The sequence below is a fragment of the Pistacia vera genome, unplaced genomic scaffold, assembly GCF_008641045.1.
Source record: "Pistacia vera cultivar Batoury unplaced genomic scaffold, PisVer_v2 Contig106, whole genome shotgun sequence".
NCBI classification, from domain to species: domain Eukaryota; kingdom Viridiplantae; phylum Streptophyta; class Magnoliopsida; order Sapindales; family Anacardiaceae; genus Pistacia; species Pistacia vera.
In genome coordinates, this window is record NW_022195093.1 from 1,530,292 (window position 1) to 1,602,380 (window position 72,089).

Here is a 72,089-nt window from a genome sequence, read left to right on the forward strand (position 1 = left end):
TAGATCCCATCTTGACTATCACTTGTACTCACACATAAATAACACATGGCCAAATCAGCTTATTAACACATGACATGATTAGCCTCTACACCATATGAACCATATGTGTTTATGTAGAATCCAACCGTGATATCTCAGGTCTAAGGATTAATAATACACTAGTACGATCTTATGATGAATCATTGACTATATTTTAAATGTCCATGTGATTCATCATAAATGACCATATTCGATAAACAGTTCACTAACCGCTTATCCATGCTAATGCCCTGGTGATATAACTTTTATAATCACCCACACTAATACCATCACATGATATTCCACGAAGGCATTCAACATGCCTACTATGTAATATTATTGCCCAATTAATATTACCCATGTAAGGAATACTTTGATGATTTTGATCTTCTAAAGATTTGTATCATCCAGACATTTCACATGTAATACATATATATAAATGAAGCAATAAACCACATATGAAATAAGAACACTTTCTTCTATTGATAAGATAAAAATGTATATACAAAATATATACATTAACACACACACACACACACACGCACACACACACATATACAAAACGTAATACCTTGGAACCAACGACACAATTGGTTCCTAAGGCATACATTAACAAAACTCCCACTTATACTAGAGCCAATCGTTGTGGTATCTAATACCCATTTTCCCAAGATGATGATCTAATTGCTTCAGTGTCATCGCTTTAGAAAGTGGGTCAGCTACGTTATCCATTGAAGGTGTTTTTTGCACCAAAATTTTTCCAACTTCAACAAGCTCTCTCAAAACATGATATTTACATTGAATATGTTTTGATTTTTGGTGTGCTCTTAGTTCCTTTGCTTGTGCAATAGCACCATTATTGTCGCAGAACAAGGTTATCGGATAACTCATGTTTGGAACCACGTCAAGTTCAGCTACAAATTTGCATATGCACACACCTTCTTTTGCTGCTTCTGAAGCAACAATATATTCAGTTTCTATAGTGGAGTTGACAGTGGTCGACTGCTTAGAAATTTTCCAACTAACTGCTCCTCCATTACATGTAAAGATGAATCCAGATGTAGACTTTCTATCATCCACATCTGATTGAAAATCAGAATCTGAGTATCCTTGGATTTTTAATTCTGAACCTCCATAACTCAGTATTAAATCTTTATTCCTTCTCAAGTACTTAAAGATTGTTTTAACTACTGACCAGTTTTCTGTCTTGTATTTGATTGATATCTGCTCGCAACACTTACAACATAGGCTATATTAGGCCTTGTACATAGCATTGCATACATAAGACTACCTACGGCTGAAGCGTAGGGTATATTACGCATCCGTTGCTGCTCCTGATCAGTCTTATGACTCATATCCTTAGAAAGATGTAGTTCATGACCACAAGGCAAAAAGCCTATTTTGGAGTCTTGCATGCTGAACTTTTTCAACATTTTCTCTATATACATGCTTTGAGATAACCCTATCAATCCTTTCGCTCTATTTCTATAGATGCAAATTCCTGGGATGTAATTTCCTTCTCCCAAATCTTTCATTGAGAAAGCTTTTGATAACCACATCTTAACTTCGATCATCATCTCAATATCAATTCCCATTAACAATATGTCATCTACATATAATATGAGGAAAATCAAGACATGATCTTTTACCCACTTATACACACACGGTTCATCCAGATTCTTTATAAAACCAAAAGTCTTGATCGTTTCATCAAACTGGATATTCCAGTTTCTGGAAGCTTGCTTCAATCCATAAATAGATCTATGTAATTTGCTCACTTTATGTCTTTCAGTATTGAATACAAAACCTTCAGGTTGTTGCATATATATGTTTTCCTTAACAAATCTATTGAGGAATGCGGTCTTGACATCCATTTGTCAAATTCATAATCATAGTGTGCTCCTATGGCTAGCATGATTTTGACGGATTTAAGCATTGCAACTGGTGAAAAAGTTTCCTCATAATTCAACCCTTGTTTCTGAGTATAACCTTTCGCTACCAGTCTAGCCTTATAGGTCTCTACCTTTACATCTTTGCCAATTTTTCTCTTAAAGACCGATTTACAACCAATAGGAACTATTCCTCTTGGAGGGTCAACAAGTGTCCAAACTTGATTAGCATGCATAGATTCTATTTCAAAATTCATCGCTTCTAGCCATCTTCCAGAATTGATATCTAATATTGCTTCTTCATAAGTTTTAGGATCATATCCATGATCAACTTCTCCTATTGAAAAAGATTCAAAAAAATTTTCATGTAGAAAGCCATAATATCTCTCTGGAGGTCGAGATATTCTAGAAGATTTACGAGCTAGAACCGTTGTGTCATGCGTTAAAGGTTCTTGATCTGGTTCACCTATCTGAGTATTATCGATTTGAGACTCTTCGTAATATTACTTGAGTTTAATTTTTCTTCCTGCACCTCCTTCTTCCAAGAATTCTTTCTCAAGGAGATATGTGTTTCTACTAATTGAGATTCTTTGATCAGTAGGGAAGTAAAAATAATATCCTAAACTTTTTTTATGATACCCTATAAACCGACCTTTTTCAGATTTTACGTCCAGCTTATCTGTTTTGACAGTCTTGACATAAGCTGGATAACCCCAAACCTTTAAATAGTTAAGACTAGGTGGTTTGCCACACCATACTTTATATGGTGTTTTCTGGATTGATTTAGATGGTGCTCTATTTAAAATATGCACTACTGTTTGTAGGGCATACCCCGACAAGTAAATCGGTAAGTTCATAAAAGTCATCATCAGTAGTACCATATCCAATAAAGTACGATTTCTCCTTTCAAATACGTCATTGTGTTCTGGTGTAAATGGAGGAGTTAATTGTGATATAATTCCATTTTTTTTTTTTAGGAAATCTCGAAATTTTGTACTTAAGTATTCATTTCCATGATCTAATCGTAGAATTTTGATACTGTTTCCAGTTTGTTTCTCTATTTCACTCTTGAATTCTTTGAACTTTTCAAAAGATTCTGATATGTATTTCATTAAATTCAAATACCCATACCTTGAATAATCATCAGTAAAGGTAATGAAGTAATGAAAACCTCCTCTAGCCATTTCATTAAATGGTCCACATACATCTGTATGTATTAATTCCAGCAATTCTTTAGCCCTTTTCCCTTTACTCTTAAAGGGTGACTTCGTCATATTTCCCAGCAATTAATTTCGCGTTTACTTATTAGTTATGGAATTCATTATGCTATGACCATTTAATTCTAGCACATACAAACCATTTGTATTGATAGCTTTGCCAACAAGTTTGTTTCCAAAATAAACTAAACATTCATTTCTATTGAAGTGTACACTGTAACCATATTTACATAATACAAAAACAGAAATTATATTTCTAGTAGCTTTAGCAAAATACAGGGCATTGTACAAATACAAAAGGTGTCCTGATAGAAGCATCAAACTGCATGTTCCCATGGCTTCGGCAACAACATTTGCTCTTTTCGCCATTCTTAACATGACTTGATCTTTTGCTAGAGCATAACTATTCTACAGATCCTGCAAACAAACACAAATGTGCGAAGTAGCAGCTGAATCTAATATCCAGGATGAATGACTTGAAATAACATTTAATTCAAATTCAATGACATAACATTGTGACTTACCTGATCTAGTCTTCTCAATGAGAAGTGTTTTAGTCTTCTTAAGAGAGAGGACAATTCCTCTTCCAGTGCCCATTTTCTTTGCACCAAAAGCATTGACCATTTTCTTTAGATTTATTGGCTGGAGGTGCAGCCTTTTTCTTAAACCTCTTTCCCTTGGGTTTTGTTCCCAATTTCTTTTGGGATTTCATTGGCTTTTTCTTCTTTGTCTTACTAGAAGAAACCATACCAACAACCTCCTGCCTTTTCCCTTTTCTTTCCTGATCATATAATTGTTGAATCTAATTCAAAAAATTAGGAAGTTTTCTCTCAATCCTATTAAGATGAGAATTATTGATGAAAGGTGTGAAACTTGAAGGTAGAGATTGGAGAACTAAATCCACCTTGAGGGTGTCTGACATTTCAATTTTCATGGCATGTAATTGCCCCAGAATATTAATCATTTTCATGACATGTTCCTATGATGATACACCCTCTTTCAACTTCATTCCAAATGAAGTTGAACTTAATTCATATTGTCTTATCCTTGAATTTTCACGGTACAACTCTTGTAACGCGAGGTAAATTTCATTAGCACTTTTCATCTCTTTACACTTTCTTTGGAGCTCGTCACTCATCGATGTCATCATATAAGAGCGAGCTTTAAGTTCATCTTCCTTCCATTTTTTATATTCATTATGCTCATCAGAAGGAGCATCAGAAGGAGGAGGTTCAGGCGTGGGTTTCTCTAAAACGTAGGCTGTGTTTTCTGAATTCAATATTATTGTCAGTTTCCTCAGCCAATCATTGAAATTACTACGGCCAACTAACATAGTGTTCTCATCTAGGATTTTCAATAGTAGATTATTCATCTTTTACGATTTAATATTTTATGAGAGATGCTACAAGGAAATTAAAAAAATTATAAGTGTTTTGTCACATATGTCTTTTATTAAGCTAATCTAATTAGCACCCACTATTTTATTCAAATCCTATACTTCACTGGATAAAGATTCGGAAATTTCATTGGATTAAAATTTCTAGATTTCTAGTGGGGAATCAAATTTTTATCAAATTTAATAAACTTCACATAATAGAAATTTTCATCCATTAAATTCAATAAGTAGGAAACTATTTCCTTTTATATCATCATATAAGCTATGATTCATTTCCTTGCCTCTTGTTTCGGATACCTCACATAATAGAAATCTTGGTACCCTAGACTAGTTAAACCGACCCATTATGCTTTCTTAAAATAGAATTCCTATTATACCCTCACATAATAGAAATCTTGGATGCAATGAGAATTTCTATCCAAGAACTAGGACAATCAATTCTATGTCATAAATTAGCATCCCTAACATAATAGAAATCTTGGGATCTCTAATTCTATGGCAAAGAATTAATTGACTCATAATGGAAGGCTTAGACTTAATATTTTAATTTGGGAAGATTTAAAGATTAGGTTTTGTTTTAGATTAATGTTTTAATATCTACCCTATATAGAGCTGGGCATTTGGGACCGGGCTCAAAAGCCCAGCTCTAAAACCCGGTCCTAGGACCGGTCCTTGAGAGGATCGGACCTAGGAGGCCTGGTCCCAAAACGGGACCAAGCCTAAGGAGGAGGGCCCGGGCCCTCCACTAGGCCCTCCTCCAAGGCCCGGGCCTGTGCCCAAATTTTTTTTGTATTTTTTCAATGTAGTCCCCTGCCAAATTACATAAAACCTCATGTTAATTTTAAAATAAATATAAATTACGAGGGCTAAAATGAAATTTTACAAAATTTATTAAAAAAAAAATCTTCTAGGTCTAAAAAATTTATAAAATTTATAAATTTTACCCCTAAAAAATACTAAAAACCCCCTATAAAATTTCATTTTGCCCCTAAAATATAAAAAATTGAGGGGGAAAAATGAAATTATCCAAGGTCCATGGGACCAGTCCCGACCAGGCCTACGGCCTGGTCCGGGTCCTGGTAGTGACTGGTCCCATTTGGGACCAGTCCCAAACGGGCCCAGGCCTAGGCCCGCAAGGGACCGGTCCCTTGCCCACCTCTAACCCTATACATGCCATAAAATTAAGTTTCAACACTTCATATAAATATTAAAACTTAACTATAAGCAATGGCATAATTAATATGCATAAATCATACAAGCATATTACATGCTTAAATATGGCACCACATGTTATCAAACATAACAAATATGCATTGTATTAATATAACACATATATACCCCATATATCAATTATATCTAATAAATAGACCATTAATAATCATTAATGAAACTTTAGGGGATAATGTAACACTTACATTAAATAAGCAATTATACAACCAACATTTGACAATGAAAAGTTGGTGGAGTAAATTTATGCTTATCTTATCACATGGAATATCACTATACATTAATGATTGATTCAATTAATCTTATCAAAGACATAATGGACAATCAAAATGTGTTCACACTAACTTTCCATGTTCTTGGTACAAAGACAATTTTACCCTTAACTTTTTAAGTCAAATTATCTTAATACCCTTTAATGTACATTAAATCACATATTTAACAAACATAATGTAGTATGACAAATTATGCCAAAGAAGATCAAACAACCCTTTTGCACCTAATTAAAAATATGCAACAATTTCTTACATGAACAAAATCCATCTCCATGCATGCATGAACATTTTAATCACTATTAAAACATTAAAACTTTTAAATTGTCAAAACAAGTATGCTAATTAATCAACAATTAATTTACAAACTTGGCATGACCAAAATTTCACATAATCAAAATTATGTGAACAACATCAATTTTCATCAAAATTGACATATTGGCATCCATATATGTCCTAATCACCAAGAATCATAACCTTCAAGCCGTAAATATTGAACAAGCAACATTTTAACCCAAAACTCATTTGGCCAACTTCAATCAAACACTAAAATTTCAATTAAATCTTGATGTTTGTACCATAACCATCATGTCTTTCAAACAAAAATCATAAGAACATAAAGTGCAATTAAAAATTTTAAAAACTTAAGCCATGGCCGAATTTTGCAAGTCAACCAACATGATCAAAAACAATTTTTTATGGCATATAAATGATACACATGCATGGATCTACAACTCTTACTGAGCAAGTTAATATGTAACTTCACAAATCAAAATTTGTAAAATTACGCAACATTATTGAACACATGAACATGAACTTTTTGGTCAATTTTAGACAAATAAGGATCAAATCCTTCGCTCTGATACATTTGAAGGATGGAATGCATGGAGATTGATGCATGTGATGCTATAACATGTATGTTCATATTTTGCAAAAAAAAAAAAAAAAACAATCAAATTGAAAAAGTAAGGTAACATGTTACCTTAAGTCCTTAGCAACCTTGGAGACTTTTAATTTCAAGAGAAATAAACAAAAGAGTATCCCCACTAAGTAAAAGAAGAATTAGGCCAAAGAGACATTTAGAGCTCTTGAAATTTATCTCTATCTCAAAATTGATACATCATTTTCTTTATATATGTAGCCTTGTAAACATCAATTAATGTTTTGGAGTTGTAAATAATTCCATAATTATTATGAAGTTGTTAAACTTATTTAAATAATAACATCGGATTAACATTTAATCACAATTATCAATTTAACTCTTAAATTGTTTACATAACAATTGAACCCTTAAATTGTTCATATGTTTACAATTACAAACCATTGTTAAATTCAATTTAATATAAAGAAAATGATTAATTATGAATTGGAATTCCATTTAATTCCAATTAGCAATTTAACTCTTTAATTATTCATAATAACTAAATGTCCTTGTTGAAGTGAGGCTTTCCGCCCTTGGGTGTTGAGTCACATGTTAAGTGGTGATTCGATGGTTCTGGTAGGTATCTTATTTGGGCATAGCCATGAAGGTAGCGGTGGTCCCGGTTGTCCGTTGGTTAGTGGTAGTGTATCGTAAGACCGTGGTCCAAGACTGGATTCGTTGGTCACATATACATGTGTGTGTGCGTGTATATATATATATATATATATATATATATATATAATCCAAAATTATATTAAAGTAGAAGAGATTAGCAAATGTATTGAACAAAATTGTTGGTCAATTTCTTTTAATGAAATAAATTTAAAAAAAAAAACTACTTTAAGTTCAAAAAAACTAATTTCGTTTCATATTTATTAATACATTCATAAGAAAAATATGTTTATGATAAACAATTGCATTTCCCCTCCAAATACATTTCTTGGTTTCTAATTAGTTGTGAGATTGAAATTTCTCACAAAGATTTTACCCATGGTTTCTTGTGGTGGGCAAGAAATTCTTGAGACACTCGTTGCATTGTATGTCGAAACTTTGGTCTGACGTTCAAACATGCCAATGCCATTGATAAAACATGAACTATATCTTGTGCAAGAATCCATTCTACCGGAGGCGAGAGTCGAGGATCTAATACATCAATTAGCATTATATTATCGTTAAATGATGATGATAAGAATTCTCTTGGATGTTTTCCCATTAATATTTCTGATGTCATCATTCCGAAACTATAAACATCACATTTCTCAGTGACAACCATGGTGTAGGCAAGTTCTGTATAAGAAAGAAAAATAAAATAAAATGAAGTTGAGAGATGTATTGAAGATATGCACATAGTAGTCATATTGAAATGTCAAACAAATAAACGTATAAGAATTCTAGGGTTTTGACATCTCACCTGGAGCAATATATCCATAAGTCCCAACTAGTAAAGTTCTATTGGACGAGTCAGGATGAAGAAGTTTAGCTGTTCCAAAATCAGCAACAAAGGCCTCCATTTTCGAGTTCAATAGAATGTTGTTGCTTGATATATCTCGATGAACAATCGATGGTTTGCAATGGTGATGCAAATAAGTTAAAGCATGAGCCACACTCTTGACAATATTCACTCTCTTAGTCCAACTCAACTCAACTCAATAGCTTCATCATCACAACGTAAAACACAAAACAAACTTCCCCTTTCCATATACTCATATACCAAAAACATGCATCGTCTATGAAAACAAAAACCATAAAGTTTTATGATATTTCGATGTCGTATTTTCGATAAAACAACAACCTCATTTTGGAAACTTGTCAAGAGAGGCAACTCCTCAGCTTCTGAAGAGTGAAGCTTCTTCAAAGCAACTATTTTACCTGTAGGTAATTGTACTTTGTAAACGCTACCATACCCTCCAGTTCCGATGCAATATTTGATGTGAAAATCTTCTGTTGCTTCAACCATATCTTCAAATACAATTCTACCATTGTAATATCATATCGAGAACGCATCTTCACTCGGTGTTACTCTTTTCGCGATCACTCTTCTTTTTTCTTTACCTCTTCTAACATTGTTTTTCAAAAAAAAAAATAGAGCAAAACTAAGATTATAATGATAAATATGGTGTAAGGAATAACAATTTTGAGAAAAATATGAACATTCATCGATTAGGTGTAGAGAATTAATGAAGAAAGATAAGTAAATGGCATAATTTGTATCATCCGAACATTTCACATGTAATACATATATATAAATGAAGCAATAAACCACATGTGAAATAAGAACACTTTCTTCTATTGATAAGATAAAATGTATATACAAACTATACACATTCACATATATATACAAAACATAATGCCTCGGAACCAATGACATGATTGGTTCCTAGGGCATACACTAACAAAAACTTTACTAAGTATTAAACTTTTTTCAGATCAGAATCCTACAAAAGTTCATCCAACTGCCTAAATTCTCTATTTTAGTTACGGTAAGAAGAAGGTTCAGTTAACACTTTCATCTGTTGGAATTTGATAGGGATGGTGATAAGGATGATTGGCAATGATGGCTTCCTTGATTAAACATATGGTACGTGATATGTTTTTGTTGTAATTGCATATAGTGGAGGTGGCAGCATTGTAGGCTATGTCAGCATTTGCACATGAAGTAGGTCTTAAGGGTTTGAGGATTATTTCTGGTGCAAATTTCAGTAAGCAAAAGTTGTATATGAGAAATTAGGGAATGGTTCTGAGTTCAACTACGAAAATAATGGTAGCCGCTCAAGTTCATTTGTTCAAGCTGATCAGTTTACTCGACGATGGTATGTTGCAACTGATTAACTTCATTCATTGATATTCTCAAATATCCAGGCCTGATAAATCTCAATTTAGTTATAGTGTTTCACATGTTTCTTTTTCTCAATATATATATTTTTTAGTTCAAATCTGATAAGACTGGAACTTACCAGTGTGTCTCTAATGTAGTTATGCATGAGCATGTGCTCTTTCAATGATAGTTGATGAAGACAAAGCAAGAAGAGCATTAGAGAAGGTTTTTGATGGAACAACTTGTTCAAGTAACTCAATCCAAACACACACACAAGAGCAGAATCGAATAACACTCAATTGGATTTAACTGAATGCTAGTATTGAAAACTCAATGAAATAACAGTAACAAGAAAAGTGACCCCAGAACAATTCCCAGCAATTCGAGGAGCTGGAGACCTCCCACAATACTTATTTGAATCAACTTGATATCTTCTTTACCACTCCCTACCTATTTATACCCAACTACTTCCTATACTACCCTTACCCTAACAACTTTATTCTATCCAGCCACATGCATGCAGAATCCCATAACAAACTGTAACAACCTTCACTCACACTCATAACAAACTGTAACAACCTTCACTCACACTCATTTCCCCTTAGTGCTATCTTTTTATGCCCTTTGACTTATAGACTATATTGATAGGAGGTGGTGGTCTATCAATACCCACCCCCCCCCCCCCCAAGGAGAGCCACCTTGTCCTCAAGGTGAAATTAAGGGAATTGTGTGTTGATGACTTCGAAGGACTCCTATGTAGGTTCAAAAGGAGGCAGATCCTGCCATTGAATGAGGACCTCCTTGGTGCCATCGAGTAGGGACTGCATTGCCAAGACTGATTATGGTTGAACTTGGAGTTCCATCTCTTTGGAGAGAAAAGAGGGGAGTGGTTGAACTGGAACGGAGTTGTGCACGCTGGGTTTGAGCTGGGACACATGGAACACCGGATGAATATGGGCAGTGGGGGACAAATCCAGTTTGTAAGTTGCAGACTAATTCTGTCTAACACCTTGAATGGTCCATAGAACCGAGGACTGAGTTTCTCATTTAGTTTCCTAGCCAACGACCTGAACCTATAGGGCTACAATTTTAGGTACAGAAAATCTCCCGAAGAGAAACTGATGTCTCTACGATGTTTATCAGCCTACTCCTGCATGTGACCTTGATAGATTCTAGGTGGTGTTTAAGTTCATTTAGAATGGCATTGCGGTGAAGGAGCTGCTGGTTCACGTCTTCCACTAAGGAGGGGTAATCAGTCATCTTGAGAAGGAATGGGGGGTCTTTGCCATAAAGGGCCTTAAATGGTGTCATTTTTGTGGAACGATGATAGGTTGTGTTGTACCAAAATTCTGCCCAAGAGAGCCAATTTGGCCACTGTTTAGGCTAGGAACTACAGAAGCATCGCAGATAAGCCTCGACACACCAATTGACTACTTCTGTTTGGCCATCCGTTTGTGGGTGGTAAGCGGAACTGAACTTTAGAGAGGTCTCTGCTGCCTTAAAAATTTCCTACCAAAAATGGCTCATAAAGAGTCGATCTCGGTCTGAAACTATGGACTTGGGAAAACCGTGGAGCTTAACAATTTCCCTCATGAATATCGTAGCAACCTCTTTTGCACTAAAAGGATGAGACAAAAGGATGAAGTGGGCTTATTTAGTGAGCCGATCAACCATCACAAGAATACTATCGAACCTCTTCGCTCGTGGTAACCCTCCAATAAAATCCATCATCAAGTCATCAAAGACTTGCTCCTATATAGGCAAGGGCTGTAGAAGCCCGACTGGCTTGAGGGCTGAATACTTATTAACTTGGCAAATAGTGCAAGCCTTTACTAACTCTTGAACATCATGCCTTATCCCTTTTTAATACACAATGTTTGACACCCGTTTGTAAGTCTTGAAAAACCCTGAATGCCCCCCACCTGGGCTAGAATGGAATTCTGTCAAAAGTTTATCTATAAATCTGGAGCCTTTTGGTAAAACAATTCTGTTTTTGTACAAAAGACACCCCTGTCTAAGTCTGTAGTGTGGGTGGCTGTTAGGGTCAAAGAGAAGATCCTGAATGATAGGTTGTAACTTGGGATCTTGTTGTGTTTCAGTGGCTAGCTCATCGTACTCTGTAAACTGTACTACTGAGATGGTATTCAAATTTGGTCCCTCCCCTCTCCGTGATAAAGTATCTGCTACTGTGTTTGTTTTTCCTGGCCAATAGTGAATGTCGAAAGAGAATCCCATTAGTTTGGACATCCACTTTTGTTGTCCGAAGTTTTTATTTGCTGGTCCGTGAGAAATTGTAGGCACCTTTGGTAAGTTCTAATGATGAATCGTTTGCCCAATAAATACGGACTCCACTTATGCACTGCAAAAATTATGGCCATTAGTTCTCGTTCATATACAGATTTCTATTGTGCTTGTGGTGAAAAGGCTTTGCATAGGTAAGCTACGGGTCTTGACTGCTGGACCAAAACTGCGCCCATTCCATGACCTAAAACATCAGTCTGAATTTCAAAGGGAAGTGTAAAGTTTGGTACTGCTAAGACTAGAACTGTAGTCATAGCTTCCTTGAGTCTATCAAATGCCATTTGTGTCCCTTATTCCAACGAAATGGATCTTTTTTTAGCAAATCAGTAAGTGGTTGTGCAATACTGCCATATCCCTTGACAAACCTCATGTAATACCTTGTGAGGCCTAAAAACCCCTATAAACCTTTCACATTGGTCGGCATAGGCCACTTAACCATTGCCTCAATCTTGTGTGGATCTGCTTCCACTCCCTGTGCTGAAATTATATGGCTAGGTAGTCTAGTTTCTGCTAACCGAACAGACACTTCTTCTTGTTCATTGCCAGTTGGTTGTCTTGTAGAATCTTAAGGGCTTGTTCCAGATGGGTCACATGAGAATCAAGATCAGGACTGTAAATCAGAATATCATCGAAGAAAACCAGCACAAATTTCCTTAAAACAGGTTTAAAAATAGCATTCTTCAGTGCTTGAAAGGTTGACGATGCATTAGTTAGGCCAAATGGCATTACTAGGAACTCATAATGGCCGTCATGAGTTCGGAAGGCCGTTTTGTGAATATCCTCCTCCTTCACTTGAATCAGTGGTAACCAGATCGTAGATCAATCTTTGAAAAGGAAACAGCCCCAACTAATTCATCAAGCAACTCCTCGATGGTGGGTATATGAAATTTATCGGGGATAGTTATCTCATTAAGTGCCCTATAGTCAACACAAAATCTCCAACTCCCATCCTTTTTTTTTTGGACTAATAATACTGGGCTGGCAAAAGGGCTAGTGCTAGGCTGGATGATTCATGGTACCAACATTTCTCCTAACATTTTCTTTATTTCATTTTTCTGGAAATAAGGGTATTTATAGGGGCGTATATTGGGTGGTCGAGCTCTTGCCTTCAAGACTATGGCATGGTCATGCTGTCGGTGTAGGGGTAGTTTAGTGGGTTGGTCAAACAATTGGTTATATCCTTCCATTAATGACACAATCCTAGGATCGGTGGGTTCTCCATCTTGTTCTGGCACCCCTTCCATAGAGCAGAATTCGACTTAGAGGTGGAACAAATGGGCCAGGTTAGGCGGGTCAACCCTAACCCGGCCCGTAATGAAGTGGGTTGAACCTGGACCGCCAATATGGCGGTTCGGGTTGAACCCAACCAGGTAGCAACCCCCGGGCGGGCCGGGTTGCAAAATGGCAACCCACAACCTGGTGGGTTGCTGTTTTGTCTCTTTTAAAAGAGACTCGCCAACTCGCCGGGTTGGCTGTGCGGGTTGACCTGCGGGTTGGCCGAAAAAAAAAAAATTTTAATTTTTTTTTCAAATTACCCCTTTACCCTTGAAATATAGCCGTTGGAGGGGTCTTTTTTTTCATTTTTCTTTCCCCTTTTTGTTCTATAAATTGGCCCTAAACTCTCACATTTTTCTCACAACTCAAATTCTCTCATTCTCTCATATTCTCTAATCTCTAATCTCTCAATTATTCATTTATTCTCTTAATCTCTTTGTTATCAATTTGCTTGTATTTTAATTTTTATTAGTTTTTGCAATTTTTAATTCATTTTTCCAATTTTCCAAATTCCAATTCTCTTTCTTTAATTTTTATTTCTTCTACATTAATTTTTTTTTTCAACTACAATGGATATATATTTCTCTCCCATCAATTACAATGATGAAGGAAACTACTATCCTAGTCCTAGTCCCGCTAATTTTACTAACATAAATGTAGGAGGAGATTCAAATAGTCCCGCTTTCCCATTCTCAGAATCCGATACACCTCAAAATATGCCCCCGATTCCAACAGCTCCCGGTGGTTCTAGAAGTCGTCCTCGTAATCGTCGTGCTCGTCCAACTTCATCTCAAGCTGAGGCGGGATCATCAACTGCCGTCGAAAGCGAAGACAGACACACATCAGACGTTTGGGCGCATTTCGACAAGTTTTACGAGATAGAAAATGACATTCAAGTCAAGAAAGCGAGATGCAAATACTGTGGAAATATTTATAAAGCTGATTCAGGTAATGGTACTAGTACTTTAAAAAGGCATGCTAATAAACATATTAATCAACATGGAAATAGAGAAAACAATCAAACTCAAATAACTAATATGGGTACTAATTGGCGTTATAATTTTGATGTATATAGGGAACAGTTAGCTTTATATATTGCTGCAACTGATCAACCTATTAATATGGCTGAAGATAAATATTTTGAAAGATTTGTTCAAAATTCATTTTTTCCAGGATTTAAAAGTTATTCTAAAACTGCAACTAGAAATGATTTAATAAAATTGTTTAAAAAAATGAAATTAGAATTAAAAAATAAAATACATACTTGTCATGTTAGTGTGGCTCTAACTGCCGATATTTGGAGTGGTAGAGCTAAACAAGATTATATTTGTGTGACTAGTCATTATTTTGATAATAAATGTAAATTAAATAAATCTTTATTAGGATTTAGATTAATGGATGTTGATCATAGTGGTGAACAAATTTATAATAAAATTGTTGAAGTTTTAGAAGATTATGATGTTGTTAGTAAAGTGATAAGTTTAACTTTAGATAATGCAAGTTCTAATAGTAAAGCTATAGATTATTTTCAAAGTAATTATCCTTTATATAACAATTTGAAGTTTTTTCACCAACGTTGTGCATGCCATGTTATTAATTTAATTGTGAAAAGTGGTATGAAAACAATTAAAGAAAATATTAATAGAATTAGAGATTGTTTAGCTTGGATTACTAGTAGTAATAAAAGAAATGCTGAATTTCAAGACGCTTGTATAAAATCAAATATGTCTCCTAGAACTTTTGCATTAGACATGCCTATTAGATGGAACATTACTTATTTAATGCTTGATTCATGTTTACCTTATGCTAATATAATTAGTTATTTTGTAGCAAATAATAAAGGTCCTCATTATTTGGTAGAAAATGATTGGCAAATAACTAAAGTATTTTATTCTTTTCTTAAAACTTTTTACCAATCCACTTTACAACTTTCTGGTGTGTATTATCATACTAGTCCATTGGTAATACATACAATTATAAAAATTTCGGAGTTATTTATAAAAAACAAAGACAATGTAATTTTAAATGCACCAATAAAGGCAGTGGAATTTTTTTTTTAAAAAAATATTGGGAACCCCTTCATTTTCTTCATTGTTTAGGTGTTATATTTGATCCTAGAATTAAATTAGCAGGTTTAGAAAATGGTTTTGACAATTTATGTGAAAATTTACAAACCGAAGTATATGCCAATCAAATAGAAGAGGTAAAAAATACACTTTTCGAAGTATATTTCCAATATGAAAACAGGTATGGGAACCCGCAAAGAGGCGAAACATCAAGGGAAGCTGCATTAGAAGAAACAAATGAAGACTTCTACTCTTAGGGTGCACTGAATAGGCTTAAGAGGACCCGAATCCGAAGCACAGCCTCCTCTTTAGAAGCTCCACCAACAACAACAACTAATGTACTGTCTTCCATGCAGTCGCAGAGTAATGAGCTTCAATAATATTTGGTAACCCCTGAAATGTTACCAGTAGATCCACAACAGAGAGCCAACATTGATCTCTTAGACTATTAGAGAGCCAGAAAATGTATTTTTCGGGTATTATCAAGACTTGCCTTGGATGTTTTCGCTGTTCTTGTCTCAACCGTCTCATCCGAACAAACATTTAGGGCAAGTGGAAGAATTTTAAATGAAAGGAGGACTAAACTTTCACCAAAAATGATTGAAGTCCTCACATGTCTTTGAGATTGGGAACGGTTGCGTCATCAAGGTCAATACGAGGTTGTCGACGATACTTTAATAGAATCATTTCAATTTTGTAATATAGATGATACGGATGAAGAAGGTCCTAATGAACCCCAAAATTAGTTGTTTTGTAAATTGTAACTTGTAAATTAATTTTCAATTATTGCACTCTTTTTTCCTTACCAAGTTTTTGTCCTATTGGGTTTTTCTTGGTAAGGTTTTTAACGAGGCAATAATTATTGTAATTTCTTATTTTATTTTTTAATAAATGAATAACTTTAATTATTCTTATATTACAATTTCAATGTATTAAAATTGAATTAATATTTGGAATGTTAACAAAAAAAAAAAATTTAATTTAATTTAATTATTGATATTTGAAAAGAAATTAACAATTAACTAAAAAAAATTACATTTATTCATTTATAAATTGTTAATTATTCATTTGAAAAGTTAATTAAACATTTAAACTTAAACAAAATAAAATTAAAAAAAAAAAAAAATCAAAAAGAGGGTTAACCTGGCCCAACCCACGGCCTAACCCGGCGGGTTAGGGTTGACGGTCTGGGTTGGGCTAGGCAATTCCCCAACATTGGCGGGCCTAACCCGGCCTGCCAATGTTGTCGGCGGGTAAAAGCAACTCGTCGCGGGTCGATTCGGGCCAGGCGGGTTGCTTTTCCACCTCTAATTCGACTAAATAGCCTCCTCTAGTGGACTGGAGTGACCTTAACATGGCTTTTAGAGATATCACTGTTTTAACCAGGGATGGATCTCCCTGTAGGCTCACCCTTCTACCTTCCCATTCAAATTGCATTGTTAGGTTTTTCCAGTTTGCGCAGATATCACCCAGAGAACTCAACCACATCACCCTTAGAATAGCATCCGCTCCACCCAACTCAAAAGAAAAGAAATCCTAGGTAATCCTGACGCCTTGAACTTCCAGTGGTACTGCCCTACAAACTCCTTCTCCTCTCACTGTGACACCATTACCAACCATTACCCTAAACCTTTTTCCTGTTTCAATTTGCATGCCCAGTTTGCGCACCAAGTCGTGAGAAATAAAATTGTGGGATGCCCTACTGTCAACCAACATAATAACTCCCACCCCTTCAATCTCCCCCTTTATTTTCAGAGTCTTGTTAGAGGTGATTCCCACAATAGAGTTCATGGATAGAGCTAGAGGGTTACCTTCAGTATTGGGTTCTTCATCGTCATCTGGTACTGTTTCGCCCTTCTCTGGATCCTCATCTTCCCAAGCTAATAGGATCTACAGAGATTTGCTCCTACATCGGTGGTTAGGGCTGAATTTTTTGTCACACCTAAAGCAAAGTCCCTTCTCCCTTTTAAGTTGGATTTCTGCTTTAGTTAGTCGATGAAAATTCTCGCCTCTGGAGCTCGAAGCTGTCGTTGTTGGTGGAACTTCTCTCCTGTTGCTAGATCGCGTTGACGATGAGTGGCTTTCTCCTAGGATTTTGGTGGTATTGAACCACAAACCGGGTCACCCCAATTCTGGGCTTAGAGTGACCCGTTAGTATCCTTTTAATTTAACATTTTGGACTCTAGTCATTTTGGGCCTAATTTTCTCTAGCACCCAGTTTTTTTCTTCAACCTGATAGGCCTGCTCCATCACTTCACCCACATCCTTGGCCTGTATAAGAGGCAACTCAGCCCTGATTTCTTCTTTCAGTCCATTGATGAAGATTCCCATCAGCATCTCCTCTCTTAATTCTTTCAACGGCGCTGTATGTGCTTCAAATTCTTCACGGTACTTTGTCACTGAAGCAATCTGTCTTAGTGCTACCAGTGCCTCATAGGCTGTCCCTTGAAAGGATGGTCTGAATCTGTCAATTAGAGCCACTTTGAAGTCCTTCCAACTCTGGACTGGTCTTGGGGATTCAAGCCATTGATACCAGTTTAAGGCTCTTCCTTCCATGCACATGGCTGCTGCCTCCACCATCTCCTTCTCTTTGTATTGATTAATGGCGAAGTATCTGTCAGCCTTGAAAGTCCAGCCAAATGGATCATCTCTGTTAAAAATGGGTTGCTCGAGCTTGCGAATTTTTTTGTCATCTTTCCTGTTATCCCTACTGTGATTTCTTTCACATCCCTTATCTATGCCAGAATTCTGATTTACTGGCGTTTCAGACATTTTCTCTGGTAACGTTTTTCCTCCCTTTCTTCCCTTAGCCTCATCAACTCTCGCATCTCTGTTAAGTACTCCTTGACACTACCCAAATCAGTCTTTATCGTGCCCATATCTTCCTTTATGTTCCTCATCTCTTTCTCCACATTTTCCATTCTGTTTTCCATTTTGGATTTTACCATTACCCAACCAAGCTCTGATACCAAGTTGATGGAACCACCTGTTCAAGTAAATCAATCCAAACACACACACAAGAGCAGAATTGAATAACACTCAATTGGATTTAACTGAATGCTAGTATTGAAAACTGAATGAAATAATAGTAACAAGAAAAGTGACCCCATAATAATTCCCAGCAATTCGACGAGCTGGAGACCTCCCACAATACTTATCTGAATCAACTTGATATCTCCTTTACCACTCCCTAGCTATTTATTCCCAACTACTTCCTATACCACCCTTACCCTAACAACTTTATTCTATCCAGTCACATGCATGCAGAATCCTGTAACAAATTATAACAACCCTCACTTACACTCATAACAAACTGTAACAACCTTTACTCGCACTCATAACAAACTGTAACAACCCTCACTCACACTCATTTCCCCTTAGTGCTCTCTTTTTATGCCCCTTTGACTTATAGACTATATTGATAGGAGGTGGTGGTCTATCAGTTTTTAACTATAATGTCTTAAAGAATATGGATGCATGGCAGGGGCTGCTCAATCGGATCTACCTGTTGGAACAGTTGACATGACAACATTGCAGTGTAGAGAAATATGGTCTGGTGTTACATATGCAGTTGCTGTAATGATGATCCATGGAGATTTGGTCGATATGGGGATTTCAGAGTGCCATTGAATTCTGTGAAGTAGCATGGTGTGAAAATGGACTCGGGTAAGATCCCCCTAAGGTTATCAAACGGTGTTATCTTCTAGCTTAGTTAATAGGCTGTTAAATAAGCTATGAGTCTATGTTTTTTAGATCTAAATTTGTCTCAAATCTATATAGACTTATTGCAGCATCTGTTTTGTCATTTCATTTAACTTTTTTGGTGGATGTGGCATTTAACAATTTTCTGGTAGGTTCTTGATGCTGTGAAATGTTGGACAAAACTCCAATAGTTATAATGTCTAGTAGATAATATTTTGGCTACTTAGGTGATAGAGGGGGAGAAGAATAATACAGATAGATAATATAGAATTAAGTCTAGATAAGGAGATAGAGAGAAACTAATAGGTTAAGAGGAGAAATCAAGAAAGGGATACCAAGGAATCAATCCTGAAGTGTAGAAGATAAGGACTAAGTACCCATTTGCATCCTTCCTTTATGTCAAATAGGTGGAGTTGTGTGCATATTCTTCAAAATTCGAGTTGGCTCCTGTCAGATGATATTGAGGGAAGTTCGTCTTCTTTATGAAACTAAAAAGTTTTTATGGCGATGTAAAACTACAAGCTCAAATAATCCATGATTCTTCATACATGGCTTTGAGATCCCCATTTCGTTCGTCTTCAATCTCTCAAAACCCATCTTTGAAAAGGAATATTTCATCTTTGTTAGCTCAATACACAACCTCACAACATCAAGCTCCAAAAATGAAGTTTTGTATTGTTTCGAAAAACCCCTTGAACGATCCTCACTTGCAAAATTCCTCAAAGAAAATTGTCAATCAGGTAACTTTACTCTGAATGAAGCATTGAACTTCTTTTATTACATGATTAATTCGCAACCCATTTCTCCAATTTCATCATTCACTACATTGTTTAGTGCACTTGCGAAGAAAAAGCATTAAATGAGGTGATTTCGCTTTATAAGTGGTTTAATTCAACTGGGTTGTCTCCAAATTTGATTTCTTTTAATGTTTTGATTAATTGCTTCTATAATATTGAAAGGGTTCCGGATAGTTTTGCGGTTTTTGGGGTGATTTTGAAGAAGGGTTTTTAGCCTAAATTTGGTGACTTTTAATTGTTTGATCAAAGGTCTATGCATAAAGAGAAAGATTATGGAGTTGATGGAGTTGCTTAAGAAAATGGTTGTTGTTGGTTGTAGGCCTGATGTGATCACTTATGGGACTTTGATTGATGGATTGTGTAAAACAGGGAAGATAAGTATTGCCATTAAGTTGCATGAAGAAATGGCTAAGGGAAATGAAGAATCTGGTTTTATTTGTATGTCAAATGTTGTTACCTATAATATTATAATTAATGGTCTTTGTAAGGATGGATTAATTGAGAAGGCTAGACAATTGTTTTTGGAAATGAAGAGTTTGGGAATTAGTCCAAACAAAGTAACTTATACCGTTCTAATTCATGGTTTTTGTCGTGTGGGTGATTGGGAGATTGTTAAAAGTTTATTTATATCGATGATGGATCAAGGTGTGCAGCCTTGTGTGTTAACATTTAGGGTGGTCATAGATTTTCTTTGCAAGAAAAGGAAATTGGACGAAGCAAATACGTTGTTGAAACTTATGATCCAACAAGGTGTGGAACTTGATGCTTATATTTAAAGCATTTTAATGAATGGTTATTGCTTGGCAAGTAGAATTGGTTATGCAAGGGAGTTGTTTATTCTATAACTAGAGAGAGTTATAGAGCTGATGTTGTATGCTACAGTACTTTAATCAAATTGTATTGCAAGAACAAAATAGTCAATAAAGCTCTTAGTCTTTATCGAGAGATGATTTCAGAAGGAATCAGGCCTAATGTGGTTGTATATAACACATTGATCTATTGGCTCTGTAAAAGTGGACAATTAGAAAAGGCAAATGAGTTTTTAACTCATATGGAGGAAGAAGGTTGTGCTCCAGATGAGGTCACTTTTGGTATGCTGATGTTTGGTTTCCTAAAAAATAACGAGATACCAAAAGTTGTTGAACTCCTTCATAAGATGACAGAGAGAAAGACTGAATTTACGATGTCCTTAGTCATGCAGTTACTAATGAAGGCCGAAAATTACCATGAATGTTTGAACCAGCTTCCTCAATTTCTAGTCCGAAAGCGAAATTGAAGTTTACGTGATAAAAATTTTATAAGTATTCAACTTTTTTTGGAGTAGAATCCTGCAAAAGTTCACTCAACTGCTCAAATGCTCTATTTTGGTTACTGTAAGAAGAATGTTCAGTTAACACTTTCATTTGTTCTAATTTGATAGGGATGGTGATGGGGATGATTGACAATAATGGCTTCCTTGATTTGACATACGATACGTGATCTATTTCTATTGTAATTGCATATAGTAGAGGTGGTAGCATTGTAGGCTGCGTCAGCATTTGCACATGAAGTAGGTCTTAAGGGTTTGAGGATTATTTCTAGTGCAAATTTCAGTAAGCAAAAGTTGTATATGAGAAATTGGGGAATGGTTCTTACTTGAACTACGACAATAATGGTAGTCACTCAAGTTCATTTGTTCAAGCTGATAAGTTTATTTTGATGGTGGTATGTTGCATGATTAATGTCATTCATTGATATTCTCAAATATCCGGGCCTTATAAATCTTGGTTTAGTTATAGTGTTTCACATGTTTCTTTTTCTCAATATATATATTTTTTAGTTCAAATCTGATAAGACTAGAACTTACGAAGCGTGTCTCTAATGTAGTTATGCACGAGCATGTGCTCTTTAAATGATAGCCGATGAAGACAAAGCAAGAAGAGCATTAGAGAAGGTTTTAAACTATAACGTCTTAAAGAATACAGATGCACAGCAGGGGCCGTCAATGGGATTCATTTGTTGGAACTGTTGACATGACAACATTGCAGTCGAGAAATATGCTTTGGTCTTTTGTGTTACATATGCAGTTGTTGTAACGATGATCCATGGAGATTTTGTCGATATGGGATGTCTAAGCGCCATTGAAATCTATGAAGCAGCATGGTCTGAAAATGGACTCGGTAAGATCCCCCTAAGGTTATCAAATGGTGTCATCTTACAACTTAGTTAGTAGGCTTTTAACTAAGCTATGAGTCTGTGTTTTTTAGATCTAGATCTGTCTCAAATCTGGATTGATTTCATTGAAACATCTTTGTTGGAGTCCCATACTGACTAGGCACGCTCAAGCTTACTGGCTTATAAGAGGCGGTAATTCTCCCATTCAATAAGGCCTTATAGGGTGAGGAGTCAACCCCATCTCAAACCATCAACAGGATGTGAGGGGGAGTGTTGGAGTCCCACACCGACTAGGCACGCTCAAGCCTACTGGCCATTCAACAAGACCTTATTGGGTGAAGAGTCAGGTCCATCTTAAATTTTATCAATCTGTTTTGTCATTTCATTTAACTTTTTTTGATGGATGTGGCATTTAACCATTTTCTGGTAGATTCTTGATGTTGTGAAATGTTGGACAAAACTCCAATAGTTAGAGCATCTCCAATGGTGTTCTTTATTTTAAAGAGTGTCTTTCATATCAATAAAGAGCATCTTCATTGATTTTTAAATATGAAGAACAAAATTTTTATTCAAATCCAATAGACTCTTTAAATTTTAGGAGAGTGAATATGTTTTTTAAAAAAAGAAACTTAATAGGAGAGAGAAATCATAAACAAAATGCATAGAAACTTGCAATTTATTATTTAAAATTAGGATAGAGAGTGAAATTTGACTCTCTAAATATGGAGAGTCAAACTCACTCTTTAATTTATATTTAAAGAATAAATAGTCTGTTAGACTCTTGTTTCTATGGATAAACTCTTTATAATAAAAAGTTACTTCTTATTAACTTAATTGACTAATTAAGCACATAATTAACTCTCTCTATGCCGCAAAAATCCCTGAAGGTGCCCACATAAAACATTTATTAGTTAAGGAACCACAATCAAATCTAGATACACAAAAGAGATGTATGTTAAAAAAAAAAAAAAAAAAAAAAGGAAGAAAGAAAGAAATACACTAAATCCCCTCAAGAGAAGTGAGTACAATTACAAACCCTTTTAGCAAAAGCTTTTCTAGTACTTAATTAACTTATAGTAAACAAACCCTTAAAGAAAAAGTGTATGATGAGCTAAAGGAATTGCCTTTAAGCCATAAATCCATTCATTTTCCAAAAAGGGCAAACCTTTGGAGAAGAAGTTTGGAGTTTGCCATAATTACGACAATCTTCAATGAAGATGAAGATGAAGATGAAGATGCAGATGGAGATGGAGATGGAGAAGATAAAGCATAACCGCAACCGCCATATGGAAATGTAGCTGATTTCATGGCCTCAACTATATGGGCTACAAGTCATTCAACTATATGAAGACTTCGTGGGCTAATGGGCCATTCAAGTATGAGAAGAAGGGGTGTTTTTATATTTAAATTTTGTATGTTTTTTAAAAACTAATAATAGGGCTCAAACAGAGTTTATGTGAGGGCTTAAATAATAACACTGTATAAAGAAGACCTCATGGGGGTAATGGCCCATTCAACCATGAGACATCATGGGCTTATAGCCATTCAACAAGAAAACCTTATGGGGGCGTTTGGTTGGAGGTTATCTAGGATTACTAGGGTTAAGTCATCTTATATTACTTGATTACCATGTTTGACTGTTAAGTAATGTAAGATATCGGTAATCTTCAAATACCAATAGTGGTTACTACTGGTAATATTGGAGGTAATCTGATTACCTCTATTTTCTTAGGTATTCTAAGATTATCAAGGCTATCTTTTTTTGTTAAAATTCTATCCCTTATTAATAAAATTTTAGGACAATAATGCCCTTATTTTTGAATTTATTTACATGAATACGGCTTTTACTATTTCACCCCAATTAATTAAAAATTTGGACAAAATTACCCTTAAATTCAAAACAAATTATAGCCCACCCATGCCACCACCCCCACCCACTTGCTGCAGTCATCTACCGGCAACCCACCGCCGTGGCCAGCTGCCGAAACGGTGCATGGAAGGTTGAAAATGGCCGTCGTGCGCTGATATGACCATTTCTGACCAAATATCTGGCCGGAAATGGCCATATCTGACTGTTGAAGGCCAGATCTATCGATGGCCATTACGACCATGTCTGTGGCCGTCAACGGCCATCGATTTGGCCGTTGATTGCCAAATCTATCATCGATCTGGCTGTTGACGGCCAGATCTGTCATGTCTGGCCATTTTTGGCCAGATCTCTAGCTGAAAATGGCCATACGGCGCACAGAGGCCATTCCTACCTTCCATGTGCAGTTAGGTTGCCGGATGCCCGCGGCCGGCAGTGGTTGGGTTGGTGGGCGTGCTTTGTTGATTTTTCAAACTTTTATTATGAGGTTGTTTTTACTAAGTTTTTAAATATTGGGGGGTTATAATAATCTAAAAAATAATCAATATTAAAAAATAATATAATAATATTATTTAATTAGAGGACGATTCAGCAATTTAAATAATATACCTAACAATTTATTCCTTCCAACCAAACATATTAATATAACATACCAACCAATTAACCAAACACATTTTTCTAAAGATTCCCAGTAATCTTCAAGGTAATATATCTTTTTAGTAATCCAACATTCCCAGTAATTCAACATTCCCTGAACCAAACGCCCCCTATAGGCTAAATGTAGTAGATATGTGAAACAAAGAAGAGGCCATGATGGTGATGTGATGCTTAGAATGACATTTCGAAAAAGAGTAATACTATACCAACAATCATCTTTCAAAAACTTTGTCTCATAATTCTGACATAGCAATTCATAATTGGTCAACTCGTAATTATTTAGTGGGACTCATACAAGACTCGTTATGAATTGATCAATTACAAACTGTTATAGTCAGAGTTGTGAGAGAGGATTGCTGGTGTAAGAAGATTATAAGAGATGATTGCTGGTGTAGTATTATTCTTCCAAAAAAGAAAATTAGAATCTTTCGAATTTGAGGTGAGACATGCACGTGTTCAATCTCATAATTAAGAAGGAGGATGCATGTGTTGGTACTTGGTAGGACATGCTTCATCAAACAAAGAGATCTTCGATTCTTTAAATGTTTTTGTCTTCAAAATTCATAACAGATATGATTAATGGTTCAAAGCTGCTGATTACTATCATATTGTAATCAACTATTTATCATTTTTTAGAAGTACATTGAAATTAAGAATTAATCCATATGAAAGAGTAGAATATCTCATAATTAAAGGCTGCTGATTAATGGCTTAAAGGCATATCTTAAACTTTATTTTTAAGGGCTTGTTCAGTGAAGTTAATTTAGTTACTAGTTTTTGCTAAAAGGGTTTGTAATTGCATGTACTCACTTCTCTTGAGTTAAGTTAAATGGTTGTTCTTTTTTTTTTGTGTGTGTGTCTTCTCCTAATAGCTATGCTTGTTCATAGTAAGTCTATAAATTAGACCATAAATAAATGCTGGTCAACAATTTTAAATTCTCTTGGTATACATACACTATTAGATAACTGTTGGTGTTTATTTGAGAAATTAAGTGCTCAGGAGGATTTGTGCATTAGCCTAAAACCAAGAAAAAATCATGTTCTTTTTTTGCTTAATCAACGCTAGCTTTTGGAAAATGTGAATGATTCGGCAATTGGCTTATTCTTTGCTTTTCTAAAATTTGAAACCAAACGCTGAAATTCTCTACTTATCCAACTTCTATGGTTTGTTATGGTTTCGTTTGAGCTCAGAGCCAAGTGTATTTTTTTAAAGAATAATACTACATCAATAACCCTTTCTCATAACCTTGACGTGATAATTCGTAATTGGTCAGTTTACAATGGGTCCTATATGGGTCCTGTATAAATCTCACTAATTAATTGTGAACTGCTATATTAGGATTGTGAGAAAAAGTTTATGAGAAAAAATTGTTAGTGCAATATTGTCTACGCTTTCATGGTGCAAGCCAGATTCAGTCTACAAAGCACAAAAGTTGAAATTGCAATGAGAGAGGGATATTCTTCTTTTCAACAAGAACAAGAAATATTAGGATTATCTAATTCTTTTGATGCCTCATCATATGGAATGTTCTGATCTCATAAATTATATTAATACTTAAGATGAAAACAAAGCTAAAGCTGTGCCTTTTGGTTTTTTGTTAATCCCTCTAACAAAAAAGTCAATTTATGGTATTCTTTTGTTAAATCTTCTTTTTGAGTTATTTCTTAAAAGATAAAATTTTGATAAATAACGTTTTGATTTGGAAATGTTAAAGGAGAAATGGATGGTTAGGTTATATTCCTAGAACTTTGAATTATGAGGACGAAGAGTGGGACCAAATATCTTATCAGCTGATATTGGATGAGAGATCCCATCATTAAGAGATTTTACACAGACATCCCTGAGGTTTAGTAAAACAACAGGAAGGTCCACAAGTTTTGGAATAAAATATTCACTCCCTCATGGTTTCAGAATAGAACACTTGTTTCTTTAAAAATATTACACTTTGTTAATCCGATAAGAAATTTGAAAATAAAAAACTTTTTTGTTTAATGTTTTGTCTATTTTACTATTATGATAGTTATTTTTCATAAACATCATTCGATTACAATGGTGTAAATGTTTCATTCTTAGACGATAAAAGTGAAAGTCTGAAACATATGGGCCTCATGTTCTTTCACTAAACCTAAGGGGTGTCCATAGACCTTTACTCATAAAACAATATTGTCTACGCTTTCATGGTGCAAGCCAACTAAGGTTCCCTTTTTAGGTATTGTGTAAGTTTAGCAATTCTTATACACATTTTGGTTTGATATATAATACGTGGGGCTCCACTATATATGATCTTTTACATGATACTTTATCTAATATGTTCAATTTTTTCTTGGTTTTGGGTTAATGCATGCATCTAATTAAGTGCTTTTTTTCTGTTTACAACAAGAGCAAAATCTACAGTACTAAATTTTACTTTTCTTTGTTATAGACTAATGTCGTTTAAATGGATGAAGATGATACTTATATTACCAAGTCACTATTGTCTTAATAATTCAATGATATACTCTAACTAATCTTTAAATTTTATGTGATAGATAATAATAATTGGTACTATTCTAGACCAAATATATACATATTATTATATTGTTTTATAAATTGATTTTGATATCAAATCGATATATTGTAAACTATGTAAAGTTTAATTGGAGAAATTTGAATCAAAATCAGTCATATTATGCTTCTGTTATTTTCATAAATTTATATCAATTTTGTATAAAAATTAGTATCTAATTTGTTGAGATTGTGGAGTCAAATTCAACCTAAATTTGTATTGGATTAGGACATGAGTTTTCTTAATATGTGTTTATGTATAATTGTTTTCCTTTAAGAATATAATTGTATTAAGAATTAGAATAAAATTCTTATTATAATATGAGATTTTAGTCCTATTAAGAATAATGTCTCATAGATTATCTATAAAAAGAGATTACGTCTTAGAGTTAGAGATAAAAAATTGAATAAAAGGTAGAGTCACAATTAGAGAGTAAAAATCATCAAACTAAAGAGAGTTTAACGAGGAAGCCAATTTGTGAGACTGAAAGATTTTTATAATTTTTTTTCTTTTTCATAATGAAATTCTTCAGTGACAAAGTAAATATAGTTTTCATACGAAAAGTGAACTACTATAAAGTTTATATTAGTATTTGTGGTTATCTGTTTTTCATTTATTCACATTATTTCGGTACTACCTTTTAAAAGTTAAACGTAACTTCTTTTACAAGTGGTTTGTTTGCGTCTATCTTTACCGGACAGTCGGAAACCCCACCAATATCTCTCCATTGGATGGGCATGCAAAAAGTAAGAAAAAGGAACCAACATTCAAACGATTTCGAAGAACGAGGAGATACAGAGAATAATTAAAAAGACATGTTCCCACGGTGGAAATCATGTTACGTCAAGCTGAAATCATGAGTTTAGAGGAGTAGTATATATTTTAAAAGAATAATACTGGAGATTCCATAACATTGTTTTACCAAAATACCCTTGCCAACTTCGGATACTGCAATTGTTATATGGGAGTAGCACTTTAAATCCAATCCAAATAAACCCTCTAATTCTCATGCTGTTAGTGTCTTTAAATTATAAGTCATGATACTAAATATAAATCATAAACATTATTATTAAAAAAATATGCACATTATTATATTCAATTACGTATTATTATTATTATTATGGTTGTTACATAAGTTTATATTAGAGATCTTATTATTATTTAGAATATTAAAGTTGCACATTAATTAATGAACCATATAACATGACACTGTATGCTCTTTGCGTATAAAGTATAAACTAGTGACCTTGATATACCCTTTAGTTATCTGTTGTTGATTAATTGAGTTCAAGCTTTTAACATGGATAAATTAATTAAGAAGACCATTATTGTCAGGATTACACTTTAATAAATTCGTTATTGGTTAATTTATTTAAAGGTCTCAACATGGACAAATTAATGGTCTATATATATATATATATTCCTTGATAATAACGGATAGTGTATGATTAAATAATTGTATGGTTACATGCAAGTGATAAAACGTGAGTAAGTTTATTACAATGGTAATAAACCTCACAGATTTAGTATATAATAGTTATATTATGTAATATAAATAGCTATGAGTTTTTATGTATGTTTACAACTTTGTAATAAACAAATACAGTCAATTAACTCTCACTGGAAGTTAATTAATCAGTTGTGTTTTTATATCTTGACTTAAGGGTTTGTTTGGGAGTTTTTTTTTTTTTTTTGAGGAATTTTTAATTAGACTGATTTTGAGGTGTTTTAAAGCCATTACTTGTCAGATTTTTTATGCAGTGGTTTTAACTAGCTCAAAAACTTATCAAAACTAGTGTAGTGTATTTTTTAGGGGTTTATAAAACACCCCAAATCGAGGTGTTTTGGTTGGTTCTAAAATTTTATTTCACAAATACCCTATCCACTATAAAACTATCCCAATTATATCTAAAAAACAAAAAAATTTAACAATATTATATGCATCTCCAACCATATTAAATATAAAATAATTTTAAGCAATCATAAAAAAAAATTATTAAAATCTCATTTCTAAATGTTTTCTTGGAGAAGTGGAGTTACAATTTTTCAATCATTCTGGATGATGCAAGAATGACAAAGAAAGATAAGAAGACTTTATCACATTTGAAGTTATAAAATACTAATAAGTAGAAAACAAATAAAAAACCCTTACCTTGTAATTGAAAAAACAAAACTCTCAAGTATTCGTTAAAGTTAGGGTATTTTTATGGGCATATACATAAATTTATCATTTTAAAAAACTGTCAGAAAAATAAACTCACAAGCACAGATTGAGTGTTTTAAAAACCGCTACTAAAAACCTCTCAAAACTGTTACGATTGTTTACCCTCAAAATCGCTACAATAGTTTACTCTCATAACCGTTACTATGAAACTCTCAAGGTGAAGCTGACCCTAAGAGTTATGTTTGTTTATTACTTAATCAATATTCTTTTCTTTGGTCCACAAAAGAATGTGCATAAAGTACTATTGTTTAACCAAAAAAAAAAACTGTGCATGAAATTCTATTGTTTAACCAAAAAAAAAATGTGCATGAAGTACTGCAGTTTAACCAAATGCGCATGAAGTACTACAGTTTAACCAAAAATCTTTGCCTCAGCCATCTATATATTATACAAAGAAAGACAAGTTCACTCCTTCATCTCTCACATTCATTTTTCCACTCAACTCACAATCACTTTTCTGTTTCTTTGAGAGAAGAATAATGGCTAGATTAATTTTCGAAAAGAAACTAACGCGGACAGACATTACCAGCAAATTTTCAGTTCCAACATGGTGTCTAAATGAATTCCCACCTTTTGAACAAGGCCGGCACTTTCAACATCTGATTGTAAAGGATTTGGAGGAACCGCATATTGAGAGATACTCTTATCTCCGCTTGGCCATCCGCCGACGTGGTTATGCAAAGCCTGTTATTGCAGGTGGATGGCTTCAATATGTTAAGAGAAAAGGCCTAAAACCTGGTGATGTAGTTTTGTTCTTCAAGGAAGAAAATGAAGCTACATCAGAAGTTAACTACGGGATCAAACGCTTCCATCATTTTTTTTAAAAACTTTGTTTCCTATGTAATATTAAGGTGTGTTTCTTCCTTGATCTAATATTGTCTCTGTTGCCTTGGTGCAACTTGTTGTGTTTGAGTTTGGAAGTTTGATTTACTTTTTTGGTTTGTTTTCATATCTATATAAGCTGTCATGTACAGTGCAACTGGCACCATTTATTTTGTTTTTGTTTTTGTTTCAGAGTTTGAGGGTTTTGTATATACATTTTGGTTTGATATAATAATATGTGTGGTTTCCTTATAGTGTATGTGTGAGTCTCACCTTCAATTCAATTCAACAGAAAGCTTGACTATTTTGAGCATAATCATAATATACTCCCAGTGAGTGAGAAAAAGGGAGGTCGGTGGGTGGGGCTGGAGTGGAGTCGATACCGTCAAAGAAAATGACTATTTTTAGCATAATCATCATATATCTTTCATTATTTACTTTTTTCAGTTCAAAAAAACCTCTTCACTTTCAGGTCATTTTCTGCTCAAGCTCGTCGTCTGCTTCATCTACTTTCATCTCTCAGGTCAGCTGCCATCACTTAATTCCCTCAGCTCTCGGATTAATTTTTTTTTCTTCGTATTATGACATGAGTCAGTCAAAATTTTAGGTTTTCTGGTGCAGGAAAGTATCTTCTTTCTTTCTTTTTTCTTTTTTTAACAAAATTACAATATATTTTGGAAATTAAGTTTTAGAATTTCATTTTTGGCTTTTTATGAAATGGATCTGCTCACTTCCTCCAGACCTCAAAAGAAATTATAAGAATTATAACATGTTATTTATTTATTTTTCAACTTTACCTGACATGGATCAGTTTAAGTTTTTGGTTTTGGCATCAAAGTATCTTCTTTTCCTTTCTAAAAAAATTATGGAAATTAAAATTTATATATATTTGGCTTTTTATGAAAGGATCTATGTTAAAATTGAGTTTTTCTTGAATCTTTGATATAATTAGTTTTGTTCTTATCAAATCAGTTGAATTCCTACGGAAATCTCTTCTTTGGATTTTCCTTTTCCTTTTGTGGAATGGATCTGCTCGATGAATGTGTTTGATTCTTCTCAAATTAGTTGATTAATTAATTTCCTCCTACTATACATGGAAATCTGTTATTTTCTTATTTAACTTGGCTGGTATTATATATATCATATATCTTTCTTTTATTTATTTTTTCCCGTTCAAAAAAACCTCTTCACTTTCAGGTCATTTTCTTCTCAAGCTCTTCGTCTGCTTCATCTACTTTCATCTCTCAGGTCAGCTACCATCACTTAATTCCCTCAGATCTCGGATCAATATTTTTTTCTTCGTATTATGACATGAGTCAGTCAAAATTTTAGGTTTTTTGGTGCAGGAAAGTATCTTCTTTCTTTCTTTTTTTTTTTTTTAATAAAATTACAATATATTTTGGAAATTAAGTTTTAGAATTTCATTTTTGGCTTTTTATGAAATGGATCTGCTTACTTCCTCCAGACCTCAAAATCAAATATCATTTTTTTTTAGAAGAAATTATAAGAATTATAACATGTTACTTATTTTTCAACTTTAACTGATATGGATCAGTTTAAGTTTTTGGTTTTGGCATCAAAGTATCTTCTTTTCCTTTTTAAAAAAAAATTATGGAAATTAAAATTTATATATATTTGGCTTTTTATGAATGGATCTATGTTAAAATTGAGTTTTTCTTGAATCTTTGATATAATTAGTTTTGTTCTTAGCAAATCAGTTGAATTCCTACGGAAATCTATTCTTTGGATTTTCCTTTTCCTTTTGTGGAATGGATCTGCTGGATGTATGTGTTTGATTCTTCTCAAATTAATTGATTAATTAATTTCCTCCTACTATACATGGAAATCTATTATTTTCTTATTTAACTTGAAGGGTATTATATATATATATATTTTGACAACGTTCTGGAGAATTCTGTTTGTTTTCTTATGCTATATAATTACTAGCTAAATCTTGTCATCTGTTTGGATATATAAAACGTTTATGTATCCCTTTTGTGAAAATTTTTGTAAGGTTTTTCGCAGTATTTTGATCTTACTGGTGTGATTTCTTTCTCTAAAGAAGATTTAGGGTTTAAAAGGTAAAGTGAGTTTTAAATTACACGTTGTATCCAGTATTAATTTGTGGTGACATTAATTAGACTTGTTTTATTGTATATTTAGGAAAATGGGCAATACTTTATGAATTCCTTTGATTCCGTGATCAGTGATTGTAGCCACTATTCCAATTCTTTTCTCTTGCAAGAAATATCTGCTTCCAATCAATTGTTTAGGAGAAATAAAATATTGTGAAAGAGATTTTATAAGGCATGAGTTAGATTAGATTACAAAGCACTGTGTACTTATGGCGACATGAAATCATGAATGATATTGGTTAATCACATAAATTTGACGGTCTATTTTCATTAAGTTCATATTTGTATTATTTTGTCCATTAAATTCATTCAAACAAGATCCTGAAAGGTATCCTAGCATATGATCTTATAATCATGTGATTAAATTTTAAGATAAAAACACAGCTAGCAGTGCGCATACATGAGAAGCCCCTTAATATAACATCATTTACGTAAAGTTTATGACAATTTCCTTCAAAAATATAATAGTGTAATACCATAGACTTAAAAAGTATATAGCGTATCCAAGGGTCTTTCGAAACTTTAAACTTTCTCGTTTTCTAACTAATTCTCCTTTGTCTAAATGAGTTCTGGTATATAAGCCTCATCTACACCTAGAATAGGAGTTCTACTATTTTGTGAGCTTCATCTAATCCTGGAGTAGCATTTTGCTTCATAATATCAAATGAAGAGAGCATTAGCTAACTGTATTTATGTTTTGTGCAATGGTGTTGGCTACCGGTACTTTATTTGCTGAATCTTTGGCCTATTTAACTGCTTGTTAATCAACTTATCAGAGCCTCCTTATTGACTATGGCCAAGCCACATTGTTTGTATGTAAATTTGATCAACTTTTGAATATGCTAGCTGCTGTTCTATCTGAGATATATGGTTTAATTGTGAGCATGATATATCCATTTTTCTAGAATTGACAATTTAATTAAATTGTTCAGTACTTCTTTTTATTGAAATGGTTTGTGTGTGAAGCCTTCATGTTTAATGTTTGTTAATTACTTCAATATATACAGCATAAAATTATTTCTATCTGCTGGACTACTTCTTCCTCATGCAAGTAAAAAGATTTCAAAATATGTATACTAAATTATTTTGTTTGGATTATTCTCTTTTTATTTAACTCATGTATGTTCATTTAATTATTGTATTTGGTTTCTTTGAAGCTAAGACTCCATATATCTCCTCTTGTCTATTTTTTTTCTTGGACAATTTCTGGGTAGGAATTATCTTGATATTATTGAGTTGTTGCACACAAAAGTGGAGCCAAAGAACCATACTGTTCTCTTAAACATTAGATATTCTCAGTTCATTGCTGTTAACACTAATCTTTTAATGACCAGAAAGCTTAAATTTTGCAGGTCGTCAGCAGATCTCATAAACACGATGGCTAGTTTTTGCTACCCTTGCAACGCATAAAGAGCAGAAGCTATTCTAAACCCTAGGGCTGTGTTTGCTTCACAGTAATCAACATGGGATAAGGAATCTTCAGCACATGAATATGGCTTATCATCAATTTGCAGAATATGGAAAGCAAAATGATAAAAAAAAAAAAAAAAAAAAAAGTGGGCCCGTATCACTTTTTGTCTGGATACAATGGTGGGTAGCTTTTCATGAAACAGCTGATTGGACTGGCAGATGTGCGCACTTTCCTGCTGAAGGAACAGAATGAAATCCCACCCACCCAACAAGGTGGTCCTTTTTCTCCCTATATTCTTATATATATCTAGCGGTTGTTCCCAAAGAACATGGAATTATTTAATGGATCTTGACTTCCAACTAGAGATTAAATTAAAGAGTCGTGTTTAATACCAAAAGGAACTGGTGGGGCTGCCGTGGAGCCCATAGGTCAGTATTTCTTTTATTTTTCTTCTTTGAAGTAAAAGGACACGTACGTAATATTTTTAAACTACTTAAGGTTAGGGGTGAATGGTTCCGGGTATCCTGTATTTTTTGAGAAAATCAAAATTAGAACTGCACAGTATAGATTCCTGAAAAAAGGAACAGGAACCGAAACCGTACAATGCAGGTTCTTCAATTCAAGGAACCGGAACCTAAAATACAGGTTCCGGTTCCTTTCCAGGGTACCCTATAAAAAATTAATTACCGCCTTATTAGTTTAAAAAATGGCAAAAACACCTTATAAGTTTACAAATACACCCCTAACAAATTTTCATTATTCATTCATTTGTGTCTAATGTAACTCATAATCTGTAATCTCTAAGCAACACTTGAATTATTAATCATTTAATTAAGTATTGTAATATTGTTTATAATAGAATGTTATAATTAATTAAATAATCATACCATAAATTTATAATATAATGTTATAATAATTTGATTAAGTATTGTGTAAATTAGTAAATTACTAATGTTTATAATATAATGTCATAATCAATTAAGTAATCATTTAATTATGTAATGTTATATTAATTATATGATCATACTATAATAGTATAATGTAATGTTATAATGAATTAAGTAATCATACTATAAATCTATAATTTAATATTATAATTAATTAAATTTCAAATCATTTGATTAATATACTAATGTTTATAATGGAATGTTATAATTGATTAAGTAATCATATTATAAATATATAAGGTAATGTTATAATTAATTAAATTTTTAATCGTTTAATTAAGTAATGTAATAATATAGTAAATTAGTAAATTACTAATGTTTATAATGTAATGTTATAAATTCATAACTAATTATGTAATTATGTAATCATTTAACTATGTAATGCTATAATTAAGTAAGTGATCATAATATATAATGTAATATAATAATATTATAATTTAATTGAGTAATTATTTAACTATAATGTAATGTTTAATTAATGTTTATAATGAAATGTTTATAAGGTAATGTTATAATTAATTAAATTTCTTATCATTTAATTAAGTATTGTGCTAATGTTTATGTAGCAAATTAGTAATTACTAATGTTTAAAACATAATATCATAACTCATAATCAATTAAGTAATTATTTAATTATGTAATGTTATAATTAATTATATAATCATACTATAATGTAATGTTATAGTGAATTAACTATTAAATAATCATACTATAAATTTTTAATGTAATATTATAATTAATTAAATTTTTAATCATTTAATTAAGTTTGTACTAATGTTTATAATAAAATGTTATAATTGATTAAGTAATTATACTATAAATCTATAACGTAATGCTATAATTAATTAAATTTCTAATTATAAGTCAATTAATTAACTATTTAATTATGTTATAACTTAAAAGTCAATTAATTAAGTAGTAATCAATTAATGTAATGCTATAATTAATTATACTATAAATCAATTAAGTAATGTTATAAAATTATAATTAATTAAGTAATCATTTAACTATAATGTAATGTTATAATTGATTAAGTATGATATTTAACTAGTAATTAAATTTATTAATGTTTATCAATTTATCATATATAATTAATTAATTACTAATTTATTATAGATATACTTAGAACTTGATAATTGAAGTAAATAACTAAATATATTATTACTCAATCAAATATACTATTTTATTCAAAAATAATTCTTTTAATAACATTAAAAATGTAAAACACTTTTAATTGGATCATAATTCCAATTATTCACTTAATTGATCAAAACTTTAATATTAATGTATTATAATATATTAAAGCTTTTAATATGGTGTAATTTATATGTAATAAGTATAATTGTATTCGTATATTTATTTAATTAGGTTATTCTAAAAATTTAACTTTTTCTATTTTAATTTTTTTTTTTATATAAAATAATAGAAACTCCCCCATTATTTACATTTCACAAATATTTCATTATAGTCCAGGTTCCAAAATAGGTTCTAAACAGGTTCTAAAAATAGGTTCCAAAACATGTTCCAAAGCAGATTCTAAATAAGTTCCAAAGCAGGTTCCAAACTGGGTACCCCCTACAGGTTCCAAACAGGGTACCCTTTTTACAGGTTTCGGTTCCTTCACATGCAAGAACCGGAACCGGAACCTGAACCGCACAGTAGAGGTTCCAAAAAATTGGAACCGGAACCTACCTGCACAGTGCAGGTTCTGGGTAGGTCCCGGTTCTGGTTCCGATTCTTACTCCCGGTTCCGGTTCTACCCGCTACTCGTGCTCACCCAGTTAAGGTAGCCAACTCTCTTTTTTCTTTTTAACCATGACTTGAACTTGTCTTCTCGTCTCGTGAAGTATTGGTGTATTACCAGTAAAACGTTGACTATAATTATACACGAGCATCTGGTAATTGATTTCAAAGACGAAAGGCAAAGGCTTCCCTGTCTGAAAAACTAAGCTACTTGGGCCCTACCTCAACCTCAACCTCAAGGGCTAATGTCCCTTTCTTCAATCGTCATTGTACCAGAGCAGACAACTGCTAATCAACAAAAACAATGAACAATCACCAACTCTTGAGCCTAAAGTACACTTTACCCTTAACCAACTTAACTCCAGTAATCAAATACCTCACCACCGAGCCCTTTCTCTCTCTATCCGGAGGAACCTACTCTAAACATGAAGCTCTCCGTGTTGCATCAGAGCTACTTGAGTTGCCGGAGCAATAGCTTCAGAGGATCAACGCCCTTGGATTCCTCCTCCGACAGTGGGATCAAGTATCCGGCCGCCGTTTTCTGGCTCGTCCTTCATAGTCTCTGTTGTTTAATCAGCTTGGTTCTCGGTTAATGCTTTTCTCGCTTGGTCTTTTTCTTCATCTTCTCAACTTCCACAACTACAACCAATTTCTACACGGCGCCGTTTCGAAACGTGGCCACTGACATTGCGACGACTGTTCTGTCTTCGAATCCGATGGTTGCGAATAATGTTGAAGTTCCAGTTGCGAACAAAACGACGCCAAGTACGAACTCGAGAGTGGTGGTGGGTCAGCATGGGATCCTGATCCGGCCGTGGCCTCACCCTAATACTTTAATTTAACAAACGGGTTATGTCTAAAACATTGCTTTAAAATTGTGTTAACTGAACACATTTTAAATGGTAAATAGATTGATATTGTGTAAAATTGTGGTAACTGTTGAGAAGGAAAGGTCAATGACATTCATTGACAAATATATTATATTAATTGTATATTTATTTAATTGCCTTTCATACTTAGACTACCTAGAATAGATTAGCATGATTGTAGCACATATTTTTTTTTTTGTCTTTTATATTTAGACTACCTAGAATAGACTAGCATGATTGTAGGAAAACTTTTGTATAAAGCTACGCCTCATTGTTCAATAAAATACAATTCAAAAGGCATATATTTTTCTCATCTTTTCAGTAACTGAACACATTTTAAGAGCTATTTAAATTTTACTTTGAAAGATTTAAGCAAGATGAATTATACTATTGTGATGACCCAAAAAAGAAAAAAGAAAATAAAATTTAATATTGTGTTTCTCTTTAAAAATTAGGAAATATCAATCTCCATCAGTATATGCAAGAAATAGTACCAAAGGAGTAATATGCATTGCTCCTGTGAGAATGATATCAATGTGTGAATTAATTTCTTGGTATTGTTAAATGGGTCTCTGAAAAGTATAAGGAAATAAACAAGTATATGTTGGCAAAGGGTTTGGATGAATCATATATATAAAGTTATAAACAAGTTCAGTCTTTAAGTAATTCTCACGCAGACATTCACTCAGTTTGTGCTAGCTTCTTGGAGCTAAGATTAATGGGTGAACTACTTTTCTCAAAGACACTAACATTATTGACAGATGTTACCAGCAATTTTTCAGTTCCTATTAGCTGTCTCAAAGATTTCCCTCCTTTTGTAGAAGGCCAGCACTTTCAGTATTTCGTTGTAAATGATATGGAGGAAAGAAACATTCCATGGGCTTTTCGGTTAGCATTACGCCATAGTGGTTATGCGAAGCCTCCTATTTGTTCGGAGGAGAAAACTTCAACCTGGCGATGGCGTTCTCTTCTTCAAAAAAACAAATGAAGCTACTAGATAAACAACTACGAGATCAGACCATTCTATCGTTTTCTTTGATGTTGAGATTAGTTATATATCTTGCTTTTACTTTCCTTGGCTTAATGGAGTTTCCTAAAGTTTGTTATGCAGTACTTATGAGTTTAGTTTTGTGTACGTTTTCATTATCTTGTAACTTCTACTATCATATTTTGACCATAATATGTTCAATCTGTTTTGTTTCAATAGATATAAGCCAGTTCCATTTCTTTTTTCTGAGAGGTTTCCAGATTTGTCTTTCTTAGTTCTCATTTTTTTTCTTTTTCTTTTTTGCTTTTGTTTATGGGTTTTTTTCTATCTCTATCTAAATTTTCTTATTTTGATAATTGTAAATCCTAACCGATGTATTTTTTTATTTTTTTTTCCGTCAAAAGGACATGGTGATGGTGATGGTGATGATGAGGTGGTTAATCACAGCTAAGCCTTCAAGTAGATTGAGGTTTTTACCCCTGTAGCTCCATATATAAGACCCAATCACATTTTGGTCTCTGCTTCCATTGCTCTACTGCAATTTGTTCTTGGTTCATCTTTTGAAACTGAAATCTATGAAATACTTTTACCGTACGTGTAATATATATGTTCTTGGAGAGTGAAAAGGAAGAAAGAATGACACCCAGGAAAAGCTACCTAGCTAGCTCAATTAAAAGATGTACACAGACAGCTCCAATAATTGTAGCTTTTAGTAGCTTAATTTGATTGAATGAATGATGTTTAGTTTGTTTTAATAATTTTTTTTTTTTTTTTATCGATGATCAATCTGTACATAGGGCTTAATGTATAGTTTCTTTATTACATGATTGTTTTGCATATATTTTAGTTTAAATTGTCAATAGCTTTTGAGATGCACTAGGTCTACAGGTGCATGGCCTATCAACCACGTGATGATGATCATGTTACCATGCATGGCCATCAAACCATACGATTTACAAATATTTTTTCAGTGTGTTTGACAGGTTTAGGGTTGTAGTTTTATTTGTGTTTTTGATATGTTTGTAGATTTTCAAGGTTTTTTTTAACTTGAAGTCCTTTAAAGTGATGAATTAAACCTCTAGTTTAGGGTTTAGGGTTTTACCCAATGGCCTAAAATTGATTGTTAGGTCTATATGAGCCCGTCCATTCTATTCTTCTGCTTATATTCAAAAGTAAAGTAAGTAAGAGACTGGGATCTGGTTATGGAATTTTGTGTGTGTGTGTGTGTGTGTGTGTTCTAAAGGGCATGTTAAGGATATGATGCCAAATAGTTAGGGTTTAGGATTTGGTGATGGTTTTCTCAATATTTGCTGATTAAATCTCTAAACCCTAAACCAAAGTCACAAATGTACTGACCTTAATTTACAATGGTTGCTTCACTCAAGGTGTCAACTGAGTTGAACGAAGTCTTCGGCCGCCATCACATTACCTAAAATCCTTGGAAACTCACTGGATGCACTTTTTATTTTATTTTTTATTTTCCTGTTGTTTTTAAGATAAAAATACAAGCAACGATGGAATGTATTGAAGAAAACAAGAAAAAAGAACAAGAAATGAATGCTTATAAATCATGGTAGTCTTCATCATGTATTCTCTCAAAGGATTAGCAACTTGAGAATGTATCATATATAACGATATTGATATGTTCCAAATTTACGCACAGTATATATATATATATATATATTTTTTTTTTGGGTAAACCCGGAAATTATCTCTCTTGTGGGCCATGATTCGAATGCAAGATTTTTTGATATAACTAACCTTTGTGGTTAAAGGGTTTGCCATCCATTCACAAAGGGAGAGATATGCACAATATTTTTAATTCAATCAAAACAACTTCCGTGAGAATTAAGAAAATTTGTAATTTTAACCATGAAATGTGTTAATTCAAGAGTTCTATATATTAATTTTGTAAGTTAGATATTAGGGTCAAAATGTGAAAGGGAGGTTTATTGATAAATCTAAAGGAAACTTATTGATGATTTCTTATACCTTAGAGAGGTAAAGATAATACCCCTATTTTAATAATTTGATCATAGGTTTTGGAATAGTAAGGACCGCTTATCATGTCATATGATTTTAGTTTACGTCGTCAAATTCAAGCATTTCTTGAATATATCTAAGTTTTTTTTTTTTTTTTTAAAACTAAACTCTTAATAGTGTTTAGTGTACATGACAATTAAAAGTTTTAAGATATGTTATTTATTTATTTAAATATATGATATGATGTCTAGTTAATTTTGTCAATGTTTTTAATTTACTAATTTATCCCTAATAATTCAAGTTATAATGGTATCACTAAATTATAGTATAAATTTTATTATCATCTAGTCAATTATGTAAGATAATATAAGGTGAAAATTCTTCAATACGATGCTGAAATTCAGTTGTCGATCCTCAAATTCTGACGACCAAATTTTTTTTTCAGCGACTAATGGTAACAAAATTGGTATTAAGATTATAGTCTTTTAACGATCTATCTATGTGCATAGTTATTAGTTGAAATAAAACTGGCATTTGGTCGAGATCGAAAGTGCAGCCACCCGAACTTTTTATGTCAAATGCCAGCCAAATTTTGCATCTGTTGCTAAAACACATTATAGATATAGATAGTACTAAAAAAAGATCATTTTGATACCAATATTATTACCTAACCTCGCAAAAAGACCTTCGACGATCAAAATCTTGCAACCAACACAAGATTCCTAGGGCCCAAAATTTAATTAAGGTAATTTATATAAAAATCATTTTGGTTATGTCAACTGTTTATACATGAATCCACTTTGAATTTTATTTAACACAAATTGTATGACAACTGTTTTTAGTTTATTTTTTCTGCATATATAATAGACTTGGCCAAGTAAATATTTGATTTTATAAAAATAGAGTAAAGACTTTTTGCCAACTAAGGTTTGCCTTAATGACATTTTCCAACCCAAAAAGTTTTAAAATACTATTTTTCTACCTATAATGTTATGCTTATAACCGAATTATACAACCATACAAAAAATAAATGATAAAGTAGTCATTTATTTTGTGCAATTTTTGTTCACATTTGACTCCAAATATATAAAGAAAACAATCACTTGCACTATATCACAAGGGCTGCCAAAATGGATCTAATTATAGGACGATTGTAGGTGACGTTAACGTGTTAATGTAATGTCACACGAATTAACAAGATGATGATACAATTCGGTCTATCAGATTTACATATGTAGACACGTATTAGTAATGTAATATTTATGGATTGATTGAATATATATACATGTACATATACAGATACACATGTGTACACGTATTAGTAACATAATATTTATAGATTGATTGAATATATATACACATACATATATACATACACGTCTCACCGTAATATTCTAGAAGATGATAATGCGCATTGTCTTATCAAGAGATAAGTACAGACAATCTTAAAATGAAACAAAATAATTTAAAACGTTTTCAACGTGGTACAAAACAATGGTCAAAGTCTATTCTTTTCACCAAACCCTTTCATGGCTGCCCTCTCGTCTTAACTTGGAAAACATCATGGATAAAAAGGAGGAGGGAAGGAGAGAGGGTAAGCTGTGAAGTAAAGGAAGATGGAGCTGAAGAAGAAAAAGCAAATGATTTCGGGGAATCGAAATCCAATTCCAGTCCATAGCCAAGTGAAAAAGATCAAAGAGGAGGAGTGTTCTTCAGAGTCACCAGGAGAAGGAGGACAGCAGCCTGAGATGAGACCTGTTCTCAGACTCAGAGAGATCACCTCCATCTCCAAGCAGCTTTCAAGATCACCTCTTGGATTAGCCTCCACACCCATCTCTGTAGGCCACTACTAGTACTAGCTCATTCAACACATCAAAATAGAGTTTGGTATCATTCAGATTGTAAAAATTTCCATTATTTCATAAATTAGATTTTATTTTTTTTTATTTCTCCAACGTGTCTAGAGTTAGACCTGTTTACGTGTATCTGGATTAATCTTTAGGGAAAGTAGATTATTTTTATTTTATCAAACCCCAAGTCTGTCAATATAACTCTATTATATAATATAAAATTAGTGATCATAATGAAATATACGAAATATTATTTTAGTAAAATAGATATTTTAACAATATAATTAGCCTAATAATCTTTGTTAATACGATGATTTTATTAATATGACAACGAACCATTATTCATATAACCTTTTAAAAAGTAGAAAGCACCTGAACGTGGATCTACATTTTTAACCTTCACTTTCAGGGTGCTAAGTGAACAACTTTCGAAATCGTGGAGGTGGTTTGTAAAGGAAAGATAGATTTGACATAAGTTTGTAATTTTGAAAACCTTAAAGGTTGTTTCTGAAATTTGTCAAAACTTTTTTCTTAACGCAATTGCAAATGACCATGCTTCGGAAAACCTACTCACAAAAACACTCTTCGTACATGGCTTTGAGATCCCCATTTCGTTCGCCTTCAATCTCTCAAAACCCATCTCTGAAAGGTAGTATTTATCTTTGTTAGCCCACTTACACAATCTCACAAATTCAAGCTCCAAAAATGAAGTTTCGTATTCTTTCGAAAAACCCCTTGAACGATCCTCCCTTGCTAAATTCCTCAAAGAAAATTGTCGATCGGGTAACTTTACTCTGAATGAAGCATTGAACTTTTTTTATTACATGATTAATTCGCAACCCATTTCTCCAATTTCATCATTCAACATATTGTTTGTTGCACTAGCTAAGAAGAAGTATTATTATGAAATGATTTCGCTTTATAAGTGTTTTAATTCAACTGGGTTGTCTCCAGATTTTATTTCTTTGAATATTTTGATTAATTGCTTCTGTAATATTGAAAGATTATCGGATAGTTTTGCGGTTTTTGGGGTGATTTTGAAAAAGGTTTTAGCCCAGTTATGGTGACTTTTACTTGTTTGATCAAAGGTCTGTGCGTAGAGAGAAAGATTATGGAGTCGATGGAGTTGCTTAAGAAAATGGTTGCTGTTGGTTGTAGGCCTGATGTGATCACTTATGGGACTTTGATGGATGGATTGTGTCAAACTAGGAATGTAAGTGTTGCCATTAAGTTGCATGAAGAAATGGCTAAGGGAAAGGAAGAATCTGGTGTTACTTGTAGGCCAGATGTTGTTACGTATAGTACTATAATTGATGGTCTTTGTAAGGCTGGATTAATTGAGAAGGCTAGACAATTGTTTTTTGAAATGAAGAGTTCGGGAATTAGTCCAAACATAGTAACTTATACCGTTCTAATTTATGGTTTTTGTCGTGTGGGTGATTGGGAGATTGTTAAAAGTTTATTTATATCGATGATGGATCAAGGTGTGCAGCCTTGTGTGGTGACATTTAGTGTGGTCATAGATTTTCTTTGCAAGGAAGGGAAACTGGACGAAGTAAATAGGTTGTTGCAACTTATGGTTCAACAAGGTGTGGAACCTGACGCTTATATTTATAGCATTTTAATGAATGGTTATTGCTTGGCTGGTAGAATTGGTTACGCAAGAGAGTTGTTTGACCCTATGACTAGAGAGGGGTATAGAGCTGATGTTGTTAGCTACACTACTTTAATCAATTGGTTTTGCAAGAACAAAATAGTGAACAAAGCTCTTAGTCTTTATCAAGAGATGATTTCAGAAGGGATTAGGCCTGATGTGATTGTATATAACACTTTGATCAATGGGCTATGTAACAGTGGAGAACTAGAAAAGGCAAATGAGTTGTTTTCATATATGGAGGAAAAAGGTTGTGCTCCAAATGAGGTCACTTTTGGTACGCTCATGTTTGGTTTCCTCGAAAATGACAACATACCAAAAGTTGTTGAACTCCTTCATAAAATGGCTGAGAGAAATGTGAAGCCTACTGAATTTATAATGTCCTTAGTCATGCAGTTACTTATGAAGGCCGAAAATTATTATGAATGTTTGAACCAGCTTCCTCAATTTCTGGTCCAAAAGCGAAATTGAAATTTACGTGATAACACTTCAGCGAGTATTAACTTTTTTCAGAGCAAAATCCTGCAAAAGTCCATCTAGCTGGCCAAACGCTCCATTTTGGTTACAGTAAGAAGAAGGTTCAGTAAACACTTTCATCTGTTCAAATTTGATAGGGAGGGTGATGGGAATAATTGAGAATGATGGCTTCCTTGATCAGACATACAATACGTGATCTGTCTCTGTTGTAAGTGCATATAGTGGAGGTAGCAGCATTGCAGGCTGCATCAGCATTTGCACATGAAGTAGGTCTTAAGGGTTTGAGGATTAATTCTGGTGCAAATTTTGAGTAAGCAAAAGTTTGTATGTGAGAAATTGGAGAATGGTTCTTACTTCAGCTACAACAATAATGGTAGCAGCTCAAGTTCATCTGTTCAGTCTGATGAGTTTACTTGACAATGGTATGTTGCAACTGATTAACTTCATTTATTGATATTCTCAAATGTCCCTATTATAGTGTTTCACATGTTTTTTTTCCTCAATATATATTGTCTCTCTGCATCTGAAGTGCAGCACCCAAGATGATATTGAGGGAAGTTCATGGCGATGTGGAAGTACAGGCTCAAAGAATCCATGATTGTCGTTGTCAATATCATTGGGATTTTAGAGTTAAAAAAGAAAATTCTTTATATTTTATATGTTTAGCATACTTTTGCTTTTATGGTGATACAAAATTTTACTTTGTTCCATGTTGACAAAACGTTTTCTTCACCAAAATCGATCCTTAAATGTTATAAATTCGATCATTTTTATTATGTTAAACCTCAAGTCCGTTAATAAATTAGATTATTTTTATTATATTAAACTTCAAGTCCGTCAATATATATCTGTTATATAACATAGAATTATTAATTATAATAAATGTATACATAATATTATATTAATAATATAGATATGTGAATAATATAATTAGTGTGATCATCTAGTTAATATGATAACAAAACATTATCCATATGACCTTTTAAAAAGTAGAAAAAAATTTCTTGAATTTTAATGTATAACATTCGAATATGTGAAGTATTAAATTACTAAAATAATATTATTTATAATTCATTATGATTACTATTTTAGTACTATATTTAAAATTTTGAAGAATAAAGAAAAAAAATATTCTTTTAATATCATTGTAAATTAAATTTAAACTTCAATACTATGATTTATTTCAATCTTATAATTAAAAAAAAAAATTCCAGTTCAATACTTATATAAATTGGTTGCATTTTGTTTGATCAACCGGATAATTTTGGATTTAGTAGAAAACCACCTCTAACCGTAAGGCACTTGAACATGGATTTGCATTTTTAACGTTTAGGGTGCTAAGTGAAGAATTTTCAAAAGAGCAAACGGCTTTTTCCCACCCAAATAATGGTAACAAAGTAATATTTTAAAGAAATTTTAAAATATTACTTTGTTACCTAAATTTATATTCCCTTTTTAGTTCTAGCATCGTTGCGATCTTGCATCACCACCCTTATCTTCTCCGATCATCACTCATCAAAAACCCTCAAACCCTTCTCTCATCGACCTAGTCAATCTCTGGCAATCGAGTAATAAGGGTTTATGTAGCCTGAGGATGGGCATAATACCCACCCTCATGGGGACTCGTCCCGAACAGGGTGAAGTTTCNATATATATATAGAATTGTACAATAATGTTCTAATTTTGTAGACGATTATTGATAAGATTGCATGCAAAATAACAAAAATTTAATTTTTTTCTTAAAAATGATATTATGTTATTGTTATTCAATTCATACATTTATATAATTACCTAATATATATGCCATACATATATATAATCACCTAATAGACATTTAAATGTTAATATATATATAATTACCTAATATATATATGTTATATATATTCTTGCAAATAAAAAATTTGAGTCCAAAAATTAAATCCCCGAATTCCCTATGGGGCGGGCTTGGGGATTTCCCTACATCCCCATCTCGGGGGATGGGGCCGAGTTTAGGGAATTCCCTTTGGGCCCTCGGGCCTAGCTCGGAGACATCAAATCAAATTAGTCAAGACATGTTACATCACGTATGACTATTTACACGTGCATTATAATCATCCATACCGTTTAAGATTTTTTTTTTTTTTTTTTTTTTTAAAGAAAGCAATATTTAGTGTTATTAAGTGTCAATTGAATGGATTTTTATATAATTATATATAATGGATGAATGATTGGAAATTTGTGATTGGTATCAAATCAAATTTTAAGTTGAAAAAGATTAATCATTAATAACCCAACATAATTTATATGCTTTTATTAGGGATTTCATTTTAGTGATAAACCAATTTCTTTCAACTCTGTTACAGTATTTATATTTCAAATACATTGAATTAAATTGAAAAATAAAAATGTATTTTGAACCTGTAAAGGTCCATTGAACAAAATATGTAATAGCCCATTCAATTTGGGCTTGTTTTATGAAATGAAACAGGCTTAATTTTCTTGGGCGTTTATCATAGCCTTATGCAGGGTCTTCTTTAGGTGAATCATAGTACTAAATTTTAATTAGTGTTTTTTTTTTTTTTTTTTTTTACATAATTTTAAGGCAGTGCAATTGAAATGACAAAAAATAAAAAATAAAATAAAAAAATAAAAATTTTTGTTGAGGTTTAAAGAGATTAATTTATATATTTTAGAAGGTTGTGAGTTGAATTTGGTACTTGTGTTTTTATTCATACTTTATGCTCAGTTTTGAAATTTTACTGTTTTAAATAATTTATATTTTAAAATTTAGTTTGGTGTTTTGTCTGTTTGTTTCCTTTTAATGTACCTTTATATGTTTAGTACTGAAATTTGTCTGGGCAAACCATGGTTAGTGTCACAGCTAGTGACAGGATATTATTGGTTTATTATATTTTTGCTTTGATCAAATCGTTTAGAAAGAAAATATTTACAATAGTGCTGATTTTGATTGTTATACAAAGCGATGCATTTTCTCAGTTTATAATGTTGTAATGACTTTTTCTGTGCAATTTCATTATTTGAAGTACTTAAAAAGTAAAAACTAATCAATGATATGTGAAGATGCAAAAAATCTACGGTTACGGAAATAAGGTTTTTTACCCATACAATATGCATCTATCACTTGATCTATTTTTAAGTGATGAGTTGAAATTTTCTCTCCTTCCTTATAGGCATGCATACTTACATAACATGGGCTAGAAATTTGAAACTTTTAATGTGTTTGGCTTTAACAATTAGACATACATACTTAGGTCTATTCATTGAATTTTTGTATTCCTTTACCTGATTTTGGTTGATGATTCATTTGTTCTTTTGATTTGCAGTACTGTTACAAAATTTACTGTAAAAGAGATGAAAGACAACTCATCATCAACTATTTTAGATGGTTTGCAGTATTGTCATTAACTGTTGTAAGAGAAGTTTTGAATCATTTGTAGTATCATTACGTAGATAAGAGCGTGGATATTCAAAATATGGTTATTTCTTAATCTCTTCTTTCACTAAATTTTCTTGCTTCTAGAGCTTTAACCCGGGAGTTTTAGGTACTGTTGTAATCAGCTATAGCAAACGCTTTTAATTTGGAATATAATAATATGCTTGTGTAGGGGTGTATCGTGCTTGGCTCACAATCTATTCACTGGGCTCGAATTCGACCTCGAGCTCGACGAGCAGGGAAATCCAAGATCGAGATTGAGATCGTCAATTAGTTGGTGCTCATGAATAGTTTGTTTGCTCGAGAATTTCTCGAACTTGATTCGAGTTTGAGCCAAGCTCGTTAATAGAGCTTGATTTGTTGACCGTTTTATTGCTCGAGTAGGAGCTCATTACCAGGCTCGAAATCGAGCTCGATGAAAAGCTCGTTTAACAATTTTATATATAGATTACAAACTGAAATTGAAACCACACATGCAATCACATTACATTTTCAACTAAATCCAAGTTGAGAATCCAAGATTATAGAATCCAGAGGAGAAGCTTCTTGATTAATATTTTCAAGATTAAGGAGCTAGCACATATTTACATAATACATAATTACTAGGAGCCAGTACATATTTGCATAATACATAATTACATTTAGAGTTTGGGACTTGGGACTTTGGATTTATCTCATTCACATGCATAATACAGTGGCCAAGCCAACTGCTTCCAAAGTCCAAACTAATATAAAACAAAATATACACCAACCATGATACAACCTGTTGGCATTTGGCAAAACAACACCAAATTTACAGTAGTTGAGCAGCCAAGTCATAGGTCACCTACTCATGTTTACCTTTCGCTAGACTTCTACCCTTTGAACCTGTAGCAACAAAATATATACATCATTAGAATTATAGAATATCTAAATTTTAGGCCAACATATTTCGTCCAGCAAAGAGCAAAAGACCTTCCAACAAAGTCTAAAACTCCAAATTAAAAAAACCTGCAACAGCAATAAATACCCCTAATTCAAAAACCTGCAGCAACAATAAATACACCTAATTAGAATTATAGAATATCAAAATTTCAGGCCAACATATTCTGCCCAGCAAAGAGCAAAAGCCCTTCCAACAAAGTCTAGAACTCCAGATTCAAAAACCTGCAGGCTGCAACAACAATAAATACCCCTAATTAGAATTGTAAAATTTTAGGAATCATGACAAACATATTATGTCCAGCAAAGAGCAAAAGACTTTCTAGCAAAGTCTAGAACTCCAAATTCAAAAAACCTGCAGCAACAATAAATACCCCTAATTAGAATTAAAGAATATCTAAATTTCAGGACAAACATGTAAGGTAAAATCAACAAAGTCTCCAGTTTAAAACTCAATGGACATCACATAAATAAACACTTCACAAGAATCACATCTTTTCTCTGTAGTCCACACTCTCAAACAACATCACAAGTTCAACAATAACATAACAAAAATAAACATTTCACAAGAATCACAATAACATCATCACAGCTTAGGTTCACAACAACACTTAAAAAAACCAACCTTTGTATTATGAAACATATCTCTTCTCCACCCTCTCAAATAACCACCAGATCCTTACAAAAACCAACCTTTATATGCAGAAAACCCTAAACATTAAGACAAAATGGCAGTTGTAAATGACTTGTAAATGAAGAATAAAAACTGTTTTATTATGAAACATAATTATATAAGTGATTAAGAGCTGATGGATACCTGAGGATTCTGGCCAAAAAATGCATTCAAGCTTCATAAGCTTCACTTGATTGGAAGCTGAATCTCCACTTGTTTTTGCTCCTTCTAAATTACATCAAGGGAAAATATTAGTTTCAATTACAAAAATGAAAGTAAAATAAACTAGTAAGCGAAAATGCATAAATACTAATCACTTGTTACAATTTACACTTACTTTGTTCTTTCTATGAACTCCATTAAGATGGCGACACCAATCACCTCCACAAAGGAGCACTTGTACTGTTTTAGGAGACAATGAGGCTCGATACATTTCTATTACTCTGCTACCAGTACTAAATGAGGCCTCCGAAGCCACTGTGGTTATAGGATTGATAATATATCACGAGCCGTCCTAGACAAGATTCGATACTTGATTGTATTAACCTTCCACCAGTCCAATGGTTCAAATTTCGTACAATCCCCCTCCTCAAACATGAAACAACCCTCTCTTAGATAACTATCTAACTCTGGTTCCTTTGGTGGAATACTTTGAATCGTTTTCATATGTTCTGCGAACATTGCAAAACCAGATGCATTAGGTTCTGTTTGTTCATTGCCCCGAGGAACCATTGTAGTTGGTTGTTCAGTGTTTGAGGATTGAGATTAATAATCATCAACATACTCTTGGTAAATTTGATACAACACATCTTTAACTTTGCACTTATGTACTTAGGCATCAATCTCACCATACATTTTAGGAAAACAAAAGTCCAACACTGCCATTTTACACCTAGGATCTAGGACAGCCGCTACATACATCAACAAGTTGCATTCTCCCTAATACTTGTAAAATTTCTGTTTCATTTTCATAACCATGTGTCCAATAAAATCATTTTCATCCATTGGCTTCTGATCTAGCATAACTTGAACCCGAAAAATCTCATTGAGACATAGATTTGTAGTCGAGTATTCACTCCCAGAAACGATATTAGTAATGGTACTAAACACCCCCAACACTGTTAGTGTATGCCCTAGGAACCAATCGTGTCATCGGTTCCGAGGCATTATGTTTTGTATATATATGTGAATGTGTATAGTGTGTAATACATTTTATCTTATCAATAAGAAGAAAGTGTTCTTATTACATGTGGTTTATTGCTTCATTTATATATAGTAACATGTGAAATGTCTGGATGATACAATCTTTAGAAAGTCAAAATCATCAAAGTATTCCCTACATAGGTAATATTAATTGGGCAATAATATTACATAGTAGGCATGCTGAATGCCTCGTAGAATATCATGTGATGGTATTGGTGTGGTGATTATAAAAGTTATATCACTAGGGCATTAGCATGGATACGCGGTTAGTGAACTGTTTATCAAATATGGCCATTTATGATGAATCACATGGACATTTAAATGTAGTCAATGATTATCATAAGATCCTAGGGTATTTTAATCTTAGACCTGAGTACACGGTTGGATTCTGCATAAACGCATATGGTTCATATGGTGTATAAACATGAGGCTAATCATGCCATGTGTAATAAGCCGATTTGGCCATGGGTTGTTTATGTGTGAGGACAAGTGATAGCAAGATGGGATCCGTTGACTTGGTATGATTGATATCAAGTTCCAAGACAAATGTCAGATACATTGGAAAAGGGAAATCTCGGCCGGGGTATATAAAATGTTAATGAAAGGTTGTTTCATGGTGACACGTTCCATATGTATTGAATTAAAATTAAGATAAGGATTTTGACATACCATGAATCCATTCTTAATTAGGATTAGACAACGGAAGGATTGATTATACAACAGTATGATTGTAAAAGGTTCGTTGGAGTATATCTTCATGTGACTTAGGGGTTATGGAGATTGCTAGATGCTACTATAATCAGTGGGAGTTTTGTTCATAAAGAGTTATGACAAAACATATCGAAATAGTCTGTGATATTGGGCCCACGGTAGGCCACAGTGAACCTAAGAGGTCACACATAAAAACTAAGGAGAATGAAGAAATAGCCAAAAGAGTTGATTATCCAAGGTTGGCTAGCACCTACCAAAGGTAATAAAGTTATTTATATTAATCATTTTCTTATATTAAATTGGATTTTCAAGGGGTTGTAATTGTAAACAATTTAAGGGTTAAATTGTTATGTAAACAATTTAAGAGTTAAATTGTAATTGTGATTAAATGTTAATCCAATGTTAATATTTAAAGAAGTTTAACAACTTCATAACAATTATGGAATGTTTAAGGAAATCCAAAACAATTATTGAATTGTTTACAAGGATTCCTATATAAAGAAAATGATATATGAATTTTTGGGTAGAGAAAAAAATCTTAAGAACCCTAAATTTCCTCTTGGTCAAATCTCTTCTTCCCTGGTGTGGATACTCTTTTGCTAGTTTCTCTTGAAATTAGAGGCTCCAAGGTTGCTAAGGACTTAAGGTAACATGTTCTACCTTACTTATTTCATTTGATTGAAATTTTTTTTTAAACTATGACTATACTTGTTATAGCATGATATGCTTGATTCTCATGCATCCATCTCAATGGTATCAGAGCCAAGGATTTGATCCTTATTTGTCTAAACTTGGCCAAAAATTCATGTTCATATGATGAAGATGAGTTGTAATTTTTCAAAATTTGATTTGTGAAGTTTGTGGATAACTTGCTTTGTAAGAGTTGTAGATCCATGATGTGTAGCCTTTATTTGCCATAAAAAATTGTTTTTAATCATTTTAGTGGACTAGCAAAATTCGGCCATGACTTGGTGTTTGAAATTTTTTTATTTCAATTAATTCATGACTTTTGTTTGAAGAACATGAAGGTTATGGCACAAACATCAATATTTATGGAAATTTTAATGTTTGATTGAAGTTGGTCAAATGAGTTTTGGGTTAAAATGTTACTTGTTCAATATATGGCTTGAAGAATGAGATTCTTGATGGTTAGGATTGTATGGATGCTACTATGTCAATTTTGATGAAAATTGATGTTGTTCACATGATTTTGATTATGTGACATTTTGGCCATGACAAGTTTGTATATTAATTGTTGATTAATTAGCATACTTGTTTAGACAATTCAAATTATGTTTTAATAGTGATTAAAATGTTCATGGATACAGGAGATGTTTTTGTTCATATGAGAAATAGTTGCATATTTTTTGTAAGGTGCAAAAAGGGTTGTTTGATCTGATTGGCATAATTTGTTATGTTATATGTGTTGTTAAATATGTGATTAATGACATTAAAGGGTATTAAGATAATTTGTCTTAAAGAGTTAAGGGTAAAATTGTCTTTGTGCCAAAAATATGGAAAAGTAGTGTGAACCAATTTAATGTTATTATGTGTTTGATAAGATTAATTAGATTAATGTTTATAAATATGACATGTGTCTTATAAGATAAGCATGTTTAATTGTTAGCTTATGTGTTTGATAAGATTCAATGCCATGTGTCTTATAAGATAAGGGTTGAATAATTGCTTATTTATGTAAATGTTACATTATACCCTAAAGTTTAATAATGTTTTAATTTATGCTTATTGATGGGCAATGTTGAATATAATTAATATATGAGATAGATGTGTGTTATACAACATAATGCAATTTGTCATGTTTTAACATGTAATGCTATTTGAAGCATGCAATATACTTGTATGTTTTATGCATATTAATATGCCATGTATATAGTTAAGTTTTAATATTTATATGAAGTGTTGAAACTTAATTTTGGCATGACATAGTTTTAGTTTGTAGTTTGGGGGTTTATGTTTTATATTTAGTTGATCATATTATGGATATGTAAGGGAGATATTAAAACATTAACCTAAAATTAAAACCTAAACTTTAAATCTTCCCTAATTAAAATATTAGTCTATGCCTCCCATTATGAGTCACAATTCTTTGCCATAAAATTAGAGATCCCAAGATTTCTATTATGTGAGGGATGCTAATTTATGATTAGAATTGATTGTCTTAGTTCTTGGATAGAAATTCACATTGTACCCAAGATTTCTATTATGTGAGGGTATAATAGGATTCTATTTTAAGAAAGCATAATGGGTGGATTTAACTAGTGTAGGGTACCAAGATTTCTATTATGTGAGGTATCTGAAACTAGAGGCAAGAAATGAATCATAGCTTATATGGTGAATAAAAAGGAAATAGTTTCCTACTTATGAATTTAATAGACCAAGATTTCTATTATGTGAGGTTTATGAAATTTGATAAGAATTTGATTCCCCACTAGAAATTTTAATCCAGCAAAATTTCCGAATCTTTATCCGGGGAAGTATAGGATTTGAATAAAATAGTGGGAGCTAATTAGATTAGCTTAATAAAGTTATTATAATAAACACTCATAATTGTTTTTAATTTCTTGCAGATCTCTCATAAGATATAAAATAGTGAAGATGAATAATCTACTGTTGAAAATCCTGGATGATAGAACAAGTTAGTTGGCGTAGTAATTTCAATGATTGGTTGAGGAAACTGAAAATAATATTGAATTCAGAAAACGCAGCCTATGTTTTAGAAACACCCCTGCCTGAACCTCCTCCTTCTGATGCTCCTACTGATGAGCATAATGAATATAAAAAATGGAAGGAAGATGAACTTAAAGCTCGCTCTATATGTTGGCATCGATGAGTGACGAGCTTCAGAGAAAGTGTGAAAAGATGAAAAATGCTAATGAAATTTACCTCGCGTTACAAGAGTTGTATCGTGAGAATTCGAGGATAAGGCAATATGAATTAAGTTCAACTTTTTTGGAATGAAGTTGAAAGAAGGCGTGTCACCAGAAGAAATGTCATGAAAATGATTAACATCTGGGACATTAGATGCCATGAGAATTGAAATGCCGGATACCCTCAAGGAGGATTTGGTTCTCCAATCTCTACCTCACGTTTCACACCTTTCATCATAATTATCATCTCAATAGGATTGAGAGAAAACTTCCTGATTTGTTGAAGAGATTCAACAGTTTTCTGATCAGGAAAGAAAAGGCAAAAGGCAAGAGGTTGAAGTATGGCTTCTTCCAGTAAGACAAAGAGAAAAAGCCAATGAAATCCCAAAAGAATTGGAACAAAACCCAAGGGAAAGGGATTTAAGAACAAGGCTGCTCCTCAAGCCAATAATCTAATGAAAAGGGCCAATGCTTTTGGTGTAAAGAAGTGGGCACTGGAAGAGGAATTGTCCTCTCTATCTAGACAGTCTTAAGAAGGCTAAAGCTCTTCGCATTGCGAAGAGGATCAGGTTTGTCCCAATGCTATGTCATTGAATTGAATTAAATGTTAATTCAATAATTCAACCTGGATATTAGATTCAGCTGCTACTTCACACATGTGTTTGTTTGCAGGATCTGCAGAATAGTTCTGCTCTAGCAAAAGATCAAGTCATGTTAAGAATGGCGAATGGAACAAATGTTGCTGCCGAAGCCATGGGAACAGAGTTTAAGGCTTCCATCAGGACACATTTTGTATTTGTACAATGTCCTGTATTTGCTAAAGCACTAGAAATATAATTCTGTTTCTGTATTATGTAAAATGGTTATGTGTACAGTTCAATAGAAATGAATGTTTAGTTTATTTTGGAAATAAACTTGTTGGCAAAGCTATCAATACAAATGGTTTGATGTGATAGAATTAAATGGGCATAGCATAATGAATTCCATTACTAATAAACGAACTCGAAATGAAATTAATCCTAAATTACTTTGGCATCATAGATTAGGCATATAGGAGACAGAAGAAAAAACCAGTTAGGAGAAAGTGGACTTTTAAGTTCATTGGGTTCAGAACCTTATCGACCTGTGAATCTTGTCTTCAAGGAAAAATGACCAAGTCACCCTTTAAGAGTAAAGGGAAAGGGCCAAAGAATTATGGAATTAATACATACAGATGTATGTGGACCATTTAATGAAATGGCCAGAGGAGGTTTTCACTACTCATTACCTTTACTGATGATTATTCAAGGTACGGGTATTTGTATTTAATGAAATACAAATCAGAATCTTTTGAAAAGTTCAAGAATTCAAGAATGAAGTAGAGAAACAAACTGGAAAGAGTATTAAAATCTACGATCAGATCGTGGAGTGAAACTTGAGTACCGAATTTCGAGATTTTCTAAAAGAAAATGGGATTATATCAAATTAACTCCTCCTTTTCACCACAACACAATGGTGTATCTGAAAGGAGAAATCGTACTTTATTGGATATGGTGCGATCGATGATGACTTTACGGACTTACGATTTACTGTGGGGGTATGCCTTACAAACAGCAGTGCATATTTTAAATAGAGCACCATCTAAATCAGTCCAGAAAACACCATATGAAGTGTGGTATGGCAAACCACCTAGTCTTAACTTTAAAGGTCTGGGGTGTCCAGCTTATGTCAAGATTATTAAAAAGACAAGTTGGACGTAAGATCTGAAAAAGGTCGATTTATAGGATATCCTAAAGAAAGTTTGGATATTATTTTTACTTCCCTATTGATCAAAGAATTTCAATCAGTAGAAATGCACATTTCCTTGAGAAAGAATTCTTAGAAGAAGGAGGTGCAGGAAGAAAAATTAACTCAAAGAATTTTCTGAAGAGTCTCAAACGATCATACTCAGATAGGTGAACCAGATCAAGACCCTCCACGCATGACACTGGTTCCAGCCCGTAAATCTTCTAGAATATCTCGACCTCCAGAGAGATATATGGCTTTCTACATGAAAAAGTTTTTGAATCTTTTTCAGTGGGAGGAGTTGATCATGGAGATGATCCTAAAACTTATGAAGAGGCGATATTAGATGTCGATTCTGGAAGATGGCTAGAAGCAATGAATTCTGAAATAGAATCCATGTACACTAATCAAGTTTGGACTTGTTGATCCTCCAGAAGGAAAGTTCCTATTGGTTGTAAATGGGTCTTCAAGAGAAAGGTTGGCGTAGATGGAAAGGTAGAGACTATAAAGCTAGACTGGTAGCGAAAGGTTATATCAGAAACAAGGGTGGATTATGAGAACTTTCTCACCAGTTGCAATGCTTAAATCCATCAGAATTTTACTAGCCATAGCAGCACACTATGATAGAAATTTGGCAAATGGATGTCAAGACCGCGTTCCTCAATGGATTATTGAGGAAAACATATATTGCAACAACCTGAAGGTTTTGTATCTAATGCTGAGAGACATAAAGTGTGCAAATTGCATGATCTATTTATGGATTGAAGCAAGCTTCCAGAAGCTGGAATACCGATTTGATGAAACAATCAAAACTTTTGGTTTCATAAAGAATCCGGATGAACCGTGTGTATACAAGGGTAAAAGATCATGTCATGATTTTCCTCATATTATATGTAGATGACATATTATTAATGGGAAATGATATTGGCATGATGACTAAAGTTAGATGTGGTTGTCAAAAGCTTTCTCAATGAAAGATTTGGGAGAAGCAAATTACATCCTAGGATTCGCATCTATAGAAATAGAGCGAAAGGATTGATAGGGTTATTCAGAGATGTATATAGAGAAAATGTTGAAAAGTTCAACATGCAAGACTCCAAAAGAGGTTTTTTGCCTTGCGGTCATGGACTACATCTTTCTAAGGATATGAGTCCTAAGAGATCAGGAGCGACAACGGATGCGTAATATACCCTACGCTTCAGCCGTGGGTAGTCTTATGTACGCAATGCTATGTACAAGGCGATATAGCTTATGCTGTAAGTATTGGAGCAGATATCAATCAAATCCAGGAGAGAAACATTGGTCAGCAGTTAAAACGACTTAAGTACTTGAGAAGGACTAAAGATTTAATACGAGTTATGGAGGTTCAGAATTGAAAATCCAGGGATACTCAGATTTGATTTTCAATCAGATGTGGATGATAGAAAGTCTAAATCCGGATTCATCTTTACATGTAATGGAGGAGCAGTTAGTTGGAAAAGTTCCAAACAGTCGACCACTGCCGACTCCACTACAGAAGCGAATATATGCGCGCTTCAGAAGCAGCAAAAGAAGGTGTGTGGATACGCAAATTTGTAGTGAACTTGACGTGGTTCCGAATATGAGTTATCCGATAACCTTGTTTTGTGACAATAATGGTGCTATTGCACAAGCAAAAGAACCAAGAGCAACCCAAAATCAAAACATATTCAGCGTAAATATCATATTTTGAGAGAGTTGTTGAAGTGGAGAAATATTGGTGCAGAAAACACCTTCAGCGGATAACGTAGCTGATCCACTTACTAAAGCGATGACACAGAAGCAATAGATCATCATCTTGAGAAGATGGGTATTAGATCCACAACGATTGGCTCTAGTGCAAGTGGGAGTTTTGTTAGTGTATGCCCTAGGAACCAACGTGTCACGGTTCCGAGGCATTATGTTTTGTATATATATGTGAATGTGTATAGTTTGTATTACATTTTTATCAATAGAAGAAAGTGTTCTTATTTCACAGTGGGTTTATTGCTTCATTTATATATGTATTACATGGGAAATGTCTGGATGATACAATCTTTAGAAGATCAAAATCATCAAAGTATTCCTACATAGGTAATATTAATTGGGCAATAATATTACATAGTAGGCTGCTGAATGCCTCCGTAGAATATCATGTGATGGTATTGGTGTGGGTGATTATAAAGTTATATCACTAGGGCATAGCATGGATACGCGGGTAGTGAACTGTTTATCAAATATGGCCATTTATGATGAATCACATGGACATTTAAAATGTAGTCAATGATTATCATAAGATCGTACTAGGGTATTTTTAATCCTTAGACCTGAGATATCACGGTTGGATTCTGCATAAACGCATATGGTTCATATGGTGTATAAACATGAGGCTAATCATGCCATGTGTTAATAAGCCGATTTGGCCATGTGTTGTTTATGTGTGAGGACAAGATAGTCAAGATGGGATCCGTTGAATTGGTATAGATTGTATCAAGTTCCAAGACAAATGTCAAGATACATTGGAAAAGGGAAATCTCCGGCCGGGGTATATAAAATGTACATGAAAGGTTGTTTATGGTGACACGTTCCTATGTATTGAATTAAAATTAAGATAAGGATTGACATACCATGAATCCATTCTTAATTGGATTAGACAACGGAAGGATTTGATATACAACATGTATGATTGTAAAGGTTCGTTGGAGTATATCTTCATTGTGACTTAGGGGTTATGGGCATTGCTAGATGCCTACTTATCAGTGGGAGTTTTGTTCTAAAGAGTTATGACAAAACATATCGAAATAGTCTGTGATATTGGGCCCCACGGCTAGGCCACAGTGAACCTAAGAGGTCACACATAAAAACTAAGGAGAATGAAGAAATAGCCAAAGGAGTTGATTTCCAAGGTTGGCTAGCACCTACCAAAGGTAATAAAGTTATTTATATTAATCTATTTCTTTATATTAAATGGATTTTACAAGGGGTTGTATTGTAAACAATTAAGGGTTAAATTGTTATGTAAACAATTAAGAGTAAATTGTTAATTGTGATTAAATGTTAATCCAATGTTATTATTAAAGAAGTTTAACAACTATAACAATTAGGAATTGTTTAAGGAAATCCAAAACAATTATGAATGTTTACAAGGATTCCTATAAAAGAAAATGATATATGAATTTTGGATAGAGAAAAAAAATCTCTAAGAACCCTAAATTTTCCTCTTGGTCAAATCTCTTCTTCCTGGTGTGGATACTCTTTTGCTTAGTTTCTCTTGAAATTAAGAGTCTCAAGGTTGCTAAGGACTTAAGGTAACATGTTCTACCTTACTTATTTCAATTTGATTGAAATTTTTTTTTTAAACATGGACTATACTTGTTATAGCATGATATGCTTGATTCTTCATGCATCCATCCTTCAAACACTTCACAAACTTGCTCCGCCTTTACCCATTCCTCTACGATGGGACAACAATTATAATGTGGGTCTTTCTCTTTATACCTTTGAAAGATATTTTTAAACTTCACTGCAATTGACAACATCTCAAAAGTGGAATTCCACCTTGTTCTGCAGTCCAGGATCAACTTCCGGTTGGGCAAATGCAACATTTGCACTATCTTTCAAAAAACAATAAGCCTGCTCTCCGTTTGTTTCACATAGGCCACATTATCATGAACATCATCAATAATGGACCTTATTTAGGACAACCCATCTTGAAAAATAAGGTTCAAGATGTGTGCACAACACCTAACATGGAATAATCTCCCTCCACAAAGCAACCTATTGTCAATTGCCAAATTCTCCTTTAAAATCCTGATTGCTGCATCATTACTTGATGCATTATCCACTGATATCGTGCAAACCTTGTTCTCTATACCTCATTCCTTCAAACACTTATAAATTAAATTTGCAATTTGGGAACCAATGTGTGGAATACAAGAAGTTTAGAATCCGTTTCTGCAACCTCCAATTACCATCTACGAAATGCCTTGTCAATACCATGTACTCAATCCTCTTATTACTTAACTTCCATAAATCGGTCGTCAAGCTTATTCTATCAACATCCTTCAACAAAGTCTGTAGCCTTATCTTCTCCTTTTCAAACAAAGTAACAACATCATTTTTACACATCCTACAACTAATCTTTTCCCACTCAGGGATTGCATACCCCTGCATGTTATAAAATCCTTCTTCCTCCAAAACAGTAAAGGGATGCTCATGCATCAGCACCCAAGTGGCAACTAATTCTCGTATTTTTGCCATATCAAATTTACCTTCGGTAAGAACAGGGATAACATTGCCTGCATCAGATGAATTATTTGCTTGGAAATACCTTTGTTGTTGCCTTTCAAAGAGCTTTCGCCGTACATAAGTCTTCAAGTGCCTTGAAAGGTCAGTAGTGCTCCCAGTGCCCGTTACCACAAGCCTCTTTTTACAATGGATGCATTCAGCCTTCGGTTCGTTAGGAACATCAATTTCTCTAAAATCCTTCCACACTGCAAATGTCTTAGCCCTCTTTTTTCTTGCAAAAGGGTTAACATCAGTTTGTTCTGTATCTTCTTCATTAATAGCAGCTGCAGTTATTGCATTACTGTCAATTGCGGGCTGTGACCCTTGTGGAGTGGAACTGGATGGAGTCGATGCCATATTTGTTTGCAAATAAGAAAAACACATGATTATTTATTATTGTAATGTAATTTAGAAACTTGGGATAAAAAATTTGACATCATTTTCATACAAGAAAAATGTAAGGGACTGGACTATCTTGTTGATTAGCCCAGCGCCCCAACCCAATATAAACACTGATTATCCTTCCACAAAACAACAAAATCAACATAATTCTATCTATTTCACTCCAACTAAGTGATCAGTATTCACTATTCAGTAATCAATATCAGTAATCACTAAATCAGTAGTATACTATTATTGTCAGTACCTCAAGTTATTATGCCAAGAACAAATACCTGATGTTCATAGCTTCACATTGAAATCAAGCAAGGACTGATGTTCACAGATTCATAGTCACGGCTTCAAGGCATCAAGCACAAATCGACCTCAACCTGTCCTGGCGAGTGATGGGTCTGATGACAAAACAAAATCTTTAAGTGTCAACTTTCAACAAAATCAACACAATATAAAGAAAAATTAGAGATAAATTGAACAAGGATTGGAGATTGATATTAAAAAAGTTACAAACCCTAAACCTTTGGCTGATACTATTCCAGAATTGAGAGAAAGAGACAAGTCAAACTTGAAACTTTAGAGAGGATGCTGAGTTATTCATTTGGTTTTGGGGTCAGGGTCTCGGGGACTTGGGGTTTAGAATGGAGTCTTTGGTAGAGAGAGACAACTTGAGAATCGATTTTTCAACTTACTTTGTAGGAAATCACTGATTTATTTCATTGAAGCTTGAGAGAGGAATCTGTCTTCTCCATTCTTTGACTGGTTCTTGGGTTGGGGTTGTCGAGTTAGGGTTGGGAGGTTGGGGTTGGGACTTGGGAGGGAAAGTCTTTCTCGAGATTGTGTTTAGATTTTAGAAAGTTAGGGATTTCGGGTATTTGTGTTTCTTTTTGGAGGGAGACTGAGTAGGAGAACGCCATTTAACATTTAACAAAGACACGAGCTCCAAAGATCATGATCCGGTTCGAGCTCGACAGCTTGTTCACCGGCAAGCTTGAGAAGATCGACGAGCCTCCAAGCCGAGTACCACCATATTTGGTACTTGGTTTGTATACGAACTGAGCAGTTTGAGACTGTGTTCGGCTCGTTAGACTTCGAGTCAGATTCAAGCATCTGCGAGCCAAGCCTGAGTAGTTGCAAACTGTTCGGTTCGTGTACACCCCTATGCTAGTCTAGGAAAAAACACTTGGCCTAATGGCTTTCCTTGCAGCTAAAACTAGCTAATGGGGTTGCCTATTAGCGAAGTTAAGTCTAATACTTATTAGGAACTTCAATCCAAAAGCTTAAAATATTAAGGGAGGGCCATCATTGGGGTAAGTAGCCATATGATGTGTTTAATTGGCAAGGAATAAAATACCAATATATCATCCTAGCCATGTCAGTGAACTCAAGAAGTTGTTGAGCTTACTTTGTCTGAATTGCTTAAAATTGAAAAGTAACAAGGTAAATGTGTTTTTGCTCTATATGTTCCCTTGGGCATTCTTGAGAAAAGATAAAAGAACTATTTGATGCATTCAAGGCATAACTTTTGAATACCTCCAAAAACTATGATGAAACATAAATAATTAAATTGAACTTGTTTATTAGTTCTCCCTCCCAACTTTATAAGTTTTGTGTTTATCTTATCATATTGATTGAATAGCACGTTTATTTTATTTTTTATGTATGTATTAGCTTTGTTGTTTGAAGTTAGTCACTTGTATCATCTTTGTGGTATTGGAAATACCGAGACTTGTTATGCACAACACACTTGTTTTAAGTTGGTTATCATTCACATAAATTCTTTTTTCATGTTAGAGTGACCATGTGAAAGGTTCTTTTGTAAATATGGTGCTTTGATTTCCATTTTCATGTTTATTTTGGATAGCACTTCAAAGTTCAAAGCGTGTTATCATTTGCTTGGATTTCATATGCTGGATATTATGGGTCTGTACCTTTCAGTTTCTACTCAAGGACAATGGTGTTGCTCAAAAATTGTTACCTTCATGTTGTGAGGTATGTAAATGCTAAACTCTTTTGTTTGTTAGTCTACTTGCAGATTCTTTGTTTACTTAATCTAAATTGGTTATGATCGTGATGGGTGTAAACAATGGGCCGAAAGAAGGTAGGCTGAATATGTGAGGGGTGGCTGGGGGTGGGGGACGATTTTGAGGAGATGAGGGTGTTGGTAGGAGGCTACGGTGATGGAAATGGTTGGTGAAAAAGTAGAAGAAAAAATATATTTTCCCACCCCAGGTTTGACAAAACACATTTTCGCTCTTTGGTTTTGGAAACTATCAACGTTCCAACCATCTTGAGGTCTGTTAGTGAATTTTTCCATTTGGCAGGGGATCAAGTGATAAAATGACTAAATTGCCCCCCAAAACTTAATTGCTTAATTGTTTTATATATAAAAATTAATAAAAAATACTATAGAACTCTTTTTAAAGCATTTTTTTAAGGATTTGACCAGTTTGTTATCTATGGTTTCACTCGTGCAAAGAATATTCACGTCTTTTTCAGTGTCAATGAGGTTTGTTGGAGTCCCACATTGACTAAACATGCTCAAGCCTACTAGTTTATAAGAGAGAATAATCCTCCCATTCAACAAGGCCTCATTGGGTGATGAGTTAGGCCCTCAGATTCTATCAAGGTTGTCCATGAATATGGCATAAAAAGTGAATTGGTGAGTAATTTGGGAATACATTGTTCGAGGCTAATGAGATTTCAGAAAATGGTTTATGTTGACTCCTAAATCAGAAAAGATAGAATATGGAGAACCTCTTTTCTGTTGAGTTACCTAAAATCTCAAATTAAACTAATTGTTGAGGACCCAACATTATATTAGCAAAATAAATCCGTGGAATTTGGTATCTAGCAAAATCAGGTCATTTTTGGATCTTTAGCTACCTTTCTAGCATCCTTCCGGAACAACTCAACAATGAAGCAACATTGCAGAAGCAAAATTTCTACAAATTATTAGAATCAACTTCAATTGACTACAATTATGGGCCTCTCCTTCAGTTCCCCTGATGGATTCGATGAGTTGTTTATATAGTTCATCTGGGCATGTTGATCGACGAAGGAGGCATTGAAAATATTCCCATTTGATTTCTTGACCGAATTCGAGTTGTTTTTCATGGTGGAATGGCCCAAATGAAAATGCCCTGGGTTTATTGGCTGTCGGATTTTAGGGGTGTATAATTGTTGGAGTTCTAAAAAAATGGAATAGGTGACAATGAAAAATCATGAGCCATTATCTTTTGAAATAAACCCTGGAACGATTTGATGTTAATGGCAGTTTAATCTTTGTTTTCACTCTCCACTGACATAACTCTCTCACTCTCAAGTTATAGCCAGGTGGCCCTGCAACATTTTTTACAAGTACATAGAAATATCATTATAATCCCTTATATTTGAAAATTTTTACAAAAAAGTATTCTTTCTCAAACAAATTAAATTTACAACATTAAAGAGCCATTTTATTTTTCTACAACACCAAGAATTGAATACAATGTCTGTACGATTAAGAGAATCAAAGAGAATGCAACAAATACTTAAGAAACAATAGCCAATAGAGAGGTAACGTTAGATAGAAAAGACGCAATCTGGGCCACCAGCGTCTTCTATGACTGTTCATTTGGTGGCAAATGTCATGATAATAGAACTCTTTGACATATGCATCGTAGTAAAGTTTTTTTAGAAACTTCTTTGCATCTTCAGGATTCTACCAGTTATCCATTGTGTTGGCCATGCAAAGTATCATCATGTCTCTTTCGATGACAATGAGGTTGTCCATGAATCTGACATAAGAAGTGACTACTGGTAAGTAATTTGGGAAACATTGCTTGAAGCTAACAAGATTTCGGAAAATGGTTTCTGTCCACTCCACAATTCTGATCGTTGGTATCTCAAGAACCCCTTGCAAAATTTTATATCCAAGATGCTATTGGATGATATTATTTCTATCTTTATTCCAGCCATTAAGATGGTTGTCGCACTGGGGACGGTTTCCCAATCCGAGCTTTCTTCGTTCAATTTCTCTGGTGGTAATGGTAAAATCAATGAATGCCTCAACAAGTCAAGGATATGCTTGATCTCGATTTTACATTCGTGGAATTGGTCTGGTGTTATACATGGATTCTCAGGTGAAAAAATATGACCTAAAAGATCAAGGGCAAGTTGAATTAGAGACTTTTCTTCAGAAACCTTAGTTAAGTTAAACAAACACTCAAGGACCTAGGGGTGGAAAAAAAAACCTGGAAACCGAAACGGACCGAAAATCCTGTTTTTTTGGGTTTCGGTTCGGATATTAAAAAAAACCAAAAATCTGGTTCGGTTTCGATTTTTGACACAATAAATTCTGGTTACTCGGAACCGGTTTTTTGAACCAAAATTTTTAAAAAATTATATTTTAGCTTTTTATTTTGCAATCCCTAACACTCACTAAGTCACTACACTAACTGTAACACTCTAACACTCACTTCAGTCTTCACTTGGCAACTCCACGCCTCCACTGCTCCAGTACTCAGATCTTAGACCTCATTACTCAGACTCAGTTACGCCGGTACTTAGACGCTCACCTCAGTAACTCTTAGTCTCTCACACTCTCAAAGTCTCAGTGACCCAATCTCGGTCTCTCACTCTCTCTCGGACTCTCAGTTCTCAGATTTGTGTTCTTACTTCTCACGCTAGAGTCACGCGGTCAGGCCTCAGCCAGTAGCCACTGATCTTTGCTCACTGATCAGTTGCTCAATAGTCGGCGGTCATCAGTCGCGGTCACCATTCTTCTTCCTTCACTAAGTCTCCACGTTGTCATCTGTTTCCAGTGGGTGACCTCATCTGTTTGGCTCTTTGCTTTGTATTTCTTGGTGACGTTATCTCTTTGCAATGAACACTGAACAGGAGAGCCCACGGCTCAGATATTTGATGTCCTGTAACATTTTCTGACATGTTAAAAGTTTTTAGGGAACGTTTAGAGAGCATGACCTGAAACATGATGAGCTTTTTAGTAAAGTTCTAGCTTCTCATTTGAAGGGTCCGGAGTTGAAGTGAAGATGTTAGAGAAGAAGGAAATAAAAAAATAAAAAAATAGTAAAGCTATATGAATATGGCTCCTTTTTGGTTTTGATCATCTGGGTTGAGAAGTTTGGTCTTTTGTTTGTATGATTTGTAATGTGTATCATTTCTTTAATTTGTGTTGATCCTAATCCTGTTAATTTATTTCATCTAGAATAGCAGGCAAAGGAAGAAGATTTATATATCCTGTCCTGTTGTGTTCATCTTTTTTCTCATGATTCAAGTTCAAATATTAAAAGATTATAACATGTTAAACTAGTAAATTTATATATTCTATCCCGTTGTGGAGCAAATTTTGCATTTGGAACTAAATTTAGCTTTATTTGATGTGCATTAGAATTATATGAATTCAAATTCAATTACAATAAATATAAGTATATAACTTTAATTCAAGTAAAAAAAAAAAAAAGGGCCAAAGTGGAGTGTGCGAATTGGGCCAAAAAGGCAGCCCATAACTTATGGGCCATAAGTGGAGTGTGCGAATTGGGCCGAAAAGGCGGCCCATCATCAATCTTATTAACCAATTAACTGAACCGAATTTTCGGTTCGGTTCATAACAGGTTTTTAACCGAAATCGAACCGGTTTCGGTTCAATTTATTTTTAAAACCAAAAACCGGTTCTGTTAAAGCAACCGGTTTGGTTAACCGGATTTTTCCACTCCTACAAGGACCAACCAGGGTATTTGGTTTTCTAGCAAAAACAGATCATGGCTTAAATATTCCATTAAACAAGCGATGCTGAATATGGGATCATTTAGGTCTTTAGATACCATTTTGGAATTCTTACGGAATAACTCAATAATGAAGCAACCATCAAACACCAAAATTTCTACAAATTTATCGGAATCGAATTCAATTGACTCTGCATAGCAAATACGGGCCTCTTCCTCAACTGACTTGATGGCTTCAATGAGCTACTTATAGAGTTCTTCTGGGCATGTTGATCGACAAAGGAGGCCTTGCAGATATTCTTATTTGATTTTTTGTGTGAATTCAAGTTCTTTTTCATGGTGGAATGGCCCAAAAGAAAATGCCTTGAGTTTGTATGCAACTTCATTATCCTTGTATAGAGTTGTTGGGGTTCTAAAGATAGAACAACTAGGGGACATTGAAAAATTATGACACATTATATTTTCGAAGGAACCCTGCAGCGATTTGATGTTAATGGTTGTGTAAGCCTCATTTCTGCTCTCAGCCATAACTCTACTACGCTTTGCCTCTTTATAACAAACAATAATACAATAGAACCTCTACATAGTCATAATGTTGGGACCAACTAAATTTATTACTATAAGGAGGTTATAACTTAGTAGAGGTGTAGTTACAAGAATTATTCTTTTAGTTCAAAATTTATTGTTTTGATTTCTTATTTTATAATTCATGTTTTATTAGTATTAGGATTTCACTTCATTATTTTAGTAGCATTAGGATAATACGGAAATAGATATCAAAGAGTCATTGCAAAATTGAGTGATCAGATTTGACAACTTCACTACACTAATCAAATGGATATTAATGTCTTCCTCAATCATCTAAATGAGCAGCAAGTCATGTATGCGTTAACTAGAGAATAAATCATTACTAGAGTTAAACAAGAAGAAGATGAAGTAATGCTGATGATGATAGTACAAAAATACCAAAAGTTTTGTGTCAAGAAGCTCTAAACATACTTGAGAAGTTATAAATATTTTGACTTCAACAAGAAGGTGTCAATGTGAGTAACTTTTTACGTACCTACAAGATAAAAGATCTGGTAGTAATTCTAAAGCATAAATCATTGTCTCAAACAATTTTGGATAATTATTTTATTTCATCTTAAACCTTTACTGTAACATAGTATATATTTTTTGCTGTATACATATAATTATTACTATGTAGAGGCAAATTCCTTAAGATGGGACCTTGAAAAATTATAATGTAAAATTTATTATTATTTATAACTAGCCCAAGTTCGGACCAAAATTTTTTATGACTGAATAGAAATTATTCCTATATAGAGTATTACTGTAAAGAGGTTCTACTATATATGAGAATGGTAAATTTGTCACAGAAAAGAAAATCTTAAACCTTTAATTCCATGTTTTAATTAATTCTGAAAGCTACATATATCTGAATTGCTTAAGGTAATTTATGAATTGAGGAAGACTCAATTATGGTGAAGAAGCATTAATCAAGAAAGCATAAATTTGGTCTTCTATTAAAATATAAAAAAGAATTTATATTGAGCAAGCCTAGACATGTTTCAATAAAATAAAAGTATAAAACCACTTTGTCACGACCGAGGGCTATCATCTATCTCGCCACTTTGGCTCAAGGGCTTTCCTCGCACGCCGGACACGTCCAAGGTATTGTCCACTATGGGTCCTTCTGGCCACGCCTCCTTCGGACCCTCATGGCTTTGCTTCGCTTCATGGTATTTTTTTCTACCCTGCGAACGCCTCCCCCATGACTTGAACCTTGGACTTATACCTTGGCCAAGTAACATGAGGACCATTTGGCTACGACGCGTGGGAAAAGCTCTTGCGTTCGAAGGTGGCAAGATAGAGGATAGCCCCCTGTCGTGGCACACTTAAAGTCCTAGATTTTTATTTCTAATTCCAATCTCTTTCAACTCCTGCATGCCTAGAGTAACCTGCAACACAAGTTTTTATGAACAGTCGTCAGAAATTCTTATCCATGAACAAGAAAATTACATGCATATACGAAAATATGTTGGAACAAATTAACTTAATAAAAAAGAAATAAAACAATAAAAATCATATAGGTCCAAGAAAAAGCCCTCAGCCTTGTATTCAAGTTTCAAGAACTAGGTACATGTGTAAACTGTACATCTTAATTGCAACTTATATACAAGACTTTTGAAATAAAGAAATCATTTGCTTAAAAGCTGCAAAACCATATGAGTATTTATCCTTTGCTTAAAATTGCAAAACCATATGAGTATTTATCCATTGCTGAAAAATTGTAAAACCATATGAGTATTTATTAGACCTGGCAAACTGGACTCATACCCGCACGGGTGGATACGATAATAATTACCCGTATTCGGCCAGCTCGTGAAAATAACGGGTGGGTCAAGTGATACCCGCAGGTATCCGTACAAAATTAAAAAAAAAAAAAAATTCAACAGAGGTGAAGTGAAGATTGAAGAAGAAGAAATCAACAACTTATTTAAATCTAAAACAACAAATCAATAAAGAAAACTCACAAATCAACATTCATACCAATACAAATAAACCACAAATCAACATTCATACCAACAAAAATAAACCACATATCAACAAGAGAAGCATGGACAAGCCCTAAAGTGGTTGTCGTTCATCGGCAGCCTTCCATGGCGCCAACACATGCTTACGCTCACCGGTGGCGACAATGGAGATTATAGATCTATAATATATTTAGTTTATAAAAAACAAAGGGAAAATGGAAAATGAAACACAAAGAACCTAGGAAAAAAAATGGGAGAGGAAAAAACTTAAATCTCTTTTCAGTAGGCGAGAGGGAGAAGAAGAAGACAAAGAAGAATTGGAAGGGTGAAAACTGAAGAAGAAAAAATATGAAAGAGTGCAGAGGGAGAAAAAGATGAAGAAGAAGAAGATGAACTGAAGAAGAAAAAAATGAAAAAGTGGGGACTGAGGAGGGAGAAAAAGACAAGAAGAATTGGAGAGAGAGAGAAGAAGAAGACGAAGATGACAGAGAAATATCTGGAGATGAAAAATAATAAAGAAATAAACGGCAGAAAAAGTTTAAAAATAAAAAAATTGGAGAGGAAAAATTTTAAAGAGTAAATGACTTTTTCCCACCCAAGGTTTGGCCTAATTACACTTTCCCACTCGAAAAGTTTTAAAATGACCCTTTCCTAACCATCTTTATGTACCATTAGTAAATTATGTTAAATACAGTACATATTTGTTGTAAAGACGAAAATGCCATCCCTATTTGATTTAATAGTTTTTTTTATTATTACATATAGAATCAATTACCTTTATACCCAATTTTTAATATGAAATTATCGATAGACCCCCAACTATTAAATTTCTTAATAAACATGATAAAAACAACTCTAATTTACAAAAACCTTCAATTGAAGCAAATTCAATGTCGGCCAAACAATTGGAAGTTTCTCTTCAAAACCTTCTTCTCAACCTCTCTTTTGCTCTTCCCCTTGACCCTGACCCATCGGATCTCCCCTCTCAACTTTTCTCAATCCTCTCAAAGAACCCTAAAATCTAGCAAAAAAAACCCCTTAATGAAGAAGCTCATTCCTTTTATTATTTTGCTTCTCATGTTTCTTCCCTCTATAATTTGAACTTGAATCCCTAGATTGCGCTTGATTTTTCTTACTGGATTTCGCAAAAACCTGGGCTCAAACATAACGTAGAATCGTTTTCTTCTTTGGTGAATTATTTAATTGGGAGTCTTTTATGTTTTGCCTGACGATTTCGACTAGATTTCGACGAAACCTTGGGGAAAAGTTAGAATCTTTTCTCTTTCTTTCTCGGTTCTACTCAAACCCCATTTCCTAAAGCATTCTCTTTTTCTTCATTTCTTGGAAAACAAACAAGGGCTGCTTATGTTTTATATCTCATCTCCCAATCACCTTCCCACCTGATTGGGCCTAAATCTCACCTCACTGGCTGCGATTCCTAGTTGCGAAGAGAAAGCTCAATCGCCCATAGAAAACTGTTGCAGCCATCAAAACCACCACACAATCAACCTACAACTACTAGAAATCTTAAACAATCGCAACCCAATTTTGATCATCAATCAATCATCAAAATAGCAATAATCCACACAAAAAATTGCGAAATCTCCAAGGCAGCTCACAGTTGCGTAAAGGAGATAATGGGTTTTGCTTTGTTCATTTTCTTTTTGTGTAGAGACTGAGAAAAAGACATGGAAGATGATGGAGGTGAGGTGCTAGGGTTAAGGAGAAACTAGAGAAGAAAACTCTAGGCTTTATAAAATTGATAAGAAAAAAATCCCTACACTAACCCAGATTTCAAATTATAAATTTTGACTTTTAATGCATAATGTGAATTGATCACCGTGCCCTTACTTTTTACAGACTTTTGACCATTTTGCCCTTCTTAAGAAAGAAATTTACTAACGGATTTGGTATATGGGTGCGAAAGTGTCATTTTGAAACTTTATGGATGGGAAAGTGTCATTAAGCCAAACCTTGGGTGGAAAAAAGTCGTTTACTCGATTTCAAAAGTAAACTAAGCGGGTGACCCCACGGGTCGACCCGTACATGCATGGGCGGGTGTGAGTGATACCTTATCCAGTTTTCCTATCCATTCAAAAAAATTATCCGTCGATCCGTGCCCATTTAACTAGAATTAGATATTGTAAGTATTTTTGTTAAATTATGAATTCAGTGTGGTAACATTGATTTTTTATGTCATGACGTCTCTTTGTTTATGCACAATTGTTTCATGTCCTGATGTCACCATACTCATTGTCTGTGTGATGACACGAGCCCAGCCAGATATTTATGTACACACGTTGCATCTCCATTAGTTGCTACTTATCTAAAATATGTGCAAGTGGTCCATGTACATTTGTCATTAGCCTATATGGTGTATTGAAAAATTCTTTTTTGCTTTATTGTAATCCATAGAAAGGTTGGTAAAAACTTTCCCAAAATGACTAAACACAAAAGCAACATGTTGGCTGGTTGTCCCTTGCATTGGTGCACAAGTTTCTTTATATTATCTTCTCTAATGCTTTTCATTTCAAGCAAATATACCTTTGGTATTTCTCTGCATATTCCTTGAGGTTTCCTTTATTCGGGTTTCATATACTTAGGCAGGCTTACAAATACCTTTGTTGATCCTTGTTTTGTTCATGGCTGGGACTTTGTTCCTTGTTGATGCTTGACAGAGTTTCAAGCGTTTGAAGTTGAAGTACATCTTCGGTGTTGATCCTTGAGAGGAGCTCAAGATTGACCGAGTGGTCTCGGGTGTGACGTTGCTTGTGATGCCTAGAGATTCAACCAAATAGTGAAGATTGAAGTGTTGTCATAAATGGAGAGTGTTTTGCAACTTGTGCTTATCTTTAGCTTTGTATTTGAACACAAAAAGTTTATCATAGTGGATTAGCTTCTTCTAAACTTAGTCCCATGGATGTAGGCAAGTTGTCGAACCATGTAAAAATGTATTGTGTTCTTTATATTTTGCCATGGATGATTTGTTTATGTTCATGATCATTAAGCCAACACATAAAGCACAAATGAACAAGTTAACCCATATCTTAAAACTTTCAGATATTATAAATTATAAAAAAAAAAAAGCATCTTCAGTACTCAGCCAGTTATCTATAGCATCACTCATACAAAGTATCTTCATGTCTGTTTCCGTGTCAATGAGTTTGTCCAAGAATATTGCATAAGAAGTGAATATAGGGGAGTAGCTGGGAAGACATTGCTCGAAGCTGATGAGGTTTCGGAAAATGATTTATGTTGTCTCGTGAAGTAGAAGAGGAGGAATCTCAAGAACACCATTACTAAATGTTATATCCAAGATGCTATCGGCCCATGCT

At 33.7% G+C, this 72,089-nt stretch overlaps 2 protein-coding genes and 2 long non-coding RNA genes across 4 annotated transcripts; 2 read left to right on the forward strand and 2 right to left on the reverse strand.

Annotated features, from left to right (window-relative positions):
* Positions 1-16,931: 16,931 nt before the first annotated feature.
* Positions 16,932-18,167, reverse strand: LOC116129775. The gene is made up of 2 exons (XM_031415513.1): positions 17,628-18,167; positions 16,932-17,285 (listed from the first exon to the last, which is right to left on the reverse strand). Exons 1-2 carry the CDS (start codon positions 18,165-18,167, stop codon positions 16,932-16,934), a joined length of 894 nt encoding a protein of 297 aa, XP_031271373.1.
* Positions 18,168-30,614: 12,447 nt separating this feature from the next.
* Positions 30,615-33,759, forward strand: LOC116129331. Its single transcript, XR_004127894.1, has 3 exons — positions 30,615-30,687; positions 31,362-31,412; positions 33,652-33,759. It is a non-coding gene; the product is annotated as an uncharacterized LOC116129331 (long non-coding RNA).
* Positions 33,760-43,210: 9,451 nt separating this feature from the next.
* LOC116129782 (pentatricopeptide repeat-containing protein At1g62670, mitochondrial-like) lies at positions 43,211-44,215 on the forward strand. The gene has a single exon (XM_031415517.1). The coding sequence runs from the start codon at positions 43,211-43,213 to the stop codon at positions 44,213-44,215; it is 1,005 nt and encodes a 334-aa protein (XP_031271377.1).
* A 23,497-nt stretch (positions 44,216-67,712) lies between these two features.
* On the reverse strand, positions 67,713-68,631 carry LOC116130262. The gene is made up of 2 exons (XR_004128024.1): positions 68,538-68,631; positions 67,713-68,178 (listed from the first exon to the last, which is right to left on the reverse strand). It is a non-coding gene; the product is annotated as an uncharacterized LOC116130262 (long non-coding RNA).
* Positions 68,632-72,089: the final 3,458 nt, after the last annotated feature.

Coding starts and splice junctions, on each gene's coding strand:
- LOC116129775 (XM_031415513.1), bottom strand. CDS start 18,167: ATGTCTGAAACGCCAGTAAATCAGAATTCTGGCATAGATAAGGGATGT. Junction 17,286..17,627: donor TGATGGAGCAGGCCTATCAG/GTTGAAGAAAAA, acceptor AAATCTCTGTAG/ATCCTATTAGCTTGGGAAGA.
- LOC116129782 (XM_031415517.1), top strand. CDS start 43,211: ATGGAGTTGCTTAAGAAAATGGTTGCTGTTGGTTGTAGGCCTGATGTG.